This window comes from Nelumbo nucifera, chromosome 8 (assembly GCF_055504915.1).
Source record: "Nelumbo nucifera cultivar China Antique chromosome 8, China Antique-T2T, whole genome shotgun sequence".
Classification (NCBI taxonomy): domain Eukaryota; kingdom Viridiplantae; phylum Streptophyta; class Magnoliopsida; order Proteales; family Nelumbonaceae; genus Nelumbo; species Nelumbo nucifera.
The window spans coordinates 15,670,720-15,742,808 of NC_142656.1; the positions used below are offsets into that span (position 1 = coordinate 15,670,720).

A 72,089-nucleotide genomic window follows, 5' to 3' on the forward strand; every position below is an offset into this window, starting at 1 on the left:
TACAATGTAAATAAATAAGTGTGAATGCAAATATGTAGAGTGTAAAATAGTTCATATAAATTGTAAAATTGGATTAATTTTGCACCACAAATTTATCTTCTTACCAAACAGACTTTTAGTTGTAACTATGCAAAAATGAATTCCAATAAAGCATATGTTTTTTTTATTTTTTTTTTATCAAAAGCCAACTTAAATGTAAATTTATTTATCTTTTATTGGATGTACTTTTACATCTTATTATCAATGTAAATATGCATTGGTACCGGGATTTAGGCTCCATTTGCATTATTTCCAAATGCAATCATAGCAACAACAACACAGAAGAAGGGAGGAAAAGAAGAAGTAGCTAGAAAACGTACTGTTAGAGCTCTCGCCACCGATGACCGCTGGTATGGGTCACCGTCCTCTGTGGTATGGTCGTCAGTGTGTGAATAGGGTTCGGTGGAGGAAAAGCAGCAACACACTGCAAAATGGAGGGAGAATGAAGAGGAACGCAGGCTGAGTGTTTTTGAGTCCTATTTTCTTTTTTTGTGGCCGGTTGAACTGACTAGACCTTGTTAATGGTGGGTTCATGCAACATTACGAAACAACTGGCTGGGCGACGTGGTCGATTAAGATTGGTGGGTTCACACATCCAGTGAACCCACCAGTGCACAAAACGCGGACTCTTGGGTTGATCAAATGCATGTGTGACCAATTATTGACATTCATAGCTGAAACGTCAAATTGATGTTGAAGGTTTAAACAACAATTTGTATTGATCAACCCAAATTATTTGTGGGGTATAGGAATGGAAATGGGGCGGGGATTACATTACCCATCCCTGACCCCGACCCCTAAATCACCCCCTATCCCCGTCTCTGATCCTTGGCAGGGAAAGGAGTCCCTTCTTCATCCCTGATCTCGAAAGGGTGAATTCCCCGTCAAAGACCCGAATCCCCAACGAGATATGTATGCACACATCCTGGGTTATATGTAAAAGACTGAGAGTCTGAGATAGAGAGATTGAGAGAGAGAGAGAGAGGACCGTTGCGAGAGTTGAGGTCAACGATGAGAGAGAGTCCGATGGGCGACGGCAATAGCAGTCGACGACTCGGCGACGATAGACGAAGGTTGAAGCGATGATGGTCGACAAGTGGCGACAACGACTCTTCTTTGAGTAGCTATTCTCTGTCACTCGAGTATCTCTGTCCTCTGTCCTATGTCCGACGGGCGAGTGGCGACAACGACGACGATCGACGAATCAACGACTGGCGATGAAGACGAAGGAAAAGTAGAAGATGAAAGCATGAAGCTAGGGGACCTAGGGTTCAGAGAGAGTTCTCTCTTCTCTCTATCGAAGTGTTTTGTGTTTTACTGTTTTTTAAATTTTAATCTTTAAAATGATTAATAATTATTATAATTAATATATATATATATATATATATATATATATATATATATATATATATATATATATATTAATCAGGGACAGGGTGGGGCGGGGATTGCATTCCCCATCCCCGAACCCAATCAGAGATTCAAGGGTAGCCCCATCCCCAACCCCGACCCTGCCAAGGTACCCCCCATCCCCAACCCGATCGGGTCGGAAAGCCTGGCTATCCGTCAGGGACGGGGAAAATTGCCTTCCCTAGTGGGGTAGAAACAACAATGGTACCAAACTCACAACCTTATTTAATGTTCTTTGGTGTTCATTTTTCATGGCCTATAATTTCTATTTTTCACATGGCACACCTTAGTATAAACTTTCGTTGAGGGCTTATTTCTTTGAAGAAGCTACCAAAGATAATTTCACTAGAAAGTTGATTTTTTAGCTCATGTAAGTCTTTCTTTTTTGGGTTTTCCGAACTCACATAACACCAAATGCCACTGCACAAAAGTTCTCTCAAACGGACACTAAGAAGGTTGTGAGCCCTTTAATGTCTAAATGGAGTCATAATCTGCTAATAACAAGCAATGCGAGGGACGTCCCTGGCCGACATCACAGATTTTTGCCACGTTTTTGTCAATACATTGGAAACTTATATGTACATTGTTTTGTTTGAAACCCATTGTTCATGTCATGTCATAGTGCATCCTGGTCGAGTTTTTTTATTTGATTTAGTACATTAAGGCCATGTTTGGGAGTCTTTAAGTTAAAAATAAATACTTATTCAAATAAACACTTAGTTGCATTTGGTACCCAATTTTTTCAAGTACTAATTTTTTTAAATAAGCACTTATTTTATATTGGGCGTTTGGTAGTCTTTTTCTCTAATAAGTACTTAAATAAGCATTTATGACTATTTTGTCCTTCACTTTCTTTTAAAATTTCAAAATATGCCCTTCTTGTAAGAAATTACTTTTATGAAAGCATTTTTACAAAAGCACTTTCATAAAAGTACTTTCATAAAGTGTTCATAAAAGTACTTTCATAAAAATACTTTCGTAAAAGTGTTCTCATAAAAGTGCATTCATAAAAATGCTTTCGTAAAACTACTTTTATAAAAGTGCTTTCATAAAAAGTACTTTTATAAAATTCAACTAGGGATAATTTTATAAGTGGTATTTTAAAATTCAACTAGGAATAATTTTGGAAGAAAAAAAAATGAATAAGTACTTATACAAAAAAAAGCTAGAAATTTTGGCTTAAAAACAAGTGCTTATACAAAAAAGGCTAGAAATTTGGGCTTAAAAATAAGCCCTTATTTTTATAATAAGCACTTATATAGGACTTATTTCCCAAATACCAATAAGTTTTTAATGACCCAAATAAGCATTTGTTTTTAAAGAAAGGATAAGAACTAGCTTTCTAACTTGAATTAGGAACCTACTACATGATTTGACAGCAAAATTGGAACCCACCTCTCTCTCTCTCTCATCTTGGGTGGAATCTCGCCATATGTTTGAAAGAGAGAAACCATCTTTTCTTGTGGCTTTGCTTGAATATATATACTAATAGGAGAGCCCATACATATGCACAAGTCCTATAGAAGAGGATTTGAGACAACTTGCTAGCTTGAATGGAAACAACATTCTTTGAGAGCTATGGCAGGACCAACCCCACTTGCATACATTTACTCTTTTAATAGTGGGAGGCTGGCCATGTTTTTGAATAAGCATTCTTATATGAGGGATTTGCTTTGTAATATATATTGGGAGTGGGAAAGAGAAAGTTGGGGGAATTGAAGGAATTGAAAGGTGGTTGAGATTTGAGAAGAGAAAATTTTCATGGTTAGGAAAGATGAAGATCAGAGATGGACTGGTGATGGAAAACATTTGGCCATCAACATATAACAGCCTCCACTGTCGAAAGGACTAGATGCATGGCTGTATGGACTAATGTATCACATGAAGAGAGCTCTGTAAACAGCAAAAGCTGTCGACATGGGAGTGTTTGGTACAGTGGCCTTTTGTCTTTTAGGTTGATCAAGACAAATGTTTGAGAAATGTGTTGTAACATCATATATGAGGGTTATTTCGACCAGAAAAATGCATGTTTGTGATTAATGTTGAATTGTCAAATTTGACATTTTACAGATAAATAAGCATTTGTAATGATCAATTCAAAACATTTTATGTAGGAAAATCTCTCTCACAAGTTTATATATATTGATCAATCCAAAATGAAATGCAACGCAATGACATCATACTAAACATTCCCATGGATAGCCAAAGCTCTCTAACTAGTGGGTTGACATGTGCCGGAATGAAATATGTATAGAAAAGAAACATAAAGTCTAAGAAAAAGAGAGAGGAAACACATGCCTAATCTCACATGTGAATTGATCTTATACATTTTTTAAAAAATATACAAAAATCATAGAAAAAACCCATGCAATAGCTAAAACCCATATTGGGTAATGACGTTTAGGTTGTGTTTGGTTGCAATGCAATTTTATTTATACTAGTACAAATGCATGAAAGTGAAAACGAAAAGAATGCAAATTCTAGTTTAATTTTGCCTTCAGTTGTACTTTATTCCACTTCAGGTCTTTTGTTACTTCATTTATGCTGCAATCAAACAAAATTTGTATTATCATGATTTTGCATAGTTTATTGGTGAAATTGATGCTAATTGGAGTCTGCTTTGGCTATCTAATGACTCAATCCCAAGGTGAAATTTGGGAGTGCTTATTTGTATTTGGAACATAAACTCAAATAAATATAAAATATTATATTATAAATAATAAATAATATATTATATATTATAAATATATATATAGTATGTAATACATATATATTCATATGTAATACACAAATAATATAAAATATATATAATACACATGCATATATATATATATATATATATATATATTGGATTGATTCAGTTAATCGTCGGTTTTTTTATATTGGTTAACCAAAACCAAACCAATATATTTGGTTTTTTCTGAAATACCCAACCGATTTATTCATTAACCAGAATTTTTTGTTCGATTTCTTCGATTAGATTCGGTTAGGTTTATTCATTTCTCGGTTTTTCTTGTTCATCCCTAGTTAGAGGTGTAAATCGGGCAATGTTGGGCCAACACAACACAGCCCGTGTGCGGGCCGGGTCGTGCTTTCCTCCCCTAGGATACCTCAGGGGGTTAGCCCGGCACGACCCATAGCCCGAGCCCATGTGGGCCTATGCCATAGACCTGGCTCATGTCAGGCTGGGCTACGAGCTGAGCCTTGGGCCTAGGCCGAATCGGGCCAAACTTTTTTTTTTTTGACATTTTGATTTTTTTTTTGCTACTTAATACTTCACTTTCCTTAATTCAATGATTCCTTTGAGCTCTGGGAACAAATTGGAAAAAAAAAAGTCTAACAAAGAAATTAAAAAAGATACTTAAATACTTAACAAAATACAAAATGGACAACAAATTGAAAAAAATAGGAATTTTATTTCTTTAATTTGAACAATACAATGGATGAATGAAATATATAAAATGGAATAAAATATAAAAAATATAATACAATCATAAATTGGAAATAAAAAAAGTAAATTGTTGAAAAAATAACAACTAATTTAAATAAAATTGAAAAAAAATACAATAATTGAAATAATAAAATATTGAGTATACAAAATAATAAAAATTATTGGCTTCATCATTTTTCTTCAAGTTCCACCTCCACCTGCATCTTCATCTAATCATCTTCTTGGTTCTCATCTTATGCTTTAGGTGAAACATCATGTGTAATGCCATGTCCTCCCTTGTCTTGTAATATATCCTCAGCATCCAACAAATCTTTAAAGCAAATGCGCATCTCTAGACTTTTATTATTCATAAAGTTTCTCTTGTCGTTTAGCACCTTAGTACTTGTACTAAAACAAAACTCCGATGGAACTATAGACACAGAAGGGGTTAGTAAATCATGTGCCATGGCAGCAAAGACAATAGTTTTTTTCATGTCATCTCCACTAGGCTAAAGTATCAAAATTTCCCATACATCGTCGTAAGAATCAGTTAAAGTATAAACACTTGCTTATAAATAAAAATTAAGTTCAATAAATGAACTTGTTGATGAATTGGTAGTATATCTCTACCTCTTATGTATTAGAGACTGAATTTTGTATTTTCCACTAATGGAACTAATTGTTTCATAAGTGAAACTTGCACATGTACAAGATTTCCTATGCCCCTACCACTTGAGATTCATATAAACTATACATTTTAAATAATAAACTATTAACTTCTTCTATTTTATTTTCAATTTCAAAATTCATATTTTCACAATATGATTCAAGTAAAATTTTCAAACCATATTTCCTAATTCTAGGATCTAGTATTATAGCTAAGCAATAAAGGGGGAAATTTTCTCTCAATATTTTTTAAATTTATTTTCCATTATTTCAATAATACTTTGAAATTGTGGATTTTCCTATATTTTGTAAAGCATTCACTAATTATAAATAATTGATTAATTAAAAGACGATTAGTTGAGTAATAAACACCTAAAAATTCATTAGTTGCATCATAAAAAAATTGTACAAAAATCTTTCATACAAATTGCCATTTCCCAATCTTCATCAAATATAGGATCATGTGGCATTTTTTCATTATAAAAATTACTAAGAATTTGTTTGTAAGCAATACACCTTTCTAACATAGAATAGGTAGAATTCCATATATGTTGAACATCTAACACAAAATGTTTATATTTTAAACCATAATTTTGACATAATTATTTAAATTATTGTTTTCTTGCTCCAAAACTTTTAATATACATTATACAATTTATAATTTTAGAAATATGATGAGAAATAATATTCAATGCATCTTCAATACATAAATTTAAGATATGACATGCACATTTAATTTTAAATAGTTTACCATCTAAACATGGTTTTAATTGAGATTCCAAAATATATATTACTGAATCATTATTACTAGAATGATCAAAGCTAGTAGAGAAAAAGTTTATTTTCAATTCCATAAATATGTAAAGCATTTAAAATACTTGTAGCAATAATTGGGCCAATATGTGGCCATTCAAGCATAATAAAACTTAAAATACTTTTTGATGTAAAAGACATTTTTCATCAATAAAATGATCGATAACACAAATATAACTTATGTTAAATCTAGATGTTCAAATATCAGAAGTAATTGCAAATTTAGAATTAAGATTTGATAACATAGAAATTAAATTTTGTTTATATGAAAAAAAAATTTAAAGCATATGTTCTAATAGTATTTCTATAAACTTTTTTAAATTGCGGATTTACAAATCTATGTAAAAATTTTTCAAGTTTAGTGTCTTCAGCTAATAAAAATGGATGTTCAACATGCACAATATATTTTGCTAATTCTTGCCTCATTTTTTCTTGGGAATATTTAAAATGACCAAAAGTCTCACTTCTTATTTGTACTTGTGATGTTTCTTTTCCTTCATATTCTTTCATCAAATGGTGTTTAAAATGTTTGCCCAAGTGGCCAATACCACCACTACTATTATAGCTAAAGTCACTCATATGTTTTTGACAAACAACTCTCTTTCCCTTCCCCTCAAGCTCATTTATTTTAAATATTGTCCAAACCGGGTTAATCAACCTAGTGTTCTCATTTTTCTTTCCCTTACCTCTAGTAGTAGTACTAGGGGTGGGAACGTCGGTAATATCAACAACATTCATATTGGCGCTAACACTATCATATTGCGATTGAACATCGATATTGTTGACATTGACCATATTGGAGATTTGGTGTAGAGAGCGAGAGGAGGAGCCAACATTTTTTTAATTATAAAAATAAAAATTAATTTAATTGCATTTACCTGAATTGCCGGTTCAGAATTTCAACTTGATTTCAACGGTTGAAGACTCCAAGTCTCCCAAATTGCTAACGTGAGATACCCGAGCAAGCCTTTTTCTTGTTGAAATTTGAATCAAGTTGAGAATTGGAGAGTAGAGAGAGTATTAGAATATGATATATGAGAGGAGATTGAGATTTGAGAGAGTATAAGAATTGGTGTGATGAGAATGGTGGAGGATAAGGCTATTTATAGGAATTGAAAATAATTTAGTTCCCCAAAATACTCCAAAAATAGTTGTTTTTAGTTGTTTAAAGGGGTATTTTGGTCATTTTATCTCCCCCAAAAGTCAAAATACATAAATACGGGGTACTTCTATAAAAAACTCCCCTGAAAGTTGAAACTAGCCGTTGGGGGAGATCTCCAACGGTTGATTTTTCGGACAGGTTGAATGTGGCTTAGTGCGGGCCAGGCCGGGCTAGACCGCTGGCCATAGGCAATATGGCACGATAGTGTAGGCTGTGCCAGCCCAGCCCGCCAACTTGAAACCCTAGGTCTGACATGGCCTATAAAGTCGTGCAAGGCCGCAACGATTTACACCTCTCCTTGTGGTGGTAACTTCTTATTAGTAGAAAAAGGGTGAATAGAGATACCTTATCGATGGATATGTTTAGTTGTTTACGATTAGACCTATTCATGGGCCGGGTAGCCCGATGGCCTGGCCCGCGCCCTGGTCGGGCTTGGTCATGTAATTAGGCCCGTGGGCCTGACCTCGGGCCTAACACAGTAAGCTCGACTGTGTTACGAGTTTGTCAAAAAAGCCCGGCCCGGCCCGACTCAGCATTATATATTTTATAAAATACATAATATATATTTTATATATTATATATTATATAAAATATAAAAATAATATAATATTTATTGAAATATATATATATTTATAATTTAATATATACATTTTTTTTATTTTTTTCTTTATAATTTCTCTCTCACTCTCTCTCTTTCTATTCAGCCGCTTCAGCAATAGTAACAATATAGGCTAAATTTCGGGCTCAAGCCCAGGCCCGTGCTTTGGGCTTTTTATGAGGGCCGGGCTCGGGCCCAAGTTATAGGCCCGATGGTCGAGCCGGGCTCGAACTCGAACCTTAGAAAAATCTGTTAATACAGAATGAAAGCCCGGCCCGGCCCATGAACAGATCTATTTACGATTACTGAGTAGACATTCGAATTAAATCCAAACCGTCTATTCAACCAAGGTTCGGGAAAACTTAAAACAGTCGAGATTGATGAAAGAATTGGATATACCATATAAATACAATAGGTCGAGGTCCACCGTATCTATTTCCCCCTCTCCTCATCTCCGTCTCAAGTCTTAACCCCTGAGCAAGGCACCGATATGCGCTTATAAATAAAAAGGGCATCAATTTTGGATTGAGCTACAGTTCAACTTGGAAAAAGAAAGGTGAGAAGGAAGCCCAAGGGCTTAAATAGGATAGGAGTCCGTCCCCTCTCTCTCCCTCTCTCCAACCCGACCGAGCCAGCGAAGAAGCAGCAGCGGCTCAGAAACCCTAATCGGAATCGTCTCTCCAAGTCTTCTCCATCGTCGTCGTGGAATTTAAAGATTGGGAACAAAAAATCGGAGCGGGAGGGAACCGTCACCGGCTTTGCATCTGCATGGACCAGGGGAGAAGAATTTAGGGAGGGAGCGAAGGATTCGCTGCGAGTTCGGAATAGGAGCAGACTATAACAACATGTCTGCCATAGTGTGCGGCAAGAGATCTTTCTTTGAAGACCTTCCAACGACAACCCCTGTTTCCTCTAAGAGAATCCGTTGCTCTTCTTCTACTTCTCCCATTCGCTTCTCCCCGCCTAGGCCCATCAACGCCTCCAGCTTCTCTGCTTCCTTGTCGTCTCCCTCGTCTTCTGATCTCATTAATTCCGCTTCTGGGACGGCCTCCACGCCCTTGCTCAATCATCTCAGAGCTATTTTTCCTGACATGGACGATCAGGTTGTTTATTTTTTTAATCCCTTCTTATTTATTTGGTTATTAATGGTTATCATGATTGCTGGTATTTTTTATTTTTAGCTTCATTTTTTCCTACTTTGATTGGATTGATTATATCAACGTGTAATTTAAGAATATATATGAGAACCCTTCCAAGGGAAGAAAGGAATCTTGAGGAAAACGAGAATTGCTCTAAGGAAAAAATGATGCTTTTTTGATGTCTTAAGGTTTCGAATTTCTTTGACGACGACGGCGATCACGTTCTTACTTCTTAGTATTTCCTCTCCTTCGAGTTAACTTAATTATTTTAATGGGAGAAATTTAATGGTGGATGTAGTCCATCGACGGAATTGGTTAGACATGAGGTGCTGGTATTCCGGGTATTGTGAGAATTTTTGGGTGCATTTGTGGCAAAGATCATGACAAGTGGATTTAATTCTGTTAGGGGGTGGGGACCTGGGGGGATGCTGGAGTCAATAAACATCCTGCCTAGGCAGTAGTTTGGTGACTGCTTGTTTGTTGAAGAAAAGGGCTTCATGATGTTGAAAATAAAGAGAGCCGGTGTTGCATGTAGTCTTTAGGGGTTAGGATAAGGCGTAGATTAGAGCAGAGTCACCGATTTAAAGTTTAAACATGCAAAGCTTTATTCTGTTTGTCTCCGGTTTATTTATTTGCTTGTCCCATGGCAATGGATTGTTCTTGGGAAGTGTTGAATATCCTTTAGATGTCTGAATTTCTTTTAAATCTACATATTACATGATGGTGAGAAAGGACGGAAAAGTTTCACTTTTTGAGTGCTACACCCTGGTTCCTTTTGTTATATTTGTGTAGTAAATGCAATGTGGTGCTTCTAGTTGGGCCTTTACTTTAGAGAGATCCAATGTAGTTTGATGTTATGGTAAATGAGAAATAGGATGTTGATGTGGTTTCATCCTTTATTCTTTTGAATAACTGAGGTGTCTCCATGCGACTGTGAGGTGTCTTTAAGCTTTAATTTCGATGATTGTTTACTTGCAACACATTTGCCTTTTCTTTTGATTAGAGTTTCATCTCGAGCATAGTTAGATACTCTTGCTTAAGGTTTAGATTTGCATTTTTTGATTCATTAATTGCATACCTTCTGAGAATTTCTTTAATATGACATGCTACTAATTATTTCATACCCATTTCCAGCTTCTTGAGAAAGCATTGGAACAATGTGGCAATGATCTGGATTCTGCTATTAGGAGTCTGCATGAGCTTCGTTTAGAATCTGGAGAAAGCAATTTGGGTTCTGCTGATAAGACTGATGGAAATCCAGAAAGTATTCAGTTACCAACTCTAGGTATGAATATTTAAGAGCGTCCAGTTGAACTTGAGTTTGACTTTTACTGATTGTAGACTCTTGGGCTTTACTTATACTGTTAAACATAAATCTTTTCTCTTTTTCTTTAGATATTGTAAGGAGTCTTTTAGAGCTTACTTCATTGTTGAGCTCATTGTATATCAAAAGATGAACATTTTGTGCAAAGAACACAAAGGATTTCATCCAGTTGATTTGATTATTTGATGATTTTGACCAAGCCTGTAAAAATTCCCAATGGAAGTCTTATATTTCTTATTTTAATTATGTTTTCAATCACATTATATCAATTTAGTTTGACATAAGAAAATCAGAACTCGGAAGTTGTAGAAGAGAGGGTAATCAATATTCTGGGACTGTGCTTAGAAAAAAACTTCTAGCTATCTGTTTCCACCTTTTACTGACAAAAATCTGCAGTTGGGATAATATAGTGATGAAAAACAGCATTATTTGTGTATGAATTTTTCAGAAAGATGTAGAAAACTTTAGGGAAAATGTTGATCAGTATTTTTTTTCTGTTTTAAGGAGTCTATTCACAAAACGTCAAGTTTATTAAAGCATATTTTCCAACATGCAAGTAACCCATTAAATTGGTGGGACTCTTTAATCTACTGAAATATCTAATCTTCACTAAGATTTGTACACTTAGGGGGTGTTTGCCAATAAGTACGATTTTATTTTTCAAAACAAAATGAATGCCACATAAGTAATATACTGCTGTTTTTGCTGATGCTGCAGTTGTTTTTGTTTTGAAAACAAAAATCTTATGTATTGGCTAATACCCTCCTAGATTTGCTAAAGTTCCATTTTATATTTTACATGGCATATATGTTCATTAGGCTCAGTTTGGAAGGAGTACAAATACAAATTTGTAGAGTACAAAATCTTGTATTTTGTATGTATTTACACTATACATATTTGTATTTATACTCTTTCCTAACTGAGCCTTAGGAGCTGAAAGGCTGCAAGCTTCTTGAATTATATATGGTGTGCTCTATGTTCGCCCTAGGCTTAGCTCTACCAGTGGAACTTAGAATCATAATTTCCCATGCTATTATAATGTTCCTTGAGGACTTTCATATGTGTAATCTTAAGCCTTGATTTATGAACCTGTGGTTTTGTACGACATTATGGAATAAATTATACTCTGTTGACTATACATTGCCTCCATTAATTGTTAGTATTGTGAAAAATTTATTTAGAAGTTTTTAATACTCAATCTATATTGTGTGACAAAATCTGTAAATCATAATACTGACTTGCTCCTCAGTTGAACTTGGGATGCTTTAAAATGCTGCTTCACAATTGTTGTATCTTGTATCTAAGTGAGGTGACCACGTAACTAGATTGCATCTTATGTAGTGGCCAAGTTGCATATTTTTCCTACTCCCTGCCAATCAAAATTATTTCCTTTAGCCTGCTTTTTTTTAGGAGGCTTCAAGTCTTGAAAAGGAAATCTTGTGGGATGGAGTGGATTGCAAGAAATATGATATAGTAGTGGAACTAAATCTTTTTTAAGCCTGAAGTTCATGATGGAATGCCCTTTCTCATTAGAACCTGAATGTTTTGAATATTATCATGGCAAGAGTGATGGCTAGGAAGGCGTTCTATTGAGCAACAAATTTGTATTTTATTAAATATCATATAATCAGTTATAGATATTAAAATATTATAGGGTAAATTTCTAAAACCTCCCCTATAGCTTTTGACTGTTGCTGGAACCTCCCCTGAAGTTTGGTAATTGCAATCACCTCCGCTGAACTTTCTAACACAGTTGCAAGTAGACCCCTTCTGTTGGAATCCTCTAACAAGAGGCACAAAAATGTCCAAAATAACCATGCCATTACTTTTGACCTAAATGTTTATTTTCTAAATTTTCTCTTTATATCAATCACTACCCCAAACCCTTCCAATATCTTTTAAAAGATAAAGCTGCAACTATAATCTCTCTCTCTCTCTCTGTTGTCCACAAAGTTTGCATTTTTTTTTTGTAGAAACCAGCCTCAATAGTAACTGCATGGTATTTTGGACATTTTTGTTCCTCTTGTTAGAGGATTCCAACAGAGGGGGTCTTCTTGCAACTATGTCAGAAAGTTTAATGAAGGTGATTGCAATAACCGAACTTCAGGGTGAGGTTTCAACAACAATAAGAAATTTCAGGGGTGGAGGTTTCAGCAGTATACCCAATATTATATAATCAGTTATTACATCCTAGTAAAGGTTACCCACATAGGGATGTTAGCCTCAGGCCCTCAGCTAACCTTCTTATACCCCCCCCTTAAGCTACTTGTCCCCAATACAACTGATCCCTTGATAGCCCTTTTCTGGAGTAAGTGTTGCATAGCCGAGGTCTTTGAAGATTTTTCTAGCTGTTCACGTTCAATGTGGTTTTTAATCATGCTAGATTTTCTTAACATCCTATATGGTTTTTTGGAGAAATGTAACTTTGCAAAAGGTATCAATATGATATGTCCCTATTGGGCATATTGTATCAGTTTTGAAGGGCACCGATACAACAAATAAAGGGAGTTGGGTCTTTTGAATGTTTTTGGATGTTAGTATTTAATGAGATAGACAACTTATCAAGAAATCAAATCAAACAAGTTTAAAAAATTAACTTTATTGTTCAACTTAAACTCTTGACACGCGTTCAGAGTATTGTACTTTGAACCTTGTGTAGACTCAAATCTTTTCCCCCTTTTCTTTTCATTTTTTCTTCCTGTAAGAGCAGCACATGCATAGCCTGACGATGACAGTGAATTATATTATTCCTCCTTTTGGGGAGCAAGGTGCAGGTTGAAGAGGTTTATCTAAGCCAAACTTGTTCTATATGTAAACTGATGCAATTTAAGTTCAACTTAGATCCTTGTTCTTTCAGTGATTATTTATTTCCGTGGCATTTGGAACATCTTGTTTGAACTTCCAATTGTCTATCTTATCTTTGATTTTACATTAGAAATGATAGTGTGCACATTACTAATAACAATTCTATTTTGTTATTTTTATAATATAATTCTGTTTAATGAAATGGACTGCTCTGAAATGCATTCTGTATCGATGGTTTGCATCCTTTGATTTTGGACTGCTGATTATTTAGCAGGTGCATTGACCAATGCTGGGGATGTAGTATCATCTGAGGAGGCACCACCTCCAAATAACCTTCCAGTGGATGGCGCTGAATGGGTGGAACTGTTTGTTAGAGAAATGATGAGTGCCTCTAATGTAGATGATGCTCGAGCTCGTGCATCCAGGGTGCTTGAGGTTCTGGAGAAAAATATATATGCTCGTGCTGGGGCTGATGCGGCACAAAACCTTCAGAAGGTAATTATTTGCTTTTTATTGTTAAAAGTCGAACTTCATTAATTGTGATAGAAACAATGAATTACATATAGTGAAGTGCCAAGTAATCCAAAAGATAATTATTTGTCATCATATGCTTTGATTTGTTTTCCATGGTTTATCGTACATTTTTTGGTAATATGGCTTATACTTATGGTGCGTTATTGTTAGGAAAATATGATGCTGAAGGAACAGGTTGAAGCACTGATTCGAGAGAACACCATTCTCAAGCGAGCAGTGGCCATCCAGCATGAACGTCAGAAAGAATATGATGATAGGAGCCAGGAATTGCAGCATTTGAAGCAGCTAGTGTCTCAATACCAAGAGCAGTTAAGAACACTCGAGGTGCGTAGTATTTCTTAAAGAACTCGTGGTCCATGGTCCTTTTCAAAGAAAAGCTTACATTCAAATTTATAAAACACATCAAGCGTGAACTATTGAAACATATAAAAAAGTCTGCTGCCCTTGTGATTTTTATTTTCTAACGTCGGTTAAGGTTATGTGCTAGAAATTTGTGCTGTTGAGTTGTCTTTTACTGGATTAAATGGTTTGCGATTATAAAAACATGACTGGATGACAGCCCAGACAGAGAACTTGATAACAATTTGGGTGGTTTCCTTACTATAGAATATTAGCAAATGACCCTGTTCTCAGACTGTGGAACTATAGGTATAGGCCTAATATCTAAGTATTAAAGAAGACAACATATATTTAAAGCATTGCGATCAATTTGCTAACTTATAATTTGGTCCAACTGTCCAAGTTTTTGCTCAAAATAAAACCAGTGTCTTTGATACTGTCTACTACTGTTCTAGAATTCTTTTAAGTAGTTTTTATTTGCCATAGAAAGAAATTAGAAATAAAGGACTCTAATTATTTGTTCTTCTATAATGCAACATTGGCTTTATTTTTTTCAAGTCTTTTTAGTATTTGATTGGAATCGGAAGACTTTGTTTAGGGCTAAATATTGTTTCGAGGCCCACGTTAACACTCCTAATTTTTGTTTTCAATTATAATTATTTTAACCATTTTTTGGATAGAAATATTTTTATCCATTATATTAACCATTGTTTATAGAAATGAAATAAAAAATTTAAATGGCTGACTAAAGATATTAGGGCTGCTAACAACTTGGCAGATGCATTTAGTTAAACAAGGGGGTGGAGAGACATCAATTGTTTTGAGCTCATTTGTAAGATTTGGAGAAATAGGAGGTTTTATCTCTCTTGACTGACCTTAACATGGATGTACTTGTATATTTTTTACTTCAATAAAAGTGATGACTATTGATAAAAAATCATGTGAAAAGTTTTGCAAGAGTGCTCGCTGTACAAGAGATTGTACAACTGAAAACAGTTTAAATGGTAATGGAAGCCTTTCTCTTATATCAGAGAAAGGACACATGCTATTCACATGTGTAAGATATAAAGTATTAACCTTACATGATCTGATTTAACTTTTATGATCTGCACCAGAACTAAGGCAAGTATATATATAATGAATCCCGAGAAGCCCCTGTTTAGCAAAAGAATCAATCAAGTATTTGCCAATCTGCCCACCCATTGAATTCTAACTTTCTTACTTTTAGTCATCCATTTCACCTTTTTGAGAATGTCCCTATAGCTCCAAATGACAGAATCTGGGTTCAAACGCCACCCCACAACCACCTTGGAATCACATTCAATTAGTAAATTCTCCACCCAAGCTGGTTTGCAAGCTGAATCCCTTGCACAGCAGTTAGTAAACTCAGCCTCTGTAGAATCTCCTATTCCCACTGGTCCTGAAAACAACGATAAAGATGTTTTTTGATAGATAATGATAATGAAAATTTTATTAATTAAATTGATCAAAAAAATTTATTAATTAAAGTACTAAGTATACATCATACAATTCCCCACTAAGAGGCATGAGGTGCAGCCTCCAAACTACATCATAAAGCTTACAATTGAGCCCAAAAGAGCTGATTCCTATGTACTCCTTGTTTAGCTAGGAGGTCTGCGAGCCCATTTGCTGATCTTCTTTCCCATTGAATTGTGACTGAAATATTTGAAGTCAGCCACTTAAATCTTCTCAAAGTCCCCCTGTACAGCAAGGCTGCCATCTCTGGTTTTTTTACCCATATCCAACAAACAATTTGGAATCACCTTCAATCATTAAATGCTCCACTGCCAAATCTCTTGCATATTCTGCTCCTTGTAACACAGCTTGGAGTTTTGCATTTACTGAGTCTCCTCACCCTATAGGACCAGAAAATAGAGCTACAATCTGACCCTCATCATTTCTAAAGACTCTCCCTATTCCAGATGGCCTCAGGTTGCCCAAACTACTGCCATCAAAATTTAGTTTAATGACGCCTGCATCAGGAGGCTTCCAATCCACCACCGGCTTGCTTCTGACTGCGGAACTTTTAGCTTGTTGTTCCCAATTTCTCCTTATGTCATCAAAAGTGTAGGAGGAGAACAGATCCAAGGATTTTACCCAACCTATGGCCCTACATAAGATACTTTCTAACACACATGTTTGATCCCTCTCCTTGTCATTAGAGATTCTAGCATTTCGTTCCTCCCACACAGTCCACACCAAAGCAGCTCTAACACACCTCTAAAAAAAACTCTTCCTCTTCTCTTTGGCCACCTGAAAGTTGTAGGATCAAAAAGATTGTAAATCTGCACCGGTTTTGTCCACCTGCACCCAAAAAGATAAAAAAGCTTTTCCCAAAGGCCTACAACAAAAGGTAAATGGTAGCAACTTTCCTCGTTTGCTTTGCAAAGGGTGCACCAGTTAGGAGAGATACAAAGACTAGCTCTTCTTTTTTGCAAAACATCCAAAGTGTTGGTTTTCCCTAGGGAGACTTCCCAACAAAGTTCTCCAACTTTAGGAGGGAGAGGTTTGGACCAAACTTCCTTGTTATGAAAAGGTTGAAGCAATGGAGAGGAGCACAAGGAAGCAAAGAAGGGAGCACAAGAAAAGGATCCCAAAGGTAAAGGCTTCCAAATACGGGAATCTACAGAAGGAGGGTCCAAGTAAACGGGATCAATAGTTTTAAGGAGCAAAGGAACCTGGTCAAGCTCAGAATCTCTCAAATCTCTTCTAAAACCCAGATTCCATTTTATGCCAAAAGGAAAGGAAGAGGATACAAACCTTTGAATTGGCTTGTTTTTAAAACACGAGATGGAATACAAGGAGGGAAAGAGGTCCTTGAGGGCAGTCACCAATCCAAACATCCTCCCAAAACAAAACCCTATCTCCATGGGGATTTCAGCGTAGCACGCCAAGATACACCAGCATCCCATCCATTGTCTGCAGCACCATGCACGCTCCTCACCACTTATCTCTCAGAACCCCTCCTGGCCTCCTATTATCAAAGGTCCTGGATTACCCTGACTACTACCATCAAAATTCAGCTTAACAAAACCCTTTGAAGGAGGTATTCATTCCGGTTTAATTCTATCCTTCTTAGAAGAAGTATTAGCCACTGCTAACCAACTCCTCTAAAGATCATAAGAAAATATACATCAAAGAGATTTAAAGTTTTTGGCCAGTGAATTGCTCTTGTCAGAATACACTACTTGACAAACAGTGCACCAATTTGGGGAAAAGGCACAAGAAAGGTCTCTTCTTTTGCAGGTTGCCCAAAGAATTAATCTTACTATAGTAAACATCCTAGTAGAAAACAACAATTTTGAGGGGAATAGGTCTAGTCCAAACTTCTTTAGCTGGGAACACCCAAGGGCTGGAAGTAGAAAAGAGGGATCTGAAAACAGAAACACAAGTGAAGTAACCTTTTGGGATTTGAAAAAGAGTACATCAGTTTTTACTTCCATGGTTCCACCGAAGTCCATTTTCATCTGCCACTAGCTTTTCGGTCCCCTGTGATTTGTAACAGATAACTCTTTCTATGCACATGATGGAACCATCTGATTCTATTCTCTCATCTTATCACATATTGGAATTACTCCTAGGTTCCTTTGTGTGACTTCCTTTCTAATCCTGACCTCTCTACTTTATCACTCATCCCTCATAGCATTCAATATTTCTATCACACTCATTTTGTTGGACATAGTATTTCTCAACTGTCAAAAACATTGCAACATACCACATAACTAGCGTTACAACTGTTTCATAGAATTTTCCTTTTAGTCAAAATTGGTATTTGTCCATCACATAGGATTCTGGACGCACTCCTCCATTTTACCCATCATGCTTTAATTCTATTAGTGGCATCCTGCTCAGTCTCTCTTTTGTTATGAAATATTGAACCAAGGATAAAATTTCTGTTTTATCTGTATCCTTTTATTTTCTGCAGTTTGAGTATATTACTAGGCTGTTAAATCAGGATGCTCACCTTTTGTATCAGCATGCTAAGAACTTATTGATGATATTGTTTGGTGGAACTTATCACCAACTTGTAAAGACTTCATATTTTAGTGCTTTATTTTGTTTATCTATCAAAAGATAAGGTAACCGAAGAGGTGACATCTTTAAAATCTCGTTTGTAAATCTAATTTTACATTTTATGAAAGGAAAGTAAAAAATCACAGAGAACCACGTAATTGTCTCTCTGCCATAATATATATACACTCATTGAGAAGTGGTGAAAGAATAATGCTTGTTGTCATCCCTCGTGTGGTCATGTGATGTTATGACGGAAGTTTGATGAATTGGTGGTGGTTTGCTGTTCTGTACCTGTGTATCTCGAATAGTGATGTATGCTGCTCATTTCTGATAACTGTGGGGATTTTGTGCTTTCTTGTGGCAGGTGAATAATTATGCATTGACAATGCATCTTAGGCAGGCTCAGCAAAGCAGTTCCATTCCTGGGCGTTTCCATCCTGATGTATTTTAACATGGACAAATGATGCAACGGGGAGTTATTTGTTCTTTGGTGTGGGAAAAGGGTCAGGTGTTATATGTTGTATTCATCTGAACAGACACTTGGTGCTCTTTTCTATTTGATGTGATGCTGCTCACTTGGCAGCTTTAAGGTGCAACCACGGCCCAGCTTTCGTGTGATGGGCAGGTCACTCACAAGGTCCATATTTTACATATATCCCATTGGATTTTACAAGTTTAATCAACAAATTCTTTATATCAAGATTTCAACATTGTTTTTGAATTTTGGGCTTGAGTAGATATATAGTAAATATCCTTGGATTAGTTATGATATATTCCATTTGTTTGTTATATTCTCAAAATCTTTGTCCACAAAATAGATTCTCATGGTGCTTGGTACCGTGGTGTTCTAAGATACAATGCTGCAACTTAAATCATTGATATAGTATAACATATATTTATAATTGTAATAACATATAACCATAATTCAAAGTGCTGAAATTTTAATACATTAAAAAAACAAAAAAACCGAAAACAGTTGTTTTTGATAATTCACAATTCAGAAATGAGAACTACTTTGCTTTCAACGATCAGAACATACTATTGGTTCTCAATACAAAAATTAAAGAACATATTGTTGGTTGCTTGCGTGAATTTTGTATTTAAAACTGAAACCAGAAGTGTGTTTCTGATTGTTTTTGTTTGAAAAACATGTTCTAATGTGGTGTTTAACTTTTGTTGAAATGACAATTTTAAAAACACAATACTATGTTATAGAACACCTAGTTTGAGTAGATTTTATTGTTGTGAGTTTCAACAATAAATCAAAATGATAGAAAAATACTTAGTTACATGTTAATAAAGTAAAACATTTTTAATTAATAGTATCTTAAATTATTACCTCTCAAATTTATTGATTTTAAATATAAAATATGGTGCAAATTAAAAGAAAATTAAGAAAATATTATATATTTAATAAAATAATCGATTGCAACTTGAATCGGTTTGGGACACACAATGACACAAGAACCAGAACTGATCCAATGATTAAAGGACAAAATCATTGAAACAGAACCAATATAATACGTTCGCTTCAATCCATTTGGGTCTGTTGGGTAGACCTGACCACCTACAATGCATATTATATATAATATTTTTATGTTAATGTTCAAAATAAATTTTAAACACATTATGTCATATAATATAAAATATATTTATATTCAATATTTTACATGTAAAAACTATTGGGTGGGAACGTAGGTTGGGCCAGCTTAGGCCCAAGCTAAAGCCGTTATCACAGGTGCAAAGCCTAATTCATGATCACCCCTAATTTAGGGTTGTAAATTGGGATGCCAAATTTGGAAGGATTTCAACTACATGAGGCTTGTGTTGGGGTTAAGAACTCCCAACCCATGTTACACCCTTATTTGGTTTCGTTGGTAAATTTGGGTTTTGTTTTCTGGCATTATTTTGGGTCTTAATAAGGGTCCATTTTAGGATTGGTCTTGGTTTGGGCCTTAAACAGATAAACCTAATTTAACTTGAGGACCGAAAAATTCAAGCCCCAATCTGTCTAAAATTTTGTGCTGTATTGGTTTGGGGCTGTTGGGCCCACCCAAGTTGCACCCCCTAGTTTCTACTTTTTATGAATTATGGTGCTGGTTGATTTGTTACAAGTTTTTAAGGTATCATTTCTTTATGGTATCATATAGACAAAAGCAGTCATTTTAATAGTTTATAAAATATGATTTTTTTTACAAGATCGACCTGCTTTTCTGCTTAACACAGTTTAAAAACATGTTTTTTTGTTTTTAGTTGATGTATTCATCCATGTGAGAACAACGATAGAAGAAAAAAAAGTTATAGATAGGTATCCTGTACTTTTGGGGGGGGGGGGGTAGTGACGGATAAATACCTTAAAACTTTCAATTGCAACATTTGAGTGCCCCAAATTCTCAAAAATATACACTTGGATCCATACGTTCAGTTAAACACTAAATAATGTCAAAAATACCCTTTTTGTGTATTTTTTTTTTGATCATTCTACAGAGTAATACATCACTAGAGAATGCCGTTGTCAAAAAATTTGAATATGTTATTTGCTGTGCATGCATGAACGTTATCATGGAGAGACATTTGGTTATTTGAGAATAATATCAGAAATACATGAGAAGGGTATTTTTGGCTTATATATGTTTAATTGACGGGTACTAATGGATTGACTCAAGTAACTATTTTGGAATGTTTAAGGTACTCAAGTATTGCAATTGAAAGTTGAGGGTACCTATCTGTTACCATCCCAAAGTACAGGGTACCTATTTGTAATTTACCCATTTTTTTCTTCTTTGTTTCCCTTTTCCACCATTGCCATTGGAACTTGTTGCACTGCAGTGGCGATTCCTCCCTCCCCTCTCTCTCCCTTTTTTTTTGGCTTTTTAAATTTTATATGTTAGATTTTACTTTGTTACTTTTGAAAGGTCAACATAGAGTTCAGATCTATGTCCTAAAAGGTGCCACAACACATCCCTGCTGTGTATTAGAAACATTTAGAGATAATAGTATTAGAGTCGATGATATCATAATCGGAAGATATTCCCAATACATGGTGACCAATGATGTCAAAATCAGAAGATATTTCCAATATACGGTGGGGATATGCTATGGGACGTTGTGGGGCGCCCCTTGTGGGGGCGTAGATGTGAACTCGTCAACATGATATGTACAAGTAATTTTTCAAATTCAAGGTATATCCAAGTAGTTTCCTGGGTATGTATAAGTAATCAATTATCAACCATTTTTTTTCTTTTATTTTTTGGTAAAAGATGGATGATAGTATGAAGAAGAGGGAGAAGGGAAAAGAGTAAGGAAAAAACGGGAAAAAAAGAGAAGCGTTAGTAGGCAAATAACATGAGAGTTGCTTGTAATGCAACGTGGCAAAGCGATGGCCACGTACAAAATCGTGACCATTGACCAGAAAGATCAGGCCCCATATATCAATGGTTCTCTTAGCCACGTGTTTACAGCAATTTCTGCCCGTGGAGAAACGGAGATTCAATATAAACGGTTCTGATCTGTCCAGGTGCCACAAATTGGCCACGTCAGAATACGCGTTCCGTAAATTCGGGTGGAATTACGTGTTCCGTAATTCCAATCTAACGTCAGAGACACGAGGGCGCACTTATTAGATTCTCTACCATATAAGATAAAGGGGAGAAAAAGGAGGAGTACTTAAAACGTACTGTATCGTGCCACACGGGAGATTCTAGTCTATCTAACCATCACAATTCATCCATAAGCATTTGTGATCGTCATCACACAATTACACGAGGGGGTAGAGAGAGAAAGAAAGAGGGAAAAATTGCAGACAGAAATGAATCCAACAATCTCCGCTCCTTGGAGTCTTCACATTAATTTTCAGCTCCTTCTCTCTTAGAGCAAACAACAAACAGTTTCAATTCAACAAATCAATGGCGCTTACTATCTCATTCATCCCTTCCTCGCTCCATTTCAGTCAGGAGCGTCCGCAACTGTTTAATGGGTCTTCTTTCTTCAATGGCGGCAGCAGCAGCCTCGGTTGCCACCGGTCCTCCTTTTCTCTATTCTCTGTTGGTTTGAGTGATAACAAGAAGAAGGTTTCCAGTAAGCGCTTCGCTACTGTAATCACCGCAGCTGCCGACTACTACTCTACTCTCGGAGTTCCCAGGTCTGCATCTAGCAAAGAAATCAAGGCCGCTTATCGGAAGTTGGCGCGCCAGGTACTTGGGGGATTTTATTTAATTTTTTCGGTTTTTCCTTTTGAATCTTGGCAATTGGCATTGGCTTGCTTTTTCTGTTCTTGTTTTTTTCCTCTTTATCGAATCTTTTAGAGAAATTTGATATTACTTCCACATTTTACTTGACGTGAGTAAGTTTTTCAGGATTTAGTTAAGAAATTTGATTGTGATCTTATGATACAACATGGGCTGAAGAGGTGATCCTGAAATGCATTACTTGTAAATTTTACACATTACATTAGTCACAGAGTTTGAAGTTCTTGGCTCGTTCAACAATTAGCACTAGGTTTTGATGAAGGACTGGACTAACTGATGCTTGTCTTTGCACTGAATATTCTTGCATGTAACATCTGGTTGCATGGCTACTTATTTATCAGTTTTGCTTCTCGAGCAATTATTACATAGTTACCCGCTTCCCTGTTCACTGCACTAGTGCACTTTCGGTGAAAGTGAGAGGCAGAGGAGTAGTTTGGGAACATTTTTCGAGTTAGACAAGTTTCTTTGAAAGTTTTTGATGCATACATAATCGTTTCTCTGAGTGAGTGATGATTTGTATGTTCCTACTCGGATTTGGTTGATCCGTTGATATGGTATCTGCACAGTCTCTTTCGACAACTTAATGGCCAACTGAGTTGGATGCCATCAACAACTTGATTTGGTTGATCCGTCGAGCACTTTTTTTATTTATTTTTATTTTTTTTAACTTTTGCCAACTAAAGGGTCGTTTGATAATGGCTGAAGTTGCTGAACTGAATGACTTATTGTTTTGTCCTTTAGTGGATAAAATAATTAAGTAACGAATACTTCAAGGGTATAGTCATCTATCCAACTTCAGTTTCAGTCATTAAGGAGTCCACAACCTCCTTAGAAACTTATTCACTAAAAGACAAAGCAATAAGCTTTTAAGTTCAGACACTTCAATTTTTATCAAACGGCGCCTAACTATTTTTTAATCTCCTTTTTTCCCCTGATTTGTAATTGTGAAGTATTTATTTTGAATCTGTTAATGTTCTTTGTCTTTCTTAGTACCATCCTGATGTTAATAAGCAACCTGGAGCAACTGAAAAGTTCAAGGAGATTAGCAATGCATATGAGGTATGTACAGAACAGCACACTTCCAAAATTTTTCTTGCTTTGTATCATCTTTGAATTATGTAAGTCAGCATATTTCCAACCTTTTTAATTGTCTCATATTTGAGTTATGCTTAAGTCAACACATTTCTAATTCTTTTTCTTGCTTTACCTTGTTTTTAATTGTTGGTCATATCATTGTTATGAAAATGTGTTTTATACTCCTAGCTGTACAAGTATGACCAGTATTAGGACCCTCAAAAAAGTCTAACCTCAAAAAAGTATCACAAAAAACTTCATCTTTAAATACAGCGGACAAGATCAACCAGCTCCTAAGCTCTTCCACAATAAAGTTAATTACCCCAGTCTCAGACTTAGCTTTCTGGTAACAAGTAACTGCTGTTTGTAAACTTTGTCCTACTTACATATTTTATTTAACTAGTATCCCATATTTTCTTAGGACACTACTACATTAATAGGCAAGAGGAAATGTATCTAATGTCTTATTTAAGAACAAGAAGAATTGCTTGACTCCAATAGACCATAGTCCTTGTGAATTTACCTGCATTGCTTGGTCATTCTGAGATGAAGTCTTGGCCTTTTCTGTCGTTGGGGTTTTGAGGTTATCCATTGTAGGCCATGGTTACTTTGGTGCATTTGGAAAGAAAGCTACCGAAGGAGTTTTGAAGGCCAAGGAGAAGGTTTTTTACCAGTTGATGCTAACAACTTACTCATGTATTGTTCTCTTTACCCTTTTGGTTTTAAGGACTTCCATAGGAGGGATTTAGTTTATTATTGCAATGCTATTTTGGGTGTAAAGGGTGGTATATTGTAGCGCTAGTCTTTTTTCCCCTTTTTGATTGGCTACTTTTAAAATTTATTATTATTAAAAAAAGAATGAATTACATACATTAGATGCCAAGCATCTCATAAGTGTAAGATAGAAATTTCTACCTGGCTCCTTTCCCTAGAAATTGCTTTCAACAATGAGCAATTGTCTCCAAAACAACTCAGCCCCGTTTACTCCTTGTTTGTCAATTGCATCAGCTATACCATTTTCTGACAATCTGACCTTGCACCCATGAAAATGTAGTTCCCACTCTTTGCTAGCTATGGTCTTTTTCCAGCATTATCTATAAGAAAAGCAAATTTGTCTTCCTTGGTCTTGGCACCCATCAATCTCAATATCATTATATTTTTGGGTTTTGCCCTTTTTTTTGTAGTATTAGTTCTAATTAACTATTTCTTACAACTATTTGATCTATGTTCTTGTATCAAGAGCGGAACAAATTTTCTTCTATATTTTATCATGCATGTCCATCAAAGTGCACTCTCTTATTTAAGTGTGCATTTAATGATAATACTTTTTGAATTCTGAAGTCCTACAATGTCAGGTGCTATCAGATGATAAAAAAAGAGCTTTGTATGATCAATATGGTGAGGATGGACTTAAAAGTTCCGTAGGGGGACCAGCTGGAGCTTACACGGTACTGTAGATGATGCTCATTTATTTTTCCTGTTTTTATCTTTATAAAAAATAAACAATTTGTACTAGTATCATCTTACTAGTATGAGGGTGAGCCTTGATGCAACGGTTGGGTTTTCCATTGTGACCTAGGAGACCAGGGTTCAAATCTTGGAAACAGTCTCTCTGTATGTGTAGGGGTAATGCTGTGTACATCTGTCCCTCCCCAGACTCTGCATTGGTGGGAGCACATGCACTGGGCTGCACTTTATCATCTTACTAGTATATCATGATTCGTTTTACCTATTGCTAGAGAGAGTGGAATACCAGAACTAGATTGGGTATCTGAACACAAATGTTTGGTCTAGAATTTGCTTTTCATGACTTTCTTTTCTCCAATTAAAGATCACATTTAGTGTGGTTCCTATGTTTTTCTCCTTTCTCTGGCTAGATATTCTTGACCCATGTCTTAAGAATGGGTCATAAATCATTGCTTCATTGCCTGTCTAGAGGTGCACAGATTGGATCTTCAAAATCTTATTTGTGAATAGTGGGATCATGTGAGAACAAGTTTGGTTTCTTGCCTTTTGCCCAAGGCATTTGTTTGACATGTTCTGTTAAAAGGGTTCTGAGTTCCATAATTCTTCCTACTCCAAGCCCTTGTTTTTTTTGAAGAAAAGGTAAAGTATCATTGTATTAAATATGAATAAAAAATGTACAGCAAAATGATGCACTGAGGGAACAAGAAAAAACTGTTCCCTCTAAACTTGATCCCCACCCTGCTTTACAAAAAGCTCATGTACAAAAATGGATTCAAAACCTACACCCCTAAACTGCCGGTGACTTAGACAACCAAGAACACATCTTCCCCACAATTTTTAGAAAAATGGAATCAGCAGAGCTTGTCTTGCTTTTGAAGACCCGAGCGTTTCTTTCTTGCCACAGGCACCAAAATACCACTGCTGGGGTTAAGTTCCAAACTAATTTTCCTCTTTTACTCAGACCCTCCACCCTCCAACCCTTTACAAAATCCTCTAGTGAACCTGGGCAACAGATTTGCACTTCAAATAAGTGTGAGATTCTGTTCCAGATCTTTGAAGAGTAATTGAGTGCAGTAAAAGGTGATTCACAGTTCTAGTTGTCCTTCGCATAGGACACAGGTAGTTGAATCCAGTATAGCACCTTTCCGAGAGAGGTTATCCCTTGTAAGTATCCTGTTGAGGTATGCCATTCAGACAAAGAGAAATTTTTGAAGGCACATTTTTACACCAGATGATGTGGGTTGGGACTGAGTGTCCTTCTGCACTGTCCAAGGCCTTGTAAAAAGATTTAACTGTGAACTTTCCAGATTTCTCCTACTTCCAGATTCTACTGTCAGCCCTTGCTGACTCCAACTGTGTACTGTAAAGGAGTTGCAGTAGCTCCATCCACTCATCCACTTCCAAATCATTTAGATTCCTCCTGAATTGTGGGGTCCAAACCAAGCTACCTTCTTAGATTTGCAAGCTTTCAGCAACCTTAGCTTCTTTGTTTACTGCAACTTCAAACAAGGCAGGGAACCTCTTGAACAAAGGCCTCTCCCCACACCAAACATCCTTCCAAAATTTGACCCTCTCCCCATTTCCTACCTTGAATTTCACACCTTTTGCAAACAAGTGACAAATCTTTTCAATACCTTTCCAAACCGAGCACCCATAGGACTGATTTGAATCTCCTGGATCCCAACCAAAATTTCTATCTCCATACTTGGCCTGCACCACCCTTTTCCACAGCCCTCCTTGACTTTCCTCAAATCTCCAAAACCACTTCCCCAGCAATGCAGTATTGATACTTTTCACCCTTCTAACCCCCAACTCCCCTACAGCTTTGGGCTAACAGACCTTGTTCCAGTTTACCAAGTGGTACTTCTGCAATTTCCAGCCTCTCCAGAGGAAGTCCCTCATCTTCTTTTTGATGATAGCAGCCATTCCTGCTGGAATTGGGTACGACCATATGAGGATAAAAGGTACATTGGGAGGGAGGATAGCACACTTTTCACCAGGGTAACCTTGCCTCCATGAGAAAGATACTTGGTTTTCCAGGAGGCTAATTTCTTTTCAAGTCTTTCAACAATTGGCTCCCAGATTGTTTTGGAGTTACATTTTGCACCTAGGGGCATGCCCAAATATTTTAGGGGCATCTTTCCCACTTTACATCCCCACGAATCTGCCCAGCTGGTCAGCTCCTGCACCTCTCCCACAGCCACTAACTCACTTTTTCTTAAGTTAACTTTCAGGCCTGAGACTACTTCAAACCATTTCAGTACAGACATAACAAAGTATAACTACTCTTGTGATGCATCACAGAAGATCAAAGTGTCATCAGCATACTGCAGTAAACTAACCTCCACCCTCTCAATACCTACCGTAAAACCTTTTAGAAAACCCCCTGAACCAGCCCTTTTCACCAATCTGCTTAGAGCTTCCATCACACAAATAAACAGGAAAGGGGATAGTGGGTCCCCTTGTCTAATCCCTTTCGAACTTTTGAAATTTCCAGAAGCTTTCCCATTGACCAGAACTGAAAAGGAAGGAGTTCCAACACATACCTGAACTTAGAGCCAAAATTCATTCTTCTAAGCACGTAGTCTAGGAAGCTCCACTTCACTTGATCATATGCTTTCTCCAAATCTACTTTGAAGATGTGACTTGCTGTCCCCACCACCTGAACTTCCTCCCACCATCCCCTTAATTTCTTGACTAGGCCTTCTTCTTGCAGCCAAAGATTTTCAAATCCGAATGGGGAAATTTTATTTTGGACCCCTTTACAGTCTAAACAAATCAGTGCATGATCTGATACTGGTCTAGGCAAAGCCTCAAGACATAGATTTGGGAACTTTCTTCCCACTCCGGGGAGACTACAAAACAGTCCAGCTTCACTAACGTTGCCTTCTCTTGTTTGTTTGTCCAAGTATACTTCATTGCTTTCATGGCGAGAACAACCCTTCTTGAAGCCAAATTTTCAAGTAGAAAATTTCCTCCAAAACGAAGTCACACACACTGACTTGGTGTGAGCCTTTGGAGCTTAGGGACGGTCGTCGTCTGCCTCTCTTACAAGACCTTGTTTTTTTTTTTTTTTTTCTATTTATGCATCATAGCAAATAGTAGGCACTAATTTATGAATTGTTAAACATCTTTATAAGAATGTATGCATGTATCATTGCATGACAGAGGCTGTCCTCTTCTCCTAACACTAGGGAGGCAGTCAATTTCAGCTATGTACTGTTAGAACCTTTCATCAATAAAACTCTACAATTTTGTTTCTGAACCCAGAAAAATGAAAAAAAAAATGTTATACTTGTCTTGGTCTTCTTTTAGTAATTGATACCAGTTTTTTTCTTTTTCACAGACTAATCCTTTTGACCTGTTTGAAACTTTCTTTGGGGCGAGCATGGGTGGTTTCTCTGGTATGGATCAAACAGGATTCAGAACACGCCGTCGTAGTGCTAATGTGAGGGGTGAAGATATACGGTGAGTCAAGATTTAACTAGACGAGTTGAATAACTTGCCTTTTTAGTGGTATCTTTCTAGCAAGTTTTAGAAATATCATGCTACTGATAAAATGTAGAACCACATTGTCATACTTTCAGGCAACGATGGAAATAGATCTAGAACCAGAGTTAAGCTTTATATAAGTAAATGAATGTTAACCAGTTGTCTCAGATTCTATATTTGTACAGGACATGGTTAGTTAGGCCTTCGAAGTCTGATCAATTTGTTTTGAATCTTTTGATGATTTAGACTGGATCAGCCATGTGTATATGCTAAAAAAATTGCATCTCTATTATATTTTATTTGAGTTATGTGTGTTATCAATATGAGTCAATTCTATTATCAAACTAAATGATTGTGAGTTTGTAATGCAGGGGTACTTTTCTTTTTCTTGTCTTATTTACATGCCATTCTGTTCCTAAATTGAGCTTCTTTAGCTTAGAATACATAAACTAAGTTTTGAGTGTTTTTTCTAACTTTTAAATTTCTGTAACAAAGAACTTTTTTAAGAAAGATATAAAGGAAAGATACATGCACTCACTTCCAAAGAGGCTTGAGAAAGCCAGGAAACCTTAATGAGGCATGCAACACAATAGCACAGGTGCAATCATAAAGGAAAAGGGGAACTTTTAGATTCCCCCACCTCACAAATTTTATCTTTTTGTACCGTTGGGAATAGTGACAGGTGGGGGAACCTGATACAATACAAGGGGGTGGTACTGGTACCATGTCATAGGTGGGGGTTTTGGAAAGTAAAATCAGAAAACAAATAAAAATTTTGTGAGGTGGGGTAAAGTGAAGATTCCTCAAAGGAAGAAAGTTACACTGAAGTGGAGGTACCCCAGTACAAATGACTCATTCCTACCTCATCTGTAGCAAGGATTCTATTGAGTTAGAAAGCATTAGACTAATCTAAAAGAGATGTTCACTCTTGAGGACAAGGCTTTAACCTTCCTAATGTAATGGCATAGAATCAAGAGGAATACTGATAAACTGGAAGATGAAAAGAAGAAGAATTGAGAAGCCATCTGAATCATAGAGTATCTGGCTAATAACAATATAAGATTTTCCGTTCACCTTGACATGCTCAAAGATCAGGAAGTACATCAATCTGATTCGTCAACCTAAGACCCTGGAGTAAACCCAGAATATTCTATAATGAGATCCCCAATACACCGATTACTCTAGAATGTTCTCACACTCAGGAGTACTATTAAGGTTGAGCTTAACAAATCCTTTAAGAGAGGGTAACAAATCCTACAGAATGGGCTGTTCACAAGATGAGGAATTCACTGCCACCTGCCAAATCTGATCACAGAATCATCTCATATGTCTCTGTACTCTTTCATCAAGATTGACCGGACAACTCAATGATTGATTATCTGGGATTTGGTGGAGCCTGAGACATCTAGAGGCAGGGGCACAAGAGAAGTTGAGAAGCAAAAGCAAAAGTCAGAACCTGCTGGGTGGAGGAAGACCAAGGCAAGTCTGTAAGTTTGAGGGGCAGAGGTAGAAAGGGAAGAGGGAAGAGATGGGTGGTGATTTGGGCTAGGGCTGGGGTGGTATGTGTTGTGTTTCTTTCTGGTACATTTAACTGTTGGGGTGGTCTCAGGTTGTTTTGGGGCTTGAGTTTTTGAGGTGGTGATGGGTTCAGGTGTTGCTTTTGTTCTTGCCTTATAGGGCGTTTGTATCCAGTTGGTGCTTCATGTATAGGGGGCTGAGGTTGGCAGGATGTGGATTTTTTTATCTGCCACCTTTGCTCCTTTTTTTTTTTGGTTTTTTGGTTCTTGATCTGCATTAAAAGGCCATTACCAGATATTGGTCCCGGCTATCAGGGGTAAACTGGGTATGGTCCTACCTTTGTTTTGTTTTGTGTACAGAGCGGCTGCCTTCAGACTCAAACCTGCATTATCACATATGCGAGCCTGAGGTTTATCATTATACCAAGTAATGGCCCTTGCTTGAGGTGCATTGCTTGTATATATCTTGCATGCTTTTTCCTTTTATAATACATTTTTAAACTTACTATAAAAATATAATAAATGGGATACCTGTTTCCATATCTGTGTCTGGGGTCTTAGGATGAGTCCATATCTGCTATGAGAAAATGATGTAAGCCAATGCTGTATTGCTTATCAGCATCTGCAACTAACCAATGTTGGTCCTAGCCACCCAAGGTCTTGGGAGGGGTTGGCCGATATGACCCAACATCAGTTATTCAGGGTCTTTCATGAAGTGGCTGCTTTCAGACTTATATTCGTTTTCTTACACTTAGCCTGAGATTTTACCATTGCACCAACCAATGGCCCTGACCCCAGCTTTTCAATAAGGGTGCTACTTGGTGCAGGTCAACCTGAAACCCTACTGACCCAACCAAATTTTGGGCTGAGTTGGGTTGAGTTTTTCAGATATGGGGTCGACATTTTTTTTTGGTTTTTTGTTTTTTGTTTCGATTGGTATCAGGTTGGCAATTTTCAGATTCAATCAGACCCAATTTTGGCTGGGCTTGGTCAGGGTTGAGGCATCAGGCAACTGGACCCAACCCAAGCCTGAACCCTATTATACCTCTACCATTATGTGTATTAGACTATTATACCTCTCTCAATATCTTTAAGCATAATATTTAGGTAATGGTAGTTTAACTTTAAGTTTAGCAGATTTTCTCTTTTGTTTATTAGGAAAAAATTATAATTGCAGCCCCTCCTTGAATCTTACAAGTAAACTAGGAAGGAAAAGCAAGAATCACAACTGAGCCCAAAACAATTCTTCCCTATTTACCCCTTGCTTAGCTAACACATCTGACAAAGTATTTACTGATCTCCCCACCCACTGTACAGTGACCAACATATTCCTTGTCAACCAACTAAATTTCTTCATTTCGTTCTTGTAACGCCACATAGCCTCTTCAGGATTTTTCAACCAACCCACCACCACTTTGGAATCCCCCTCGATTGTTAGGTGTTGTACCCCCAGCTGGTTTGCAAATTGCACCCCTTGTACAACAACTAAAGGTTCTGCCCCGATGGAGTTCCCAATTCCCAAGGGACCTGAGTAGAGCAACAAAATCTCTCCCTTCTCGTTTCTCAAAGCACCTCCCATTCCAGATAATCCTGGATTACCCATGCTACTTCCATCAAAGTTCAACTTCAGTGAGCCTTTGGATGGAGGAGACCAGCTTGTAATTGATTTGTCCTTTAGAGATGAACACCTTGCTACTGCTGACCAATTTCTCCAAAGGTCATTAAAGGAGAATTGATGAAAGATTTCCAAGGTCTTCAGCCAAGGTATTGCCCTATTTAACACAGTCTTTCAATTCCTGACTGCTCCTTTCCTTCTCTTGAAAAATTCTAATATTCCTTTCTTCCCAAAGAGTCCAAATCAAGCAGAATTGCATGGGCTTGTTTCAGTCAGAGTTTCAAGCATTTCAAGTTCCAGCATTTTTCTCAAATTTGGATGGGATTATTTTTGGTGAAATTTTTGATGTTTTGAATTTGGGATAGTTTTATATTTTCCCTCTTTTTGTACAGATTTGATAAGAGGGAGTTTTTCCCTCTTATCAATGCAAATACATACACGGTTATCAAAAAAAATTTTTGTTATGCATTTATTGGACTAACCTGATTCAATCTGATCCAACCAAACCTGATTATGAAAGTTGGGTTACCCAGGTTGGGTTCATTGGTTGAGGCAGGGTTTAGTTGGGTTAGGATTGAATTACCCTTCCCTCGACTCTGGTTTTGGTTGACCTAAACTCAACCCAATCTGGTCCAAGTTGCACCCCTAACTCCAATCAGTCTGGAGATCTGTTCAATGCTGACAGACAACTTACTGTTGGCTTACAGTGTTGTTCATAGATCAGGACTCTCTTAGGATCTGGGGAGTCAAATACTCTTTCTTGTACCCCTGTCTCTGTTTCTACTCGTATGTGGTCATCAGAGGTTTTATGACTTTGGAACAAGTAGTTGATTCCCTCTTTTGGGGTGGGGCAGACTTTTGGAGGACAGTTGGTAGGGATATGGGACTCAACAAATCCTTAACAAAAATCTCAAAAGGAGAAGTGATGGAAAGAACAAATGTAAGGCACTTTGTTCTCTAGAGGGGGCTTAGCGCTGCATCCCCCTTGCTTGCAAAAATGAATGGATCAGAAGGGGAGGGTAGAGTAGGGTTATATTTCCAGGCTGGGAGGGAGGTGAGTGAAGGGATGAGAGATCCATCGTATGGACGCCCAAATCATGCGGAATAAGGTAGGCGAATTTCAAAAATTTTTTCTCTCCCTTCAATTGGGAATCGCATTCCCTATTTAGAAAATCATATTTTCAATGATCAATCTTGAACCATAAACTAAACCAGATCTGAACCAAAAGGAGTGGGAGAGAATTATACCTAATACGGAGAAGTAATATCTCCCAATGGAGGTGTTCACGCTCAAGGAAGGATCCAGAGACTGTTCCCACTGAAGATGGCGCAGTGCAGGATGGAGCAGAATCAGCAGTGTTCTTCTCCAAGAACCTATTCCTTCGCAAGAAACAGTAGGATGGCACGTGAGCACAACTTCTTATCACTCCTTTCACAAAGAACTAATATCAAGATCAAATTTTTCTTCTGTGATTTCAGCTCTGAAGACTAGAGATCTTGGTGTGTTGTTGTGTTGTCTAAAGGCTGCCGCCCCTTCTTTTTCTTGTAACCCTAAAGGATCAGCTCCTAATCCAATTAGGAGTTGCTGATCCAAATCATATTTGGATCAGACATCCCTTTAGGTGATAAGGATAAACCCTTATCTTATCTACAGATTAGATCAACCTTCTCCTAATCTTATTAGGAGGTTTCTAGATCTGAATCACATTCAGATCTTGACTCTCTGAGTGGATAGGGTTAAGACCCTATCCTATCTGCTAATCCATCTCAGAATTCGCCCCATATTTAACTCATTAAATTAGCCTAGTTTGAAATGGGCTTAAGGCCCATTAAGGTTATGTGCTCACTTAGTTCTTCCTATCTGCTGCCCAGTTGGGCTTCCTTGTATGGCGTGGGACCCAAGCATTGATCTACACATCAACCACATGGGTTCGGCCCAGCCTTTGTTACAAGGCCTGGCCGAATACACTGTTATGGACAATGCACCCCCTGAAACCCATCAAATGGGTTCTATGGGCCCAACACTTACCCTAAGTGGTCCCTGGGCCAAGCCACCTTGTAACACCCAGGGACTGTGGGCAGATGCAAGATTAGCCCATCAGGTATTATCCTCAATGGTCTTATACTCAACCTCTCAGCCCATAATGATCAAACACTGTCTGACAAGAGAGGACCTCTCCCTCGGCTACAAGGAACAGTGTTACACTCTCTGCTTATATGGATCCCGGGAATTAAAACCTTTTTGCAAACATTTTAGAAACCATAATATATATACTTTTATATCTCATATAAAATATATTTTGCAAACAAATCTCAACGATTGAAATCGGCTGCCGGCAGTCTTGGTTTCCATCAGAGAGAGTGCATCCCCGATCATTACCTTTGTCCGACAAAGGGGCTGATCCTATCACTATGATCACCCACTCAAATGAATTCTCAGACTATCCCAACATACCCAGGTTCTGACTCCCGCTAAGGATCTCACTGATTGGTACATCAAAGACAGCCCAATCTGACACCTAGTGCAGTATCATAATCGAGTCTAGGGGTCGAGTATAACTTTCCAGTTTTGCCCATTAATCTCCAAGGTCCAGGGCAATACTGGAAATCTGGTCCAGTTCAAAGATTCAATTAATCCTACACTGTATGTGCCTAGGGTCTCACCCTGGCAGCTGAGACAGGCCACCCCAACTGACTTGGTGGTACAACAGTGTCAGCCTTATTCGGATAGGTCTCCCCAGACCGACCCACTGGCTGTGAACATTCTAAACTAACACGAGTCTCATTAAGTGTCCAGTTTAAGGGTATTACACAGAAACATACCAAGGGAACATGAATCAAATATGTACTTTTATTCATTTACAATAAACTCATAATGTACATCATTCTGATTGAAGCTAAGGGCATACAAAACTGTCCAACAGCGATGGCCATAAGAGAAGATTGCCTTTTGAGTTAACAAAAAGGTGCTTTTTCTCCAGTCTCCAGTTTCTTTGAAAAAAGGTTATATTTATAATGGATTAGTTGTACCTTTAGTGAAATAATATATTATCAAAGATGATAAAGTGTACTTGCACACAATTTATGGGAGAGTTAAAGTTGGGAGGTTTAGAAGAGGAAGAGACACAACACATGGTTGAATTTGTTGACAATGGTGGATGTTGGTTTGCAACTCATTAGAATTGGATGTAGGTTGTTTAGTACAACCAGTGGTGGATGTAGGTTGTTTAGTAGAAATTAGATGAGATGTACCATTAAGAGACAAAAGGTATTATGGCAATGTGTAAGGGGTGCTGTGCTATGGGGGCTTTGGAGTTTGGAATGAGAGAAATGCCAGAAATTTTGCTCAGGAGGCAAGAGGGGTGGGGGATTTATTTGATTGAGCTCATATGATAAGGGTAGCCCATTGGGCTTTGGTGTGTGATGAATTCAAAGGTGTCACCCTAAATGACTTGTTAAAGGAATGGAAAATTATTGCTGATTTTCAGGAAAGGAACCTGGGAAGCGTGGTCAGTTGGTATGCACCAGCAGTAGGTAATGTGAAATTCAATTTTGATGGGTGCAGCCTGGGAACCCAGGAGGCTCAGGTATTGGAGGTGTAGTCAGGAATCATAATGGAAATATTCCACTCAGCTACTGTAGGCCTATTGGTGTTGGAAACTCCCTAAGGGCTGAACTGAAAGCTTTGATTCAAGGGATGGTATTGATGAGCATGAACGAAATAAAAAATGTGGAGGTTGAAGGTGACTACTGTCAAACTATAATCTTTTCAATGAGAAAACAGGATAGGATACCATGGAAGTTTAGGCCATTGGTGAGATAGGCACAATCCTTAGGTTTCTCATTGAAAAACTCATTCAACCTAGCTGACTCTCTTGTTAGGGAAGGGGTGGCCAAAACCCAGTTTGAATGGGGTTGTCCAAGACTGGGTTGTAATTTGTAATTTCCTTGTACTACTGTAGTTGATTCTCCTAGTGATAGGAGATGTTTTCTTTTTCCTTGTATTCATGAGAACCAGTTTGTACTGCTTTAAACTTGCTGCTATAGTGGGGCAGATTTTTTAATGAATTTAACGTTGCTTGTTGAAATATTGGGCAGTATCCATCCACAGGTAGTGCTAGCTGATATGAGGTTGCATAGAAGTGACTAGTCACCCTATAACAGTGTAATTCTCCTGTGTCCACTTCTCAAAACTAGGGTCATCTTCTTTAGGTTTCTTCTTACTGCCTGACAGGTACCCTTACTTGCCTCTAGTAAACACATGAATCCTCACAGATTTGACCAAGTTAAATAGTTGGTGCCATCTAACTTTACTGTGGTCACAACACCCAGTAGAGATTCTAAAGACCCTCTAGACCAACTCCAGTTTCACTATTCTACTTTATTTCAACTCTAGATGACTCCAGTGATCAAAAGAAAACAAATGAAAACAACTGGAGCACCAAACTAAGATCTTCCAATCCCTAGGAAGGGAAAAACAAGCAAAAAAGCAAGGTTTCACACTACCCAGAAACCTGGGAGAAACAGAGAAATTTGAACCGTTCCTACCAGTGAAGTCAGAAGCCTTACCAACCTGGATTGATCACATTAAGGTCCTCTGAGAACCCTGTGCGCCACTCTAGAAGGTTCCCTTTGATCCTTGTTAGTAAACTCTAGCAGATTCTAGGTTGAAGTAGAGAAGAAGAAAGAAAAGAGAATGAAGAAGAACATTCTAACTTAAACTCAGATACAATAGACCTTTCACTCTCAAGCAGATAATCCAGAATGACCAAAATACCCTTGACTCGAGCATTCTAACACTCCCCCTCAAGCTGAAGAGTATATATCATATAGTCCCAGCTTGTTACAAATGTAATCTATTCTTCCCCGAGACAATCCCTTTGTGAGGAGATCTGCCCACTGATTTCCTGAGCTCACATGAGATGTGGTTATCACCTCACTTATTACTTTATCTCTTACAAAGTGACAATCAACCTCGATATGCTTAGTTCTCTCATGAAAGACGGGATTGGAAGAGATGTGAACAGCAGCTTGGTTATCACAGTATAATTTCATGGGTTTGTCAATTGAGAATCCCATCTCTTGAAGCAAGTTCTTCAGCCATACTAGCTCACATGTGGTATGGGCCATAGCCCTGTACTCTGCTTCTGCACTACTTCTTGCCACCACTGTTTGCTTCTTGCTCTTCCAAGTTACAAGATTGCCACCAAGGAAGGTACAATACCCTGTAGTTGATCTCCTATCTGATATAGAACCAGCCCAGTCAGCATTTGTGTACCCTACTATCTCAAGAGTTCCTCCACTTTGGTATAACAAAATACGACCTGGAGCACCTTTTAGGTACCTAACAATTCTCAGAACAGCTTCCCAGTGAGGAACCCAAGGATGTTGCATAAACTGGCTCACCACACTCACGGCAAATGATATATCTGGTCAGGTAATGGTCAGGTAGTTCAATTTGCCCACCAACCTTCTGTATCTTCCAGGATCATCAAACTCTTCACCCGCATCAACACTCAGCTTGGCATTGAGTTCCATAGGAGTCTCTGCTGGTTTAGCACCTAACAACCCTGTTTTTTCAAGTAGATCAAGAACATATTTTCTCTGACATAGGTTGATCCCATGTTTTGACCTCGCAATCTCTATTCCCAGGAAATATTTCAGCTTCCCCAGATCTTTCGTATTGAAGTGATCCTGTAAGAATTTCTTCAACCTATTGATTCCATTGCTATCACTCCCAGTTATGACAATATCATCCACGTACACGACTAGCAAGATTTTCCCATCCTTTGAGTTATAGCTGAACACAGAATGATCAACCTGACATTGTTTCATCCCAAAGGCTTTCATCACTTCACTGAACCTGCCAAACCAAGCACGTGGAGATTGTTTCAGTCCATAAATTGCCTTTTTGAGCCTACACACTTTGCCAGACTCCCCCTGAGCAACAAACCCTGGTGGTTGCTCCATATACACCTCAACTAGATCACCATGCAGGAAGGCATTTTTGATGTCAAGTTGTACAAGAGGCCAATCATACATAGCAGCTAATGAAATCAACACCCGAACTGAACCAATCTTAGCCACAGGAGAAAATGTCTCCATATAGTCCACACCATACATCTGAGAATAACCCTTGGCCACCAACCTCGCTTTCAATCGCTCCACACTGCCATCAGGAAGATACTTCACTGTGTAGACCCATTTACACCCAACTGTGTGCTTACCGGAAGGAAGAGCGGTGAGTTCCCATGTGTGATTATGTTGTAGAGCAGAGAGTTCTTCTTCCATGGCTTGCCGCCACCCTGGGGAGGCAAGAGCTTCCTGGACAATCTTGGGAATGGGAACAGATGAGAGTAATGATATAAATTTGCAATGAGAAGCAGAAAGGTGAGCAGTAGAAACATAGTGTGAAATGGGGTGAGAAGTACAAGTACGTTTGCCTTTTCGCAGAGCAATAGGAAGATCAGGATCTGAAGGAGAAGGAGCAGTAGCAGGATCTGTCGACAGGGGCTGAAGTGGAGGGCCCGATGCACTTCTGCGGGTATACACTTGAGTGATTGGCGGCTTCTCAGTAGTAACAGGCATAGGATGTGCATCTGCAGTAGAAACAAGAGCTACTAGAAGGATGTCCACAACAGGTATAGGAAGGGGAACCACAGAGGGAGAGGAAGAGACCCCAGCATCTGAGAAGAACGGAACTGACTCAAAGAAGGTGACATCAGAGCACACAAACGATTTATGGGATTTTGGGTTATAACACTTATACCCTTTCTGAGTCCTTGAGTAGCCAAGAAAGATACACTTAGTAGCTCGAGCATCTAGCTTGTCTAACCCAGGCCCCAAGTGTTGAACAAAACAAACACAGCCAAAGATTCTTGGGGTAAGAGGAAATTGAGGTAAAGTGGGAAACAACACGGAGAAAGGGGATTGACTTCCAAGGATTGACATGGGTATCTGATTGATCAGAAAACAGGATGTAAGAACAGCATCACTCCAAAAATGTTTTGGGACATTCATATTAATCATCAAGGATCGAGCAGTTTCAAGAAGATGTCGATTTTTTCGTTCAGCTACACCGTTCTGTTGTGGGGTGTAGGCACAAGAAGTTTGATGAATGATCCCATGATGTTCTAGGTATTGCTGAAATGGTGAGGAGTTGTATTCTTTGGCATTATCGGAGCGAAGAATTTTAATATGAACACCAAATTGAGTGCGTATTTCAGCATAAAATTTTTGAAAAATAGGGAACAACTCACTACGATCTTTCATAAGATAAATCCATGTCATCCTTGAAAAGTCATCAACAGAGATTACAAAATACTTATACCCATTGTATGACACCACTTTAATTGGACCCCATACATCGGAATGAACCAAAGAGAAAGGACTTGAGACACGACTATCAACTCTTGGACTAAATGAGACTCTATGATGTTTACCCAATTGACATGACTCACAATCTAATGATGAAAGATGACTCGAGGAAGGAACCAGTAACTTCAAGGCCTTGAGAGAAGGATGACCAAGTCTGTAGTGCCACTGAAGAGGAGTAAGAGATGACTGAAAAGCTACTGGAGGACCACCACCATCAAGGTAATATAATCCACCTGCTTCATGCCCTCCACCAATCTTCCTCCCCGTCTTGAGATCCTGAAACACACAAGAAGAAGGGTAGAAGGTTACAGAACAATTAAGAGACTTGGTTAATCTGCTGACAGACATAAGGTTAAAAGAAAACTTAGGAACATATAAAACAGATGATAAAGGCAAGGAGGAGAGATTAACATCACCAACACCATAGATAGGAGATGTAGAACCATTAGCAAGTGTAACTGTTTGAGGTGTGGAGGAGTGGGAAAGGGAAGAAAATACATCATGAGTCCCAGACATATGGTCTGAGGCCCCGGAGTCAATGATCTAGTGTGAGTCTTTGGAAGCTAAGCAAGCCATACCTGAATGGGCAAGTGTAGCGGTGTTTTGCTGAGATGTTTGAATGAACTGCTCATATACTGCACGTGGTACACTCACCATTTCCTTCTCAGAAGCACAAGTAGATGTGGAGGGGATTGGGTCAATAATTGTGTCACTACCCTTAGTCCTAGCATGGTTAGCCCAAATGTTGGGTGTACCACGCAAATCATAGCAGAAATTAACTGTGTGCCCCTCTAAACCACAATGTGTACACTTTCTCTGAGTATAACTCCTTCCTCTTCCCCGACCTCCCCCTGAGTCTCGACCTCCAATCCGACCACTAGCCCTACTAAACATGTGACCACCACGGTTGCTTGGAAGTCCACTCCTGACACCACCACTTCTATTTCCACGACCACCCCCTTTAGTCACTACCAAACCAGATCTGTCAGAGAGAGAAGAATGTTCTACCGACTCAATGGATGTCCTCTTAAGACGAGCAAAAACTTCTTCAAGTGAGGGAAGAGCAGATCCTCCCAATATTTGTGCTCTGATAGGCTCATACCCAACCTTCAACCCCACAAGAAACCTTGTCACATCAAGCTGCTCACGTTGCTGTTGTTGGATCTGAACATCTAATGTTAGAGGATGATACACATTAAGCTCATTACGAATGTTCCTCAAACTTGCATAGTACTCTTCTAAGCTTTGACTCCCTTGCTTCAAATTGAAATACTCTTGGTACAACTGATACACCCTAGTTGTATTGTCTTGTCCAGAGTACAACTTCTTAGCATGATCCCAGATTTCCTTAGCTGTATCTAGGAACATGAAGTTCACACTAATCTTTGGTTCCATGCTGTTCCAGAGCCATGTCATTATCTGTGCATCTACTTGTTCCCAGTCACTGAACCCAGGGGAATCAGAGGGAGGTTTCTCCTCTCTTACATGTTTTACCTTTCTCTTGGCCTTCAAGAACACTTCCACAGATTTTTCCCATGGTACATAATTCTCACCATTCAACTTGATGGATGTCATTTGAACACTTAGATAGTCTGGAGAAAGCATGACACCTGTTTTGTTATCCATTTTCAAATGAAGCCATCTTAATTATTTTACCTTCAAATATACAACACAACCTCACACTCTTTCACAAGACTTATCTCACTTATAACACCACCAATTCCAGCTTCTTTAAATACACATTACACACCACACACTAAGGCTGAAATCACTCAGTCTTTACATCAAACACCTGGGCTGCACACTGCAAAACCATTCACCATCAACACACTAAGACTGAAATCACTCAGTCTTCACATCAAACACCTGAGCTGCACACTGCAGAACCATTCACCATCAACACACTAAGACTGGAATCACTCAGTCCTCACATCAAACACTTGGGCTGCACACTGCAAAACTGATTACACACAAGGTATAGGAGATCACTTTTAAATATTTTTGAAACATAGATACACCAATCACCACGACACAACCACCACCAATCTACTGCTGTTGTGAACTTCAGCAGTCGACAACTCTTCTTTCAACATACATACGAAGAGAAATGCAGAGGAACATGACTGAGATGCATATCAGTCACACTGAGCACCACCACCACAACCAACTTTTGAAACAAAAAAGAAACATTCACAGTCCCTTGGACAAACAACAGTAGTGTTCATACCTGTCCACATTCAGCCCTCTTCGATACTGAATAGAGGGTTTAGTATACCACTCCAACAACCACCACAGCAACAACGGGAGGCATCCTCACCTCCAGGCCCACAAAATGACAGCTCCTTTTCAGCCCCTTATCGAACCTCCACTCAGGTCAGTCGAAAAGGAAGAAGATGACTGTGAAAGTTGGCGGCGAACCCAGAAAGAGAACAGCAGCAAGAAGGAAATGAGGATACGACCTTACAGCTCTGATACCATGTTAGTAAACTCTAGCAGATTCTAGGTTGAAGTAGAGAAGAAGAAAGAAAAGAGAAAGAAGAAGAAGAAGAAGAAAGAAAGGTTCGGCCAGACTAGAAGAGAGTCAAAATCGCTCTCCCCTAGCTGACCCACTTGTATTTATTCAAAAACATAGAGTTACAGGAAAGACCATTTTGTTCCTCATAGAAGATGGGACACAACTTAAACTCAGATACAATAGACCTTTCACTCTCAAGCAGATAATCCAGAATGACCAAAATACCCCTGACTTGAGCATTCTAACAATCCTCAACTTCAATTCTTCTCTAGTTGGCTAGGGTTTTGGGCTGACTCTCCAAGAGGCTTCTTGTGCATCCAAATCTGATATAAAAATCTCCAAAAACCTTCCACCAACTAGGCTGTATGAACCACCAATCAACTACCAGCTTAGTTCTCCATACTTGGTGTATGGGATTAAAGAAAGAGAAAAGAAAGACAGTGTTGCTCTGTTACCAATCTGTGTATTTAACCAAAGAATAAAAAAAAAGTGTCTGGAACAGCATGGAAGAAGAAGAGAAGAGGAAAAAAGAAGATAAGAGTTTTGGAAGAAAGAACCGTGACTGTCTCCCAGCCCACTAATTGAGTTTTATTAGTTCTAAGCATAATTAAAAGGATAATTACAAGGTTGCCCCTAGTAACTAGTAAGGTGGCTGCAAGAGTCAACAATGAAAGGGGGCCTTAGGTCCATGACAACTAAAGCTGAAGAATAAATAATAAAAGAAGGAACAGCTAGAGCTGCCTGGCTCAACATTGCCTATCAAAAAAAAAAAAAAAGGTAGGGAAGGGAATGCCAAAAAGCACAAGAGAAATATCCAGAGGTAGTAGAAGCAAGAAATGGGGAATGGGTGGAGTTACTTTGTGCTTCTTTGTTTTTTTTAGCTGGGATTTTCAAGAGTTTGTTGCTTGTTGTGGCACTCTTGGTATGGCAGAAGCAAGTCCTGACATTTTTTCATGCAAGCTTGCAATTATGGATTGTATATCTGTTCATATAATGAATAATGAATGATAAAAGAGAAACTCTATGTTCATATGGTGTGGTTGTATAGATCATGCGCCTGTATTGTTATTGTTGTTATGCCAATTTATTTTCTGTGCATTTTAATTGGGTATTTTGCTAAGTGTAACCTGTATGATTTTCCCAATTTTGGTAAATAATATTACATTTATGATATACTTTTATTCTTTCTGTAAAAGTAACAAATGGTTGTGAAGACATACGAGTTGACTCATAATCTCAACATATTGCAGTTATGACATAAGGCTGGAGTTTTCTGAGGCCATCTTTGGAGCAGAAAAGGAATTTGAACTTTCTCATTTGGAAACATGTGAACTTTGCAATGGTACTGGAGCAAAGGTCGGGTCGAAGATGAGAATATGTTCAACTTGCGGTGGCAGGGGTCAAGTTATGCGAACTGAACAAACACCCTTTGGTTTATTTTCCCAGGTATGCAAGTAATTTTCTGGTTGCTGTCTTAATTTGATGAGTGAGTACTTTCTTAGTAAGCTAGTTCTTGCTCTCTTTCTTGGATTTTGCTTTCCTAGTCAGAACAAGAGAAATGGTGATGTGGGATTGGCAACTCCTAACGCCCAATTATCCATCATACTTGCATCCCATCCCATCAGCTGTTTAACTTGAGGCATCTGATATTTATGCCTATCATCTTCTTAGATCCCAAGCCTGTCATTCCCATTAATCATTTAAGAAAACAAAAGCTGTTACTACTGTGTATATAAGATAAGAAAAGATTGCCTTAAAAAAGATAAGAAAAGATTAAGAGGCTTGAATAGGTATTTCTATATATTCACTTATTTTTCCTTTTGTCTTTTTTGTTACCATATGTTTTGATTAGATTGGGATTCCCTCTTTGTTGTTATTCTGGATAAAGTTGTATTTGCCATGCCATTTGTAGGTCTTTCATGTTTTTTTTTGATAAGAAACTATCAACAAAATTTATAATAATTCTGGAAAAGCTGTCCCACAGAGTGATTAGCCTCAGCTAACACCAACCCAGGAAATAGGGAGCATTAATACAGGATAATTACATTATTTGGCCCCAAAGCATGCTGTCCTTCAGTGCCCTTTGTTTTGCCAAACCATCTGTTAGTCCATAAGCAGATCTTGGTATCCATTTCACTATAGCTCTCATACCCACTATCATCTTCTTGATTTCCTGAATAGTATATCTGCATTTTCATGCAAATGTGTAGGTTCAATTTAACCACTCAGTTACTATTGAGTCTCCTTCCATCACAAGGTCACTGATGTTCAGGTCTTTTGCCCTTATGCCATGGAGGATTGCCAACGATTCTGCCTTAATTGAATTTTCATTCTTAAGTCTTTGATGTTGTTATTGGTCAAAAGCCATAGTTGCACACTTTCAACTTAACTATAATGGATTGTGATTCCTGCCCAGTAATACCTATTTTATTTTGACTAATTCTTACCAAGAATCAATGTTGTGGATGGTACCTCTTCCCATGCATATTAATCAGATCTTTTATTTTTATAATGCACTTAATGCTACCAATCTGGTTGATCTGTAGGTCTCTGTCTGCCCAAATTGTGGAGGTAGTGGTGAGGTTATTTCTGAATATTGCCGGAAATGTGCTGGTGAAGGACGCATTCGCATTAAGAAAGATATCAAAGTTAAAGTTCCTCCTGGTGTTAGCAAAGGAAGTATTCTCCGGGTCAATGGGGAGGGTGATGCAGGGCCTAATGGGTATGTGAATAAGTTTTATTCTTTCTGTGTCTAAAAGCTTTGAACTAGTCCACAAGTTTATGGAATGGAAAACCAGTTCATGAAATAAAGAACCATAAGAAAAGCTTTGTGGTTGTAGTTCCACACTTCCATCCTAGTTATTTATTTTGGTTAAGTCCTCCATGTGTCTTTCTTTAATTTATACCTAAATCATAATTATCCATTTTAAAAGGTGAAACAAAATGGTGGAATTTTAGAATCTAAAGGACAAGTGAGGGGAGGGCATTATAAATGAGAACATTTAATTTGGTGTTTACAATGAGTGTAAAATTTAAGACAAATGCATGAGGAGAATAAATTATTTACTTATAAGTAACAAAAGTTTTTATTATACCATACTACCATTAACTTGAAGGGGGCAAAATCTAATGGGCAAAAAGTTAGGTTAACTTCTACCTATTTAAGGCCATTATCTTGGGAGGGGTAAACTAGTTATTATTATTATTGTTGTGGTGGTGGTGGTGAGGGGGGATTAGTGCATGGAACCATTGGTGATAATCCAACCAACTAGAATGTTCTCAAAATAACATAGTTTGAGCATTACACACTCTTCCCAGTTGACTATCAAAATAACTGATGAGAAAGCTCCAATTTTTAAAATGCATCAACAACTCCTAATAATCTATAGAACTTTCAAAATGTTGTCTGGGTGCAAAAAATGGACCCAATTGTATATTCTTTTCTAACCGAGGTGGGCATCTTTCACTTAACGCTTTCAAGTTTCAAATAAATTGCAGATGTAAGTAAATATACTTGTGAAGATATTTTATAAACTTTTTTGATAAGTTTTATTTCTTTCTTAGAAACTGATGATAGTCTGGATTTTCTGCAGTAGATTAATCCACTGTCACTTGAGTAAATCTCAGCATCATTTAGCTTGTACATGCATACATATTTTTTTACATATACTTAGCACCCTCTCTTATTCCTGATAAACATCTAACATCCTTCATCCATAGAGGATGCTAACATAGTTCTGTCCTGTTGACAGAAAGAATGCCCTTTATATGCATGTGGTGAAGGTTTGCTAATAGAGGTGATCAAAAGGACCCATGTTTTCCACTCTTCACCCTGAATCCATAAGAGACATTTTAGTTCAGAAGTCCTAGCCACATGTCTACGTGAACACTGTCATGTGTAAAACTTTTAAATTAAAAAAGTTACAATATTTTAACTGCTAAAATTACTAGGGAAAATGCCAACTAGGTGGGGTGTAGAAGTGAGTGACATGGACAGTGGGATATACATGGCCAATCCAGAGAGCCCCCCATATTTGATTGGTCACATCATCCCTCCAAGTGGTAGAAATAGGGTAGGTTGCATTGTAACTCCTTACTTGACGCCATTAGGAAGCCTTTTGTCATATATGTTCTTTTGCAGGTTAGTTTTCTTATTTTGTTATTTCTCTTAATTTGCATTTTCTCTTATTAAATGTATTAAATTTAGATATCTATGAATGGTTGCTGGATCCACCCTCTTCTCCTTTCTGTACAGAAAGGCTTGGCTTTCTTCATGCTTTGCACAAGACTATATTACCAGATATTGTACTATTTTTTTTTTTTGATAAATGAGAGAAATTTTATTAATTCAGATAAGAGAATACAATCAGCCTAGGAAGAGGCACAAGATGTTACCTCCCCCGAGGACTGAATCATATACACTAAACAAGCCCAAGCCTGAAACACAAATTACAAAGTAGCCCAAAACAAGCCCAAACCAGATATTGTACTATTTCTTCCTTTAGAAAACTAGGGCTCCGTTTGGTTTGTGGGATGAGATGAGAAAAATGTGGGATGTCAGATACCAAAATCTTGGATTTGGGGTCGCACCAAAGCTGTGTGACCGGTGGAAAATTTTGAGAAATCACTGTTACAGAAGCAGAGCAGAGCAGCGGCGGCGGCTTTTGAACCTAGATCTGCTACCTCCGTTCGAACCTAGAAGCAGAGCAGCGGCGGTGGCTTTCGAACTTAGATCTGCTACATCCGTGAACTCAGAAGCAGAGCAGCGGCGGTGGCTCTCCTGAACCCAGATCTGCTACCTCCCCTTTTCGAACCCAGAAGCAGAGCAGCGGCAGCGGCTTCTCCTTCTTCTTCTTCTGCTACCTCCCCTTTCAAACCCAGATCTGCTACCTTCCCATTCGAACCCAGAAGCAGAGCAGCGGCGGTGGCTTCTTCTTCTTCTGCTACCTACCCTTTCGAACCCAGATCTCCTACCTTCCCCGTTCGAACCCAGATCTGCTACCTCCCCTTCCTCCCTCTCTTCTCTCTTCTTCGTCACAGTGCTTTTCCCATTTATTTTCTCATATCTAAAACAATGGAAGTGTAAATTTTTACACTTTCCCATCCCATCCCATCCCATCCCACCCAAATCTTCCCACAAGCCAAACGGAGCCTAGATTTCCCTTGCTTTTCTTTCCTCGAACATATTTTCATTTTCCAAAAGTTCAGCTATTCCAGAATATGTACATGTAATTTAGTTAATATCAAAGATATATTTTAATAGTCATGGGTCATATCCTTCAGTAATTGGTTTGTCCTTCTGAGCAGGGGGCGTCCAGGTGACCTTTATGTTTACCTTGATGTTGAGGAGATTCCAGAGATCCAAAGAGATGGCATAAACCTTTATTCAACAGTTTCTATCAGCTACATAGATGCCATCTTGGGAGTTGTTGTTAAGGTGAAATTAATTGTTTTATGGGTATTTTAAAATGAAATATTAGATGTTTATGCATAAGTAAAGCTTGCTGAATTAAAGGACTACAATTATGCCCATCAACAAGCTTTTTTACATTCTTAAGTAACCTAAAAATCTTAAAGATACCATCAGAACCCAATTTAAGAGTGTGAAGGCAGAGGGGGAGAGAACATATTACCAATATTTCAGAACAATATCTCATTTATGTTTGTTTCTCCATGCTTTATGTTGCTCAGGTGAAGACGGTTGATGGGGCTACTGAACTACAAATTCCCTCTGGTACTCAACCTGGGGATGTGGTTGTCTTGGCCAAGAAAGGAGCCCCAAAGCTAAATAAGCCATCAATACGTGGTGACCATTTATTCACCGTTAAAGTCACTATACCAAAACGAATCAGGTATGATCTTATATATAATTCTATGTAATTATTAATCATTGTACATGCATGAGTTATTCAGTTGTGACACTAACCTTTTCATAATTTATTTATTTTTTGATCAGGAACTTTTCACAATTTTGTTAGTTACTTTTAATAAGAAAAATAATTATAGGGATGCACAATTGCATTTGAATTCTATGTTGTGCATCGACTGATTTTTTAATGGTATCTATCTTTTCCTCAAAGCCAATGTTGTGAACATTTGGGACAATGGTGGTGAATTGACCTGTTCAAATTCTATCTAGTATGACCTGACTGCAGACTGGGCTTGTAGAAAAATGATGTTTTAGCTCTAAATAGACAAACAAAATCAAGTATCAAAGTTGACTAATCATTAAACTAGGCTTTGCACAGTTATTTTGATTGGGCCATTTAGGTCAGTTTGCTAGTCAACCCTGTATGATCATCTGGCCTGGTTCATTTCTCAAAAATATTGGTTAAAACTTAAAACAGTGTGACTGCTCTCTACTGATTCATTTTTAGGAGTTTGTGCTGTACCAAGGTCCCAGAGTCCAGGAGTTTTTCTGGTGTGAATCATCCAAAATAGGAAAACTAATCCTGGATCTGAGTTGATACAAATTTAGAGAAAACATGACAAAAGTAGGAAGTAGAAAGGAAATTTTCAATGGAAGACTTGTGAATTCCAAACTATTTTTTAGATTCAATCATTGCGGTATTAGAATTTTCTTTTGTACAGAATGCTTCTAGAAAATATTATTCTGGGCCATTACTTGGTGCAATGGTGAAATCTTGAGCTGGCAAGTGTGAGAACAGAGTTTTTGCCTGGATATGGACTTAAGAGATGGTATCCAAAGAGGAACCTAACTTGATGAACTGAAGAAAACGTGGACTACGACACTTGTGCAAACAAGTATGGAGTGTTGTAAATGATAAGATGTCTTGTTTATTCTGACATCCATATATGTACAGAAATGTACATTACTAAAGACAAATGTTCATCTTTCCTATCTAGGACTAGGATCTTTCTGTAGGTAACTGTGGCACTCGTACTGTAATGTGGATGTTCTTTTATGTAAGAAAAACTGTTGAATGATGATTTCATGCTGAGATTGTATGCAGTTCTTGAAGGTGCCAGCTAGCTTGCTGGTAACGTCTCTGGCTTGTTGTAGTGGAGACTTGAGATTGAATTCCACCTTTTCTTATGGGGGAGGGGGTATTGGAGTTTGGAGGAAAGCTACCAAAAAAAGATTATATGTAGTTCTTATGCGTAAGCATGAATGACAAATAAACTGTCTATTTAAAAATTAGAGCAGTTAATGCATCTCTGTAGTAGTACACATTTTGAGCAAAAGCCTCTAGCTATTTTCCCTGTAGCAAATCAACCAGTTAAGCTGTATTAACTCAAGTTCTATTCATGTTCCATATCTGGTGTTCCTTAGGCTCAGTTTGGGAAGAGTACAAATACAAATAGGTACAGTACAAAGCCTTGTATTTTGTATTTCTAAATCTCATAGAACCATTCAACCTAAAAGCTTAAGCTGTTAGGTGAGGTCCTTGAATTGGTTGATATTCTCTAACATGCCCCCTCACAAGAAGGCCCATTGGGCTTGAAGTGTGAACAAGCACAGGCCCACCCATATGTTGTGCTGAAACTTAATTATTTATATAATGGGGGTAATGAGGATTGAACACTAGACCACTTGGTCAAAGTGGCTCTGATACCATCTCAAAGAACCATATGGTATCAGAGCCATTTTGACCAAGTGGTCTAGTGTTCAATCCTCATTACCCTGATTATAATTAAATAAGTTTCAGCACAAGGTATGGGTGGGCCTGTGCATTGTTCACGTTTCAAGCCCAATGGGCTTTCGTGTGAGGGGGCGTGTTAGAGAATGTCAACCTGTTCAAGGACCTCACCTAACAGCTTAAGCTTTTAGGTTGAATGGTTCTTTGAGACTAAACCCATACTTTCACTGACATATTTGTATTTTCACTTCTTCCAAAAGTACAAATACAAATGTGTACAGTGCAAATACAGGGTTTCTCATTGTACATATTTGTATTTGTACTCTTCCCAAACTGAGCCTTAAGTTCTAGGTATGTGCATAAGCTGTTAAAAGCTGAATTTCTTAGAAGTAATTCTGCAGAATGTATCTCTTGTTTGAACACCTCTTTTCAGAGGCTTTACATATATCCTAGCCAACATTATCTGAATCACGCAAGAGGGAAAAAAAGAACATTAACATAAAGCCCTCACTTCAACATAACATGTACAATTACCTCATAATAAGAGAAATTGGGCTGTACTTACTATACAATAATAAGAGATCTGACGACAGATGCTTAATTGTTATTTCTTAAATGACAAACTTTTATCCCTGACAGACCAACAACCTACATAATGACATACTCAACTTAATTTTTAATTCCTCTTTCTAATGAGCTGTTCAGCACATATTCTTGGCTTCACATTCACTTAATGTACTCATTGGTAGTCACAACAGCTGTATTATGTTATTGGAGGTAGTTTCATATCTATATTTATTGCCTAAGTGTTCTCTTTTTTATATTATATTATGTGCATATAGAAGTACCATCTTTCTCCATTCAAATTTGTTTTTATCTGTTTGTATATTAGGTGTTTTTCCTCTAGTCTGAGATTAATGAAAACTGTCCATAAGGAGGAGCTTCAATTCATTTGTTGAATATGAAAAACTTTTTTCTAAAAATCAAGGATTGATGATAGAGTAAATACTTTTTGTATTTTGTATATTTGCAATTATACAGCCCCTAGTTGTACAAGGGCTTTTTTTCTTTTGATTAATACAATAGTTTACCTTTTCCGAAAAAAAAAAGAAAGAAAAGAAAGAAAGCAATTCAAGATTAAGTGTAATGTCAAAGTTATTTACTTCCAATAATTAATGAAAGCTGTTTAGGTTTAAGCACATCATTATTCTAAGTTTTATTTTGTGACTCTCTTCTGACCAGCTCCTACTGGCAAAATCCCACTTATTTGACCTTAGTCTTAGATCTAACTTCACAGCCCTTGCTTATCTTTGCAGTGCAAAGGAACGTGAGTTGCTTGAAGAACTTGCTTTTCTAAGTGACACATCAAAAAGTCGCCCACGAACACGTCCTAAACCCAAGCCACCAGGTAAATACTTTTGAAGGACCTGAGATTGATTGGCATCAGATGTATTGTTTTGAAGTGCCAAAATTCAATGTCATGTATCTAATATAGATATTACCACCTTCTGTGGTGGTGAACAAATGCTATAAAATTGTATGCACATCTAGGATTCACATTGTGTTAAGGCTTAATTAAATTAATTGTTACTATATTTGTGGTTGGCTTAATGCTTGGTTTATTCGGTATAAGAAAAGCTCCACTGAACTTGATGCGCTTGTTATCAACTTACCTTATCAATGATTAAAATTCTTGCTTTCTGCAGCTAAAAGTGCAGAAACTCAGATGAGTACAGAATCTACAGACACAGAAAAAACCGAGGAATCTGCAGATCAGAATGACTTGTGGCAGAAGATAAAAGATTTTGCAGGGTAATTTTTCATTGTTATTGCTTCATCATTAAGATCAAATTTATTTGCTATCAGTTTGATGTGGGTTTAGTTTTCTAAACTGATACTAATATTCTTTATCCATGATTAGCTATGCCCATACTTGCCATGAGCACCACATCATTTTCTTAGTGTTGATGCTACAGTTATCAACCACATAATATATATTGGATTATTTGCAAAAGTTTCTATTTTTCCTGGAAAGGACTTCTTTTTTCCAAAAAAATACTATATTCTATTCTGGAATAACCTCAATGAATTTTATTGCATTAACTTTTTGGATGTTTATCCTGACGTTGATCAGAGTTGCATGATGAATCATGAAACTTGCAGGTCTGTTGCAAATGGGGCTCTAAAATGGTTGAAAGACAACCTTTGATTCGTGAGGAGGGTCTATATGAAGTACGGATTCTTTGCATTACATAACCACATTTATGCACCACACAGGCCATTAATGATTTTTTTCTTCATGGGTGGCCTCAAGTACTGTGCAGCCATTTATTCCCAGCTTGAGCTTGACTGCAGCCTTTTGAAGTTATGCTGAAGAATCAAGCAGCGTTCAAGCAAGTTTTTCCCCTTTGTTTCTTTGTATAGTATATATTAATCTGGATCTTTCACATGCTTTTTACCAGGTTACAATGTCTTGATAGCAAAACTAGTCTTTCTTTGTAATACAAACGTGTGAAGTCCCATGTTCAACCCAAGTATTATTTTGTATAATCGAGGAATGATCTCTCTCTCTCTCTCTCTCTATCTCAATATGGATTATATCTCTCGGGGCTGTCACCGCATACTATTCGAAAGTTGAGTGCATGAATTATTGGGAATCTCAAGTCTATCAATTTCAACCAGTCTCTGTTGCCCTTAGTTCGGAACTGCAGATTGCACGTCTTATATTTCATGGGAGTTTATGCACCGTCGGTAGGTCTTTGGCTATGCCTATGCGTTCTAAGATGAGATAGGGGCATAGAACCCCAAATTCTCTAATAACAGTGAGACCCCTAAAGGCAAAAGTATAATGTGATTAAGGCTGGCTAGATCTGAGCTCTGAAGATGTTTTAACTTTTAATATATTTGAAATAGATGAAGGCCAATGATCAAGTGATGCACATAGGAAGAAGTTCAGTTGCTAGGTCCAAAGTATCGATGACACAGGAGGGACAGTTTTATATTTTCAAAAATAGGTCAGGGTTGGTCTTAGACCTGCTTACCCCGTGAAATGGGTCAAAAGGCCAAAGCCCTTGTATTTTCTGACATCCATTGATACTGTATAATCCACCTCATACAAAGAGTATTGTGTTGAAATTTTGAACCTTGGCCAGTCAGTCCCTTTGTTGGCCTAGTTTGTTTGCAGTGCAAATTCATTTGCATTGGTACAAAGATGTGGGAGCGCAAATGAATTGAATACAAATTCTAGTTTATTTTTGTTTGGACTTTTACCTTTGTAGTACAGATGAGGTAAAAATACCTGAAACAGAGTAAAATGAAACCCAAAGCAAAATTACACCAGAATTTGCATTTTACTCATTTTTTTTGGGCATTTGCTCTTTCATGCATTTTTACTAGTGCAGGTGAAATTGCACACATATGTAGAGCTTTCAGGAATTAGGCCTTTACCCTCCATGTCGTAGAGAGCTTACTTTAGACCATTATAGTAATGTCGCCTGTGATGGATACTTCTTTTGGTGTTTTAGTTAAGGTTGTGTTTGGTTTGAAAGAGAAGGTAGGGAAACCTGTACAAGCTTGTTCCTTACCTTAACCTTCCTTTCCCTATCTTTTCTTTCAACCCAAACACAGCTTAAGAGAAAGCTTGGAAGCATCTTCTTGTGTACGTCTCTTCCCCAGTCAGCCACCACCACCACCACAAAGAAGAGAGGGAGGGAAAAGAAATATCACAAGAAAGAAATCTAAGATTTTTTCTTGAAAAAAATGAATGATTTAGTTGCAACCTGGTGGAAGTGTTTTTTTTTTTCCTTTCATTTTGGCTGTATTTGTTTGGTAAATGCAGTAAAACAAACAAATTTCTTTAAGTATGACTTCAAGAACATGATTTTCAAAACCGGACTGGACTGGATGGTTGGAACAGAAAACCTGGAGACCGTTCATATTTATATTATATATAAAATATTTTACAAGTTTTAATATACTTAAATATGGTGTATTGATAGAAAAATCCTTAATTTTTAAAACAAATGATTAGGATTCAAATCTCTTAATTTACATTTTCTTTAAAATACATGAATAATAAAGTAATATATACAATAAAAACTTATTAATTTAAACAAGTTTAGAGGTGGGATAACCATGTTGCAGAGGCATGAGCTTTTGAGTTGGCTAGATGTGGAAGACAAAGAGAAATGTTTGGTGGCATAGCTAATAAATGAATTGTTGTTACATAATCCATATCACAAATTACGGTTTTTTCATAAGAACATATCTTGATATGCCCTAGTTAGTTCCCCACAAGTTTTTTACTATCCAATAGTCGGTGCTATCAAGCGAGGTTCCATAACCCACGACCATAACTAAATGGTCGACCGTTGTTGGATATGTTGGGCAGATTATTCCTCTATAGATATGTTAATCATTGCAATTGATTAATTTTGTGATTTTTTGACAAAATTTTTCCTTTATAAATATGAGTCTTTATGCAAAGGAAATGAAAAAGACATGCAAGAAGAAAAAAGATTAAGTTATTGCAGTATTACTTATTTATAGATTATTAAGTATTAAAGTCTTCAAAATATATAGAATACAATAATAGATTTACTCTTACGTAATTTTGAAAATATTCTAGAGCTAAAATTAATACATTGCCAAGTTGTTGATAAACTACACAAAGAATGGATTCCTCATGCACTAATTGTTGTTCTATCGCTTTTGTTGCTAAGAAAGCCCAACGATTCTCTACCAAAAAAATAAAACATCCAAAATTAGTTATTCAAAGTAAAAGTGCAACTTAGAAGTAATAGTAGAATGAAATGCAACTACATTTTAACAACTCCCCCCACCCTTCATGAGTAAAATTTAATATGTAATAAGAAAATGAATATACTAACCACAATTAGTTTTACGGTCAAAGGTTCAACCGGGGTCGAACTATGATGATGTGTCACATACATACATACATACATACATATATATATATATATATATATATATATATATATATATTAGAGATCATATTTATATTATATATAAAATATTTTACAACTTTTAATATACTTAAATATGGTGTGTGTGGATGGAAATTTCCTTAAATTTTAAAGCAAATGATTAGAGTTCAAGTTTCTTAATTTACATTTTCTTTAAAATACATGTGTAATAAAGTAATATGTACAATAATGACTCATTAATATACTGAAATATTATGGATTGTCACTTTTAAATTCATCTTATTCCCCTTTATAAAGACTTATATTGAAGGTATTTACTCTTAATCTTTCCCACTAAATCCTATACTTAAAGTATATTTTTATTTGTTTATTATTGCATATCACCAATTCTCAATGAAAACAATCACTAATTAAATCTACAATCCATAAATAATATATACAAAAAACTCATACTTTTAAATGACTTGGAGTTGAAATCAATTTTTTTTTAAAAGTGGTAAGTAGTAGTTCAATCCATAAGGTCATCTAGTTGTTAATCATGACAATAAGAATATTTGAAACTTAATATTTAGTAATATTCAAAGAACTGAACCAGGTATAGAACCAGAGAGAGGAGAGGTTTACGGGTCAGATGTTCAACTAGGGTTGAACCGTGATGATGTGGCATATACCAGGATAAGTGGGTTAACTGGATAATGCAGTGTATAACTATTGTATACACTGATTCTCAATAGGGCAAAGAATCACTCTCTCTCCATACGTTTTTGTTTTTTGTGCTAAAACTTTATCAAGAATGATAAGTGTTGCTTCTGGCCCCCAAGAAGATGATCTTGGTATCCTAACCTCAAGAAATGGGCCAAATATCCACATTCTCCAATTTGCCGATGCTTGTTTAATTTTTGCCAAAACTACCATCCTAACATGCCACAAAATTAGGGATATAATTACAAATATTCCAATGCATTGAGTCAAAAGCCAAATTTTGAGAAGTCCTCTTCTTTTGTAAAAGAATATACCTCGATGACTCCAAAACATTTTGGCTAGGATTCTAAAAATCCCATTAAGTAACAAGGAAGAGAAGTATCTCAAGGCCCCAATCATCAGCTCTAGGGTTATGGAGAAGACTTTTCATTAGTGCATTAAAAGAATAAAAAACAAACTTGTTGGGTGGAAGGAGATAACTATAATTAAAGTAGCCACCTCAACTATCCCACAATACTTGATGAGCTCATTTCTCTTTCCTAAGGATAATCTAAAGCAAATTGATAAGCTTTAGAGGAACTTCTTTTAGGGTCATGGAAATAACAAAGGAAAGATGGCTTGGGACAAATGGAACACCATATGAAACACAAGGAAAATGGGTGGACTATTAGAAATGTTGAACTTGTGAACCAGGCTAATTATAGCAAAGCTTGGATGGCGAATCCTTAAAAGATGACCAGAGCCTCTAGGTGAAAGTTGTTAGAGCTAAATACCCAAGTAAAGAAAATTTTAGAGAGGTTCAGCCCACAAAGAAGAACTCATGGGTTTGGAAGGGAATTCTAAAATGCAAGAATATTGTTCTAAAAGATTTAAGATGGATAATTGGGAAGGATGGCAAAGCTATTTTTTGGTCAGAAAATTGGGTCTTTGACCAACCACTCATTGACAAAATCATGGTTTTCAAAACCGGACTGGACCGGATGGTCGGACCGAAAAGCTGGGAACCGGTGACGTAACCAGTTCCGTTTTCCCCCAAAACTGCTTTTTTCCCCAAAACCATTGATTTTGGTCAACAAAACAACTGAGCTGACTAGTTAACCGTTTGAACGGTTTTGACCATTTTTCATTTATTTATTTATTTTTATTTTTTTATCAGAACGGGCCGACTGTTTGAATCAAACGGTCAGGCTGTTCGAACCAGTAACCAGACCCCTGACCAATTCGATCACCGGTTTGATTTTAAAAACCATGGACAAAACCCCAGAATATCTAAGAACAAGCATAATAGACTTGGAAATAAAACTCCAAGATTTCATCAACGGGGACTGAAAAACATGGGACTTAAATAAGCTGGAATTGATGGTCCTAACGGATTTAATCAATAACATTGTGGCTACATCTATATTGCAGTTAGTAATATTGAAGATAATCTTCGATAGGGTCCTAATGCTCATGGTTACTAACACAAGAAATGAACGTAGGCGTGAACCATGAGGCCAAAATAAAAGTCATCTGGAGGATTCAATGTCCGCCAAAAAAATAAAGATTTTCCTATTGGTGGAGTAGAAGATTTAGATCACATATTTGTTCTTTGCCCTATTGCGAATCAAACTTACATATGTCCAGGGCCTCATCAATTTGAATCATTAAGACATTTTGAACCGGGGTGCTTATTCCACAGTAATATACATATATATTATTTTATATTAAATATACATGTTTTAAATAAATATTTATGCATTGAATTGAAATGTGTTAATACTTGAGTTAATTCAAATATAAGGATTGTCCTCCTAAGCAAGGCCTTATATAGATGAAGGCAAAACCTTTAATCTTAATCCCTAAGCAATGTGGGACTTCGGAAAACACTCAATGATTGCATTAACCATTTAGTGTTATTCCAAGTCACACATTACTCAAAAATAGAAATGAAGGTCTTGCCTTCACCTATAAAAGGTAACCCAAGCCAAAAAAAAAAAAAGTCTAACAATTAAATGAAGTTTATGCCTTGTTTTTTGTGCTATAGGCCTAAAGCCTAGCCAAGCCCAATTTAATTTTGGTTTGTATAATTATTTTGTATATATTATATTTACATATTATTTAATTTAAAAAATTTAAATTTAAGTAATTAGATTTTATAATTTGATGCCATGGCCTAAAGTCCTTGTTTGGTCTGGGGTGCGGACCGAGCCGGGCCTAAGCCCAACTTAAAGCCCTTACCATTGGTGCTAAGCTCGACTTGACCCATGATCACCCCTAACTAATAGAATGGTGGGAAAGACTCCAAAATATTGACATCTATCATAGCTATTCCAATCATTTGGAAAAGTGTCCTTTTATCCTATGGTTCATTCGGAAAAGTAGGAATGAGAACCATGGTTTTTAACATGGTTTTTAAAAACGAACCGGTGACCGAATAGGTCAGGGGTCCGATTACTGGTTCGAACGGTTCGATCATTTGACCCAAACGATCGGCCTGTTCTGACAAAGAAAATAAAAAAATTCAAAAAATTGCAAAACGGTAAAACCGTTTGAACGGTTCGAATGGTTAACCAGCCGATTCAGCGCTTTGCTGACCAAAATCAATGGTTTTGAGGGAAAAAGCAGTTTTGGAGGAAAATGAAACCGGTCACGGAACCGGTCAGGTGATCGGTTCCTGGTCCGACCGTTTGGTCCGGTCCGGTTTTGAAAACAGTGGTTTTTAAAAACGAACCGGTCAAGGGTCCGGTTACTGATTTGAACGGTCTGACCATTCGACCCGAATTGTTGGCCCGTTCTGACAAAAAAAAATTTAAAAATTGGAAAACGGTCAAAACCGTTCGAATAGTTAACCAATCGGTTCAGCAGTTTGCTGACCAAAATCAACGATTTTGGGAAAAAAAAACGGTTTTGGAGGAAAACGAAACTAGTTAAGTGACCGGTTCCTGGTTTTTCCAGTCCAACCGTTCGGTTCAGTCCGATTTTGAAAACAGTGATGAGAACACTTTCCAAAATGTAGCAGGAACCGGTTCGGTCCGATTCAAGAAATTCTTGGAATCAACTCAAATCAATCTAAATAAGCAACCTAAGAAGAAGCAAACTTGGATTGCTTGGACTCCCCCTAATCACCTTCTATCAAAATAAATTTTGATGCATCAAGAAAGGACAATGGAGATACTGCGATTGGTTGTATTGCCTAGAATGCCGAGGGAAAGATTTTTTGCAATTGCTCGTGCAAGTGGAAGAATGTCCATCAATGTAGCAGAAGCGTTAGTAGCTAGAGAAGCCCATGTCATGACCAGAGAGTGGAGAGATTGTGATATCATTATAGGAGGTTCCAAGTTGACAATTGAAGGCTTATGTAGAAAGTGCGAGATTCCCTAGAGTATCAGCACATTGATTGAAGACTGCCACCTAGGTTCTTTTGTAGATTTGCCTAAGTTTTTCGCTTGTGGAGGTTTACATTTTATAGTTTCCTTTGACTTTTGGGGAAGAGTTACCTTTGTCTCTGATGTAGCTTCTCTTTCATAGTAATATATGAAAATAAAAGGTCATGGGTTTAAATCTTGCTAAGTAGATTTTAAAATTTCTAGTAGTTAAAAACCAGACAACTTCATGAAATCGAGACGATTCACCTGTTTTTCAGTTAAATCGGCCGGTCAATCGGTTTTTACTAGTTTTTTTAACAAAAGCGGTTATTGAGATATGATCGAACCGCCCAAAATCCTAGATCACAGTTCAACCAGTCAGACTGACTGATCTGGTCCAGTTTTCTAAACAACAACCAACCTTGATCCACTTTTAGACCCTTGGTCAGTGTTTTTTCTTTTTTTTTTAATTTTGGAACAACTTTTTTCAATAAATTTTGATTATTTTATTAATATTTAGAAATATATATGAAATCTAGACAAAGTAAATTCCATCAAACATGAGAGAGAGAGAATTCGAATTTGCGCCCCACGGTCAGGTGCCCCAAAAACGTCCCACACAATGGAAGCCAGCTGCGTGTCCTCCCCACATTTTCCTTCAAACCAAACACAACCTAAACGAAAGCACTTTTCCACTCCCGCTCATGCTCTCAGTGTCGCGACCTGCCCCATGTGGAGTTGCAACTGATACGGAGGTTCACCCCGCCGGATAAGAACCAGCGCCGACGACCGTTCCGTTAGATATAGGAGGTACTCCCCGTCCCTCTGAGGGTTTGATGCATGTTTAGACGGTAGGGAGAGAGAGTTGACAACTATTTTGGCAGACACATGGGAGAAATCTGGCACCAATGACCGCTCATACTCTGTCTTGATGTCATCTTATTCTGAAGGATGTCACTCTCTAATGCATGGGATTGAAATTCGAGGTGTAAGCACCGATTATCAAAACCTCTCAAACAATTCGAACAAAACCCAAATTGAAGATCCAGTTACCCATTTTGGGTTTCTCTAAGTAGATCCAACCCCAACACAGAGGGAGGGAGGAACCAGAGAGAACAGACATGTACCCTTTTGAACGATTACTCTTTTGTCATTCTATTTCGATCCTATCTACCGGGATGCATTCTTTGGGTTGAAACCCATCTTGGGATTCGATTTTAGGAGATACAATTGCCAAATTTTCATTGTTAACACAATAATTCTTCTGTGATTTTTCGTTTCTATTTAGAACTGTTATTGCTCAATATTGGCATTTAGTTGGGAGCTATTCTTCCTCATACCAACAAAATTGAAAATTTACGTGATGATCTGTTGGTATTATGTGGCTACGAGGTTCTGACTTTTTGTTTATTTTGTCCCTTTTTGTTTTTGGATTTTTCAAGCTGCAATATCTTGCATTCTTGTGGGTGACTCAGATTATTTTTCATATAATTATCTAAACATAAAAGGAGAAAACGTTTTCTGTGTGGTACCTCCAGTATATTTGTCGGAAATGAGATGAGAGAGACGGAAGTCCCTCCGGTGTCGTCGGCGCCAAATTTCTCCCCAAGCTTGGATGGAAGAGAAGGTCTACACATACTGTGTAGGGGGGTTAGGGTTTCACAGAAATCGAGAGACTTGAATGAATATGAGCAGGAATGAAGAAACTTTTTCGTTTTGGGTGAATCTGCATGCGTTGAAGGGAGAATGCGTATGAGAGACACGCGGCGGACTTTCATTGTATGGGACGTTTCTGGGGCGCCAAGGCCTACCACCAGTCACGAGTATCGACTGACAGGGTATGTGATAACTGATAATGACAACGGTTGGTGGGGTTTGACATCCTTCACGTTCTCTGTTAGGCCCAGGCCCAGTATACTTCCACACCAACTAATTTACCGAACTCATTTCTGTCTCATGTTTTATGTCTAAAAGTTGTATTTTTGCATTTCGGCATTTTTCGAATAACAATAAAAACAAAAGTTCAAGAAAAATAGAAAAGAAAGTGAAGTGGCACATCACCCTTATGTTTACCATGCAAGTGTCTTTCAAAGCAGTGTTTTAAAAACTGATCCAATTGTCTAAATAATATATAATTATATTTTATATATAACATATGGTTTTATTTTATATCTAATTTCTAATTTTATTTCAGTTTTTAATTTTAATGCTAAAATTAGGATTTGAGGTAAAAAAAGGGGTTTTTTTGTGCAAAAGCTTAGGAGTCTTGGCAATACATTAGATTTCGAAAAATTTCCATAAATAAAAAAATACCATTCCAATCTAACAACTAAAAGCATGGTTATGGCTTCCCAATATTTCAATATATTGCACTGTTACCTTGTGGCCTGGTGACCAAGTTGAATGAATTAATGGTTAAACAGATTGGGTTGGTGGGTCTCAATGGTTTTTAACTGTTTATGGCTCTTTTGTTAAAAATAAAAAATAAACAAAAACAAAATTTAATAACTAACCTATCTATTCCTGAGTAGGTTATGGTGACTCGAAGCTGCTGCAAACAAGATGTAGACAACGGGCTATGACACATTAGTATGGATGTCGTGCCAATGTGTTTACTTTTGATTGGGTTATGTAGCCAAGGCTCCGATTTGAGAGGAATATAAATATAAAAATGTTTGGTACAAATGCAAATACGTCTGATTCATAAAAATGTAAACTTAGATTAGTTTTGAAGTGATAATTTTGTAGTCTTGCCAAACCATTTTTAATTGTTATATAAATGTACAAACACAAATCCTGAAACCGAAATCCATCTTTTTTACATTGACCAATTATTGAAGAAGTTTGCATCCATTTTTGGATGCAAACTTTTCTCTCATTTTAAATGGAAACATCTCTTGAATTCTGTATTTACTATCATTTCAATACACAAATGCATTATTATCAAATGAAACTCAATAAATAAAATTAATGTATATATTTGACATCGATGTTGTAGATAACTGTTGATGTTTGGGTTGGAAACATCGTTTCCTGAGAAAATTATGTCTTTTTTTTTTGTTTGAAAACGTTACTGCCAGATAAGACATTTCCTGGAACAATAATAATATTTTCTGTTTGGTACCATTGCTTCATATTTGTTTTCATCACTGGTACTCATTTTAGGAAGTCTACATCACTGCCACATCACGTCTTCAATCGTTGGCAGCAATGAACTCCAATATGAGAAAACATCAAATTCAACGTTACTCTAAACCATGCATTCTTAATTTCTAAGATGTGACTTGAAACACCGTTTTTTATGGAAAAACGATTCCAAACAAATAAATATTTCTTAGAGCATCATGTTTTCCAATATAGTACTGATTTATCACCATTTTCTGGAGCAACGACATCGATGCCAAACAAACGCAATATTGACTAGTATACCATTAGATTATGTAGCATACAAGAAAATGGGGAGAGTGTATTTGGGTAGGCAAGTGCTTTTCTCTTTAATTGCAACAAAATTCAAATGACCCCATTACTTCTGCAACCTGATTTCCTTCTCTCTAAATGTGAAATGTGTGTAGATTGAGTTTTTACGTCGGCCTCAGAGGAGTTGATTTGACGCATTCCTCTAAATGGTTTATCTCTTATTTCTATCACCAGAACGACGAATGATCTGGTTCCTCGCACATCTAAGTGAGCATTAGCTGATGTGTATGATTTTGTTTTTCAAAACAAAAACAACTGTTGTAAAAATCGGAATCATACTCATTACCAAACGCTCCCTTATTTATTTTTCAATTTGCATGAGTTGCACTGAAATGGAATAACCAAACACGGGAGAGATAGAGAGAGAGAGAGAGCTCTTTGTACCTTTTAAGAGGTGTTCACTTTGTATGATTTTTCAAAACAAAAACATGTTGCCAAACACCCCATGTGTAGAGGTCAAACTTCACAAAAGAAGTTGAAAAGTCTATAACTTTAAAATGCCCAAACACGTCCACTTCCCTCCACCATAATTGCTTGGAGATTTGTAGTTGTTAATATCTAATTATCTACAATCGAAGCTGACTGAGTCCCACATCAAAAAAGAAAAATAAAAAAGACAAGAACAGACTAACCCAGAAAAAAGGGCATTAGGGAGAGAGAGAGAGAGCTTCTTGATAACAGAACTGAAGAGCGCAGGTAGAGAAGATGTTTAGGAAATCCCCACACAGCTTCCACCAGCCTTCATCATCATCTTCTTGAACTCCTCAAAATTAACCATTCCATCTCCATCCATATCAACTGACTTGATCATCTCTCTACAATCCTCACTCCTCAGCCCTTGCTTCAACCCCAGAGACGACAGAACCAAGCTCAGCTCCTCCACCGTGATCAACCCATCTCTGTTCCCATCAAACACATCGAATGCCTCCTTCAAATCCCTTTCCTCATCCACCTCTTCCTCTTCCCTACAATCCAACAACTCCCCATCTCTCCCTCCTCTCTGCTTCGACCTGCTTATTCCTACCGACTCGTACAACTTACTGAACTCCTCAAGATCTATCAGCCCATCTCTGTTTGAGTCCAGCTTCTCCACCATGTGAACCAAATCTGTGTCAGTGATAGAGAACCCTATATTCTTCAACGACTCTCTGAGCTCTTCCTCGGTTATAATGCCATCACTATTCTTATCAAAAGTGGCGAAAACGTTTCTCAGCTCGGCCTTGTCTGAAGATGTTGTTGTTGTTGTTGTTGCAGGTGAAGTGATCAAAGAAGGTTTTGCAATCGGAATCAAAGCCTGAATCCATGCGAGAAGCTTCTTGGGAGGGAGATAGAATAATGAGTTGACAAGGCCACAAACAAAGAAAACTGCTAACAACACGAAGGCCATCACCATCTTCACTAAGCTTTAGTTTAACGAAGGAAGAACAAGGAGGAAAGGAAGCAGAAGGCTGGATTTCTGCTTAAGAGTATAATATAATTTTGGGGTTGGTCGAAGCGTTGAGGATTTAAAACTGGAGGAGGAGAAGAAACGCGGTTTGGTTAGTTAGTTGATGGAAACCCATTCCCAAATAAACCGCGTGAAACTATAAAAACTGTTTTAATATCGCCTCACAGTAGCTCAGAACGATCAACCAATGATCTTAAGCTTATAAAACCTTCTCCGTTCTCACCCACCAAACAATGCTTGTGCAGCCCACACGTTTCGATCATGAATTGCAGTTTGGTGGGCCATACCAACTACTTACTTCCTTTAGATTTATAAGAGAGAGAGAGAGAGGATATGGTTGAGGCCTTGAGGGTTTCAAATCCACAGGAGTGTTGAGTGGATTTGAGAATGAGAATTTATTTTATTTTATTTTTCTGGGTGTTTTGTCAGTGAAATGCTAGGGAATCTGTTGTGGTATCTAACAGGAAGAAAAGAGAGCAAAGAATTTCATCCTTTGACCACCTAAAACCAGTATATGTTCTTGGGATGAAGTAATGAAGTATCAACTGTCAAATTAGTCATCCATCATGCATAAACAAACAAGAAAAATGGAATTTGATCCTCCCATGCGTGACAAAACACGACTCGATATAGATGCTTGTTCTTCTTGTTTCTTAAGGCTGAGTTTGGAAACAATATAAATAAAAATATGTACAGCATAAATACATACAAAATAATATAAAATATAAGGTTTTGTTATTTGTACTCTACATATTTGTATTTATACTCCTTTCAAACTGAATCTAAAGGTTAAGCAGTGAATGCTAGCCATGCGGATTAGTATTCATACATATGTTTAACTACGTCGATCTTGTGTACTGCATGGTGGGTTTGGCTCATGACATGATGGAATAGATCAGAGTGTTCAAGCTTCAAAGCATCGTATTCAAAGACGGGTATAACTGGTCCGTATGAATGGCAGTGTGGGAGTTGAGTGGGTGTTTCTCATTCTCATTAGTCATTCCTTTTGCTTTTTCTTTACACCTATTTTTGCTTTTGCTTTATTGACCAAATCATTCTTATAGCCGCGTAGTATAAGGCATTCGATGCCTTTCTTTTTTCTTGGTTGCATAAAGGAGAAGTAGACCCCAAAAGTACTTCTAATCATATTCCTTCATTGATATGCAAGGAAGGTCACATATTTTAAGGGGCACTGATCATGTGCCAACGCTCACACCGAGTAAACTCTATGATTCCTACGTGTTCTACTCTGAGCGAATGAATAAGATTGATCACCAACCGAAGTAGATGACCTAAGGGAAGGCCAAAATACTGAGAAATGAATACAGCTAGGTTTTTTTTTTGATAGTGGGCCACAAGTTTCTTCTACAACCAGCAAGAGGCCTTATCAGCAAGCTAGTTAACCTTGAAGCCCAATGTAACTTCAAATTCTTCAATGAAAAATCTATAATATTGGAAAGACATGATACCTAAGAGATTTGATTGTGAATTTGCTGAATACCACCGATTGATAACTTTTTTTTATGATACTGATTAATTGTTTGTAAGTTTTTATGATATCATAGTTGAACCTATTCTTCAAACCCAGAAACCGGACTTATTAACCCTAATTTCTTTTGAAGGGCTACACAATGGGGATAGCCCATATCCAACCCATAACCCCCCCAAACCCAGGTGCCAGATTCAATCCCAAGTCTCTACTATGACCAGCAATTGGAAAATCAAGTGATACTAAGCAGAGTGAAATAATGGAATAGGATTGCATGTAGTCCTCCTTATACAGTGTTTGTGGAGGTACTTGAATGGCTGAAGCCTATTTTGTTCATTTTTTTAGTTTTATAAAAATAATTTATTTCTGGAAAGATGAAAAAAGTGCATGCGCATGGCCCATGCAGGTCTCTAACCAAGCTAATAAAAGGATTAGATAATTTATATATTTTAATTTGTGCTGTCCGTGGTTGCAGTGCAATTCTATTCGCACCAATACAAATGCTTGGTAGTGCAAATAAAAATAATGCGAATTCTCGTTTAATTTTGTTTTGGGATGGGGTTTATTTTATTCTATTTCAGGTCTTACCTTATCTTCATTTATACTACACTACAATAGTTTTGCATCAGTGCAAATTTATGCAACCAAACACAGCCTTGATTAGAAGAATGTGTTTGATACGATATAAGGGTCAAATGGAAAAACCTTTGGAATTGGCCATCTCACTTCATTTGTATACAGATATGATATCTGAAAAACATCTGACCAATCAACTAGAATCATAGACTTGGTAGTGAATCAAGTGTTATTTATCAAAATTCATAGGTGGGTTTTGATTGATCAAAACTCTTTCTACATCATAGATTTTCCCTTTTAGGGTATGTTTAATCATTTCCTACAAAAAATTTTATGGTTTTGTTTTGTTTTAATCCCACTATTTGATTCACAAATCTTACAATATGTGAGATTTAAATCAATTCCATTAAGAATATGCCCCGCCACTTTGTTATTTCTTTGTTTATTTTGAATTTTGTCAAGGGAGACATGTTCTAAAACCCTTGCTATCAAATGATATATTTAGGTTATTTAAGACCTTTTAGAGACCGAATTAAGTTTATCTTCTATGGTCTTTAGGCTAAAGAATCATTGTATTGTGGATTATTTGACTTCTAAACAAAACTTGATTATATTCTTTCAGAATTTTAATAGATAAGTGGTTCCTTAATTACCAAACAAAAATGTGTAAGTGGTAAAATTATATTGTTTCTGAACATATATATTGGATAGGAGTAAAAATAAAATCACCTTTCTGAATACATTTAGTTTTTGGCAAAGTTTTACAATACTGAAAAGACAGTACATTAGTACCTGAAAAAACTAAAAACCAATGAGAAACCCACATGAATTTAAATGAATACCAGTTGATTGGTTATCAATTTTTTAGGTACCATAGACTGTGTTTGGAAACGATGTAAGTAAGTGTGAATGCAAATATGTAGAGTGTAAAATGGTTTATATAAATTGCAAAGTTGGGCTAGTTTTGCACTAACAAATTTACCTTCTTACTAAATAGACTTTTAGCTGTAATGGATGCAAACACAAATTCCAATAAAACATCTGCCTTTTTTTTTTATCAAAAGCCCACTTGAGTGCAAATTTACTTCTTTTTTATTGATGTACTTTTATATCTTATTATCTATGTAAATATGCATTGAAAAATGTGTTTTCTGTCATTTGTCAATGCATAAATGTAATGTTGCCAAACAGGCAAAAGTGAACCAGGGTGCAAATTTACTTGAACTGGGATTTGCACTCCATTTGCATCGTTTCCAAACACAGCCATAGTTACTCTTTGATTTTTTTTTTCTTTTTTTTTTTATTTATCTAGTTTTAATTTTTACAGACTTGTAAAAACAGAAATAATTTTATGATATGATATAGATCACAATTCAATTCAATTTTCTCTAAGATTTATGGTATGATTACGATCTTTTTCAGAACATTTCCAGTTCAACCCATCAAAAAGCTCAAATAATTGGGATCAATATTGGGTCATTACTCAATATTGTACTGTAAGCAGTTCACTGGTCCACTATTTTCTCTAATTATACTACTTAGAAGTAGGGGAGTCAAATGTAAGATGTCGTTGGATAACGCTAACAGAGAATTAATTTGTTTGTAATAATAGGTTTGGAATATCTCCAAAAGCTACTAAGATTGCAACATGGTAATTTGGCAAGTGATCAAGGGTGCTCATTACTCTTGATGCATGTAAGACTCAAAGCAAAAGATCTACCCATCAATCCATCATGCTGGTTTCAGTCCACCTGAGATGACTTGTAAGATCAAAAAAGAACCAGACAAATTCCTTATTAACTCTGAAAATGCAAATTATCATCTTGGAATGACAATTTGTGTTAGAGACCATCACCTGTGAACTGAAAAGCTGTTTCCAACTTTCCATGTACATGCAATAATCCAGATGCAGCATTAAATTCCAGCACCCAAACAATCTCAAACACAGAGAAACAAGCTGGACAAATTATCACAAAGTTCTGATTTATTATGTATCTGTATTGCTCTGGATGGACAAGAAAAAAATGGAAATTAAGATATTGGAAACTCATCAATCGTTTGATCATGTTGATTACAAACCTTAAAGGCCTGGTAGGTCATATATGCCATAAATGGTGGCCCTACCCCATGAATTCAGTTCACTAGTATGCTATTGACAATTAGACTTCTCTATATGACAGCAAACTTCTTTGGACCAACTATACGGGCAGCATAGTTCACAATATTTGTGGTAAAGAAGAAAATTTACAAAAAAGGTTCCTTGCTTTGTCCTTGACTTTGCCTGACCAAAAGAAAGATGGCTATAATAACTGGTGTTGTTATCATAATCAAAGCCTGTAAGAGGCTGGGTCTTGTTATCTCAGGGAAAAGAATGCTTCCATACTTTATTACAGCAGCACTCCCAAGAGACCCAGCTCCCAGTTTCCACAAGTAACTTAGATCCTCCTGTGTCAACCACAAAACTGCAACAATCAGATTAATGATGAGAATAAACTAAATATGTTTCTCTAAGAATATAAGAAAAACTACATGCAGATTGCAGATAACTTGGATTTGCATAAACATTCTTGCAGTCTTTGATGTAGCATGAAGCCTTTCAAGGCTCTGCTTTTCTACAGTTTCAAGAACATGCTTTTGGAAGCTCAAAATGCTTCAAATTGAACAAAAATTCAAATATAACATAATAATATGCAATGTATATCTTGAGTCCAAGTCAGGAATAAAGAATTTAGACTTGGCATCAAATCTAAATAATCAATTCAGGGGAATATCTAGTTAGATATTGGACTCACTGTAACTTATTAACTTTAGTCTTAACTTGGTCATACTTCTGGGACATCGTAATGTGGTCCAAAATGGTCAACCAAATAAATATCCAAGCACTTTATTAGGCAATGTGTCATGAGAAATGATATATCAATATGGTGCAAATACTTCGATTTTTAGGTTTTTCTTTAAAATCCTCTACCTTACTATATTTTAAATTACATGTCACTTAATGGTTATTACTGGCCATCTCTTTGCACAATGATCTCTAGAGGCTAACATGCCAGACACCTACAGATACTTGAATAGTGCTACCTGCTCCACATGCATTTTTTTTTTGGAAAAGGTAAAGTAATATTTATTGAGAAAGAGATACACACAGGAAGCTGAGATCGGTCCCTGAAATGGCTGACTGATCAAAAACAGCAAATACATGAACTATCAAGAAACAAAAAATAAAACATCTGATACATTACAATATCTAAACTCAGCACTCACAGACAGCCATGAAACCAGCTTACCCACTAACTTCTGAGATAGATCCTCCGGACTAAGAGACTTGTTATTAAAAACCCTTCTGTTCCTCTCGGTCCAGATGCACCAGAACCACAATTGGAATCAGCTTCTAGAGAACCTTCCTTTTCTTGCTCAAACCCTTAATCTGCCAACAGTTTAACAACTCTTTAACCGACCTTGGCATCACCCAGCTAACCTTCACAATGTTGGGGAGATGATTCCACAAATGAGCAGAAAATGGGCAGTGGATGCACAAATGATCAGTGGATTCAACATTGCAACCACATAAACTACAAGACAAGTCTGAAACCTGGATGCCCCTTCTCACTAGGTTTTCCTTAGAAAGGCATTTATTTAGAGCCATAGTCCAAACTAAGAAGCATGCTTTTGTCGGGCTGGTTGGATTCCATATTTGCCGATCTGGGAAATCAGGCCCACCCCTCCTTCCTATCAAAGCAGCCAGGGATTTAACAGAAAACAGACCATCAGAATTCCACCTCCAAAACCACTTGTCCTCCAAATTATAATCCAGAGCTTGATTTTTGAAGACATGACAAGAGATTCACAGCCTCTTCCATCTCCCAATCAAAAAGATTCCTGCAAAAAGGGGGAGTCCAAAGAACTGAACCACTCGAAATGTTATAACACTCAGCAACTGAGACCTCTTGATCTGAAGCACACTGAAATAGGAGTGGAAAGGACTCAGCGAAAGGAACATCAGAACACCAAGGGTCCTTCCAGAATTTGGTCCTATTATCATTACCCACCCTAACTGAGACTCCCCCGGCCAAATCTGAATAGGTCTTCATTATCCCTTTCCATAGGGAGTTACCCCAGTTACGAGGAGGATCCCTAGTTCTCCAGTTTCCCCAACTCACACCATATTTACTAGCAATGAGAGATCTCCACCACGCATCAGGCTCTACAGCAAATCTCCATATCCATTTACCAAGCAGAGCAGAGTTAAAATTTTTCAGCTTCCTTATACCTAACCCCCCCATCTGATTTGGGGAGGCAAACTTGCTCCCCAACTCACCAAGTACTCTTAATCAGAATCACCCTCCCCCCAAAAGAAAGATATTTTGCCTTCAAAGAAGCCAACTTCCTTTCCAATCTCTCAATAACTGGGTCCCAAATTACAGAGGAACCACCACTCACCCCTAACGGGAGGCCGAAATAATTAATTGGGAGGGATCCAATTTGACAAGCCAAAATATCAGAACATTCAGCTAAATTAGAAACTTGGCCAACTGGGATGATTTGGCTCTTGTTTCAATTTACTTTTAGCCCTGTAATCACTTCAAACCAAGATAGAATTCCAAGGACAAGTTCCACCTGAGAAGGAGAGGCATCCACAAAACATAGAGTATCATCTGTAAATTGAAGAATATTCACCTTCTCTCCCCTCGGCACAATAGCAAAACCATCCCACTCTCCCGAGCTTGCAACCTTCTTACAGAACAGAGTCAGGATCTCCATTACACATATAAAAAGAAGAGGAGATAAGGGGTCTCCCTGCCTAAGGCCCCTGGAATTGTCAAAGAAACTTGCAGCCTACCCATTTACCAGGACTGAGAACTTTGGAGAAGTGATACAGACTTTAATCCAATTTCGCCATTTCTGCCCAAAATTCATCTGATGCAACACAAGGTCCACACATCTCCAGTTAACATGGTCATAGGCCTTCTCAATGTCAAGTTTACAAATCAAACCTGGGGAACCTTCTTTTTTCCTTGAATGAATGAGCTCATTAGCAATAAGCACCGAATCAAGCATCTGCCTACCCGGAATGAAAGCACTTTGGTTGTTTGAGATGACACTACCAAGTACTCCTTTTAATCTTTCGGCAAGCACTTTAGTTAGGATTTTATAAAAACTATGCAGAAGGCTAATCAGCCTGAAATCCCTTATATTGACTGCACCTTCAATCTTTGGAATAAGGGTGATGAAAGTAGAGTTCATGCTTCTCTGCAAAGAACCCCTCTCAAAAAAGTCCTGGAAAACATTCATGATGTCTTGTCTCACCACATCCTAGCATTTAATGTAAAAGAGATTTGTAAGGCCATCGGGGCCAAGAGACTTCTCATCGGCCAACAACTTGATTGCTCCTTTAATTTCCTCCTCAGAGAAGGGGCCCTCAATAAGGGAAGGTTGCTCCTCACTCAACTGGTTAAAAGGAAGGGATCTAGGGAAAGGTCTGGAAGACCAAATTCCTTGTACAGCTTCTTATAAAAATCTGATGCCACAAACTTCATGTTAGTCTCAGTGATATCTACCCTGCCCTCCCCCTCCAGTTTGGTAATTACAGAAGCTCTAGCTCTAGCATTTGCCATTTTGTGAAAAAAATGTGTATTCCTATCCCCCTCTTTCAGCCAAGCAACTTTAGCTCTTTGCCTCCATTTAATTTCTTCCACCACTTCCAGTTTATCAAACTTCAACTTGGCCTCCTATCTTATTAATCTGAGCTCCTCAGCTATGGGACCAAGTTCTTCAGCTGTATCTATCTCCTTAAATAAACTCAGGAGAGCCTTCTTCTCTGTGTCTGAATTCAAATTCTTTTCCAACTTCCAAATCTTTAATCTTGCTTTGATGGCCCCCAATTTCTTTGCCAAAATGAAAGAACTGGTACCCTCTATTTGCAGCTCCCCTTAAACTGACTTCAACAAAGGAACTCAGGAGAGCCTTCTTCTCTGTGTCTGAATTCAAATTCTTTTCCAACTTCCAAATCTTTAATCTTGCTTTGATGGCCCCCAATTTCTTTGCCAAAATGAAAGAACTGGTACCCTCTATTTGCAGCTCCCCTTAAACTGACTTCAACAAAGGAACAAGATTAGCATCCTAAAACCAAGCATTCTCTAGTTTAAAAGGAACTTTGGCTCTCGTTCTAGCACCACAAACCAGCTGAATTGGACTGTGATCTGACATTGGCCTAGGAAGAGCAATCTGCTTAATCTCCGGAAAGACATCTTGATTGTTGGTCCAAGTAAACTTGTTACCGTGGAGAGGAAGGTCTTGAAGCTCAACTCTGTTGATTAATTCAGCAAACTGCACCAAATCCCTCGATCTTCTCCCATCCAAACTTCTTTCATCCATCGACAATGTGACATTAAAATCCCTGCCTATAATCCATGGACAAGAATGATTACCCCTAGCCACAGCCAGTTCCTCCCAAAACTCCTCCCTCCGACTTTGGCCATTAGGGTCATACACATTAGTTATTTGACAAACATTATCATCAGCAAGCTTCAAAACAAGGGAAATTGAAAAATTCCCAATCTGAAATGAAATCAGACTATAAACAGTCTGGTCCCACATGCTCAGTAATCTCCCTACACTTCCAACAGCAGACTTTGACCTCCACCTAACCTCCCCCTCCCCCCAGATACTCCTAATCATTGCTGCCTCCACACTTTCCAATTTAGTTTCTTGTATCAGAACCACCTTTGAACCAGAAGTTTTCAGAGAATCACAAACAACCAACCTTCTTCTCCCCGACCCCAAACCCCTAACGTTCCAAGAAAGAACCTTGAACTCCATAACAAAACCACCAAGTATGACAAAAGGCATTTAAGCCTTTCTCACCCCCCCCCCTCAAACTCCCCTCACTGCTACCCCATCTTTCAT

The 72,089-nt window shown here is 37.5% G+C and overlaps 3 protein-coding genes across 4 annotated transcripts; 2 read left to right on the forward strand and 1 right to left on the reverse strand.

The window, feature by feature from the left end:
- Nucleotides 1–8,614: 8,614 nt before the first annotated feature.
- LOC104592492 (uncharacterized) lies at nucleotides 8,615–19,015 on the forward strand. Of its 2 annotated transcripts, none has more exons than XM_010251887.3 (5): nucleotides 8,615–9,221; nucleotides 10,392–10,542; nucleotides 13,661–13,881; nucleotides 14,071–14,244; nucleotides 18,659–19,015. In XM_010251887.3, exons 1-5 carry the CDS (start codon nucleotides 8,964–8,966, stop codon nucleotides 18,743–18,745), a joined length of 891 nt encoding a protein of 296 aa, XP_010250189.1. In that variant the 5' UTR covers nucleotides 8,615–8,963; the 3' UTR covers nucleotides 18,746–19,015. The 2 variants fall into 2 exon arrangements, with proteins under 2 accessions (XP_010250189.1, XP_010250187.1); XM_010251885.3 differs by having other exon boundaries at nucleotides 8,646–9,221; nucleotides 13,658–13,881.
- A 3,014-nt stretch (nucleotides 19,016–22,029) lies between these two features.
- On the forward strand, nucleotides 22,030–51,774 carry LOC104592493 (Molecular chaperone Hsp40/DnaJ family protein). The gene is made up of 11 exons (XM_010251888.3): nucleotides 22,030–22,487; nucleotides 23,532–23,600; nucleotides 24,971–25,063; nucleotides 28,429–28,550; nucleotides 42,849–43,044; nucleotides 44,145–44,320; nucleotides 46,906–47,035; nucleotides 47,290–47,450; nucleotides 50,516–50,607; nucleotides 50,906–51,011; nucleotides 51,363–51,774. Exons 1-11 carry the CDS (start codon nucleotides 22,200–22,202, stop codon nucleotides 51,406–51,408), a joined length of 1,479 nt encoding a protein of 492 aa, XP_010250190.1. The 5' UTR covers nucleotides 22,030–22,199; the 3' UTR covers nucleotides 51,409–51,774.
- A 10,347-nt stretch (nucleotides 51,775–62,121) lies between these two features.
- On the reverse strand, nucleotides 62,122–63,592 carry LOC104592494 (calmodulin-like protein 3). The gene has a single exon (XM_010251889.3). The coding sequence runs from the start codon at nucleotides 63,062–63,064 to the stop codon at nucleotides 62,381–62,383; it is 684 nt and encodes a 227-aa protein (XP_010250191.1). The 5' UTR covers nucleotides 63,065–63,592; the 3' UTR covers nucleotides 62,122–62,380.
- Between the last annotated feature and the right edge of the window lie 8,497 nt (nucleotides 63,593–72,089).

Bases quoted from the DNA above. Each gene is read 5' to 3' on its own strand.
- LOC104592492 (XM_010251885.3), top strand. From the start codon at position 8,964: ATGTCTGCCATAGTGTGCGGCAAGAGATCTTTCTTTGAAGACCTTCCA. The intron at 10,543-13,657 runs GTATGAATATTT...CTGATTATTTAG, and splicing joins TATTCAGTTACCAACTCTAG to CAGGTGCATTGACCAATGCT. The intron at 14,245-18,658 runs GTGCGTAGTATT...TTCTTGTGGCAG, and splicing joins AGCAGTTAAGAACACTCGAG to GTGAATAATTATGCATTGAC.
- LOC104592493 (XM_010251888.3), top strand. From the start codon at position 22,200: ATGGCGCTTACTATCTCATTCATCCCTTCCTCGCTCCATTTCAGTCAG. The intron at 22,488-23,531 runs GTACTTGGGGGA...TGTCTTTCTTAG, and splicing joins ATCGGAAGTTGGCGCGCCAG to TACCATCCTGATGTTAATAA. The intron at 50,608-50,905 runs GTAAATACTTTT...TGCTTTCTGCAG, and splicing joins TCCTAAACCCAAGCCACCAG to CTAAAAGTGCAGAAACTCAG.
- LOC104592494 (XM_010251889.3), bottom strand. From the start codon at position 63,064: ATGGTGATGGCCTTCGTGTTGTTAGCAGTTTTCTTTGTTTGTGGCCTT.